General features: G+C 43.0%; 1 long non-coding RNA gene and 3 pseudogenes across 3 annotated transcripts; 3 read left to right on the forward strand and 1 right to left on the reverse strand.

Moving 5' to 3' along the window:
• Positions 1-22,319: 22,319 nt before the first annotated feature.
• Positions 22,320-36,291, reverse strand: LOC102394589 (annotated as a pseudogene).
• Positions 36,292-37,322: 1,031 nt separating this feature from the next.
• LOC102394916 lies at positions 37,323-38,188 on the forward strand (annotated as a pseudogene).
• Positions 38,189-41,187: 2,999 nt separating this feature from the next.
• Positions 41,188-56,644, forward strand: LOC112587904. Of its 3 annotated transcripts, XR_003112421.3 has the most exons (6): positions 41,188-41,293; positions 47,991-48,161; positions 49,559-49,602; positions 53,207-53,388; positions 55,368-55,443; positions 56,513-56,644. It is a non-coding gene; the product is annotated as an uncharacterized LOC112587904 (long non-coding RNA). The 3 variants fall into 3 exon arrangements; XR_003112420.3 differs by lacking the exon at positions 53,207-53,388; XR_006542953.2 differs by lacking the exons at positions 47,991-48,161; positions 53,207-53,388 and having other exon boundaries at positions 41,208-41,293.
• Positions 56,645-71,052: 14,408 nt separating this feature from the next.
• LOC102393960 lies at positions 71,053-71,628 on the forward strand (annotated as a pseudogene).
• Positions 71,629-72,089: the final 461 nt, after the last annotated feature.

Consider the following 72,089-nt stretch of genomic DNA (forward strand, 5'->3'; position numbering starts at 1 on the left):
TGCACTGTGCAAAAGATGACCATTCACTGTGTAAGACAAGTATACACAGTACAAGGGGGGTCATTCTGTTACCCTCTCAGATGTCTAACGGGAGAGATGACAGTATCATAAGTACAGGAGGGAAAGGAGATTCAGAGGAGGAAGGAGTGAAAAGGGAGCCCTCTTACACTGGTGGTGGGGATGTAAATTGGTGCAGCCGCTATGAAAAACTGTATGGAGCTTCCTTAAAAAACTAAAAATACAACTACCACATGATCCAGCAATCCTACTCTTGGGCATATGCCCAAACAAAACTATAACTCAAAAAGATACATGCACTTCTATGTTCATAGCATCACTGTTTACAATAGCCAAGACATGGAAAGAGATGTCCATAGGCAGATGAATGGATAAACTATATATACATATACACTCATGTGTTCACTCCCTAAAGTCATGTCTGACCCTGTGACTCCCTGGACTGTAGCCCACCAGGCTCCTCTGTCCATGAGATTTCCCAAGCAGGAATACTGGAGTAGATTGCATTTCTTCCTCCAGGGATCTTCCTGACCCAGGGATCGAACCCACATTTCCTGCATTGGCAGGCAGATTCTTTACCACTGAGCCACCTGGGAAGCCTTATATATAATATAGTAAATATATAAAGAATATATATAATGGAATATTACTCGGCCATCAAAAAGAATGAAATAATGCCCTTTACAGCAACATGAATAAACGTAGAGATTATCATACTAAATGAAGTAGGTCAGGAAGAGAAAGACAAATACGATATGATATCACTTACGTGTGGAATCTAAAAGATGATACATATCAACACATCTACAAAACAAAACAGTCTCACAGATATAGAGAACAGACTGTGGTTGCCAAGGGGGAGAGAGGACGGGAGAGGGAAGGAGTGGGAGTTTGGGATTCACAGAGACAAACTATTATATAGAGGGTGGATAAACGACAAGGTCTTACTGTATAGCACAGGGAACTGTAATCAACAGCCTGAGATAAATCAGAGTGGAAAAGAACACACGTGTGTAACTGTCAGTTTGCTGTACAGAAGAAATGAATACAACATTGTAAATCAACTATGGAACATGATAAGGAGCTTCTTTTAAAAACAAACAAACAAACAAACAAAAAAGAACCACCATATGATCCAGCAATTCTACTCCTGAATGTATACCAGAGACAAAACTAAAATCAATACAATTTTTTTAAAAATAGAGGAGGAAGGTGATTTCAGTTGGACACACTGAGTTCAAGCTGTCTGCAGGACAGCCAGGAGAGGAAACCAAATGGCCCTGGAAGCAGGATTCTGTGTATTCTCTTGCAGTGAACATACAACGAAATCGCCCCAGCCCTTCCAGAGGCACTGTTGTTCCTCCAGACCTTTCACACCCTCAGGAAGCCCCTGCAGACCCATCTCCTCCCCACCAGGATCTTCCCTCAGTTCTTCTGTCATATCGACCATTACTGTTAACAAATGCACAGTCCATGTTCTATCTCTGGGATACTGATTGTGGTAACTTGACATCAAAGAGCTGTCACTTGATAAATATTTGTTGAGTGGAATTGAATTAAACTGATGGGAAAGGCTAAAATTGTTTCAATTATTTTACCTGAAGCTGTTTCCAAATCAGATTGGAGGAGAAATCAGTAAGGGCCAGACTGAGCCAAAAGCAAGAAGAGACCATATATATCTAGAGTCCTGGCCCCATACCCTTAAAATTCTTTTTGGTACTGCTACATCCAAATCCACCAGCTAACAAATGCTAATCCCCCAGCTGTGAAGAATCCAGGTGACACGAGGGCACTGTGGTCAACCAGAGTTGGCATTCTGGTTTAGAAGGAAGCAACTCACTCCTTCCCCTCCCCCTGCCATACCCTCTGGCCTGGCTGTGCTTTCCCCATGGCAGAGACAAAATGTGGTGAGTTACCTTGGCCCTCTACTTTCCTTTGAATCTGGCCAGAAGGCTATACCTGTGATGCTGGCCATATACACCCAACAGAGAAGATCCTGGCTAGTCCTTGTTTCCAATGAAGGAAGGCAAAGCTCTGAGGCCTGAGCTAGACTGACCCTGGCTGGGCTGAGCTCCTCCTGGAGCTGGCCTGGCTTTTGGGGGTGCAGAAGCACTGACCATCTGGTCCCTGCGTCTTCTGGGGAGCTGAAACTCACAGGACAGAACTGAGCAGCACAGAACCTGAAAGCTGCAACTATATATTATGTTAAGGATCCAACCCCACTCCATCACCAATTAGAGTGCTGTGTCTCAGTGGGTTCCTTAGAAATCAGAATTCAAGGCAAAGTTTAGAGGCTGTAACACTTTATCGTGGGTCCAGACTTCAAAACGAAAGGACAAAGGGCAGGGAGTGGAGGAAGGAGGGCAAGCAGATTCAAAGAGGCCTGCTACAGAGCTGTCCACAGCCTCACCAGAAACACACCAGCTGCTCAGTCATCCACAGTGTCTGGGAGAAGCTTCGGAGAATCACAACGCCTCACAAGAACCTGGCAGGGACTGAAAGAGCAGGAACCTTCTCTGTTAGCTCCTTCCTCTCTCCTCTCGCTCACGCCCGTGGAGAGTGAGCTCTCCTATACTTTCTGCTTTGTTATCCACTGCTGGGGAAGCCTCAGGTCTAACAAAGTCAGGCTGCTTTTCTAGAATCCTTGTGGCCATAGAATATGGGAGAGAGAGCAACACAGACTTACTTCTCTTTATCTTCACCATATATATTTTTTAAACTGGCATCATCCAAAAAAAGAGAGGGTTTGTGCAGTTTGGGAGTTTAGTTGTGATGACTTAAGAGTCTTGGCCAGTGTCTAAAATCGCTGCAGTATTTCTCAAGAACTTCAAATCAGTTTTCAGAAACAGGAGAATATTAAAGAATTTATTACTTTTAAAACAGATATTTTAAAATAATATGCATTCAATTTTTTTTAGTGCACAAAAGAAGTCTAAATAAGACAACCACAAAGGCTAGTGAATTGGACACTTTTTCTCAGCTCCCTCCCCCACTTTTTAAAAACTTTTTATTTTGTATAAACAATATTTGTGATAGTTTCAGGTGAACAGCGAAGGGATTTAGCCGCATATATACAGGTATCTATTCTCCTCCAAACTCCCCTCCCATCCAGGCTGTCATATTCAGCTCCCATTCTACTCTTTCCATTGCTGCAGCAATAAACTTCACGCAGATGTAAACTTCCTCAGTGCTCTGTGTTTCTCTTGCTCTCTTCCCAGTGTGTCTCTAATGCAGGGCCATGGGACTCATGGGTGGTTTGAAAATGTAAGGGAGTTAAACCCCGGGACAACCCCTGACCAAGGAGGGAGGGAGTTGGTGGACAACGGATCCCTCCCGACCTTTGAGTGGAGAATCCAGGGTGCACTCTATAGGGCTTCTCAGAGGATGCCAGTGGCTTGAGGCCCAGTCTCCAACAGTGGTGAAAAACTGGAAAACACACCTTTGCTTTGGCTTTCCCTTCCTCTCTGGTTTACTTTCCCCACTACCTCCTTCCTTCTCCTGAGAGTATCCTCCAAAAATTGCCTACATGCAACCCTATATTGGGCTTTTACTTTTGGGGGGAATTGGAGGGGGTAGGCTAGAAGAGTTGGTACCAGAAATAATCGAAAGGAGACCCTAGAGTAGGATCCCGGATCTGAATCACTCTGTGCTCAAATGCAAGTCAGGAAGCTTCCTTGCCTGACAACATGAAGCAGGTATGACCCCTGTTGTGCCAAAGCATCCCAAGATTCCGAAGATGGAGATGCAGTGCAGGGTAATCAAGCGTTGGGATACAAGGTTGCTAAGGCGCTCGAACAATATGGGGGCAGTGATGATTGTAAGGACTGAGAGTTTGCTGGCTTATTAACTACTTTATAAGCCTTAAAGAAAGAAAGTAACAAGCCCAGCTTAGTCATAAGTAACAAAAGTCACTCTGTGAGTTCCAGAAAGATCCAGCCATTTTATTATTTAGATTAACTGCCTGAACTCTGTAAAATGCTAAGAGTTTGAAATCTCTGCCCTGGAGTCTCCCTGGGGGCCATGCTTCTCCCATCCAAGAGGCAAAGACTGCCTTTTTTTTTTTTTTTCCACTTACAGTCAGCATCATAGACTGAGGGAATGGGACAAAAAAGGATATTATTAGTAATGACCTTTCACTTCATTTCGCAGATGAGGAAACTGATGAGTAGGAAGTCATAGAACATAGTCAAGGTTACACACGGGGTGGTAGCAAAACCAGGAGACAGTTAAACCCTTCGTTGTCTGAGTGCATAGCATTTTTCTTAGTGTACCCATCACATTTTGGAGGCCAGGGAAGGAGGGGAGGTAAGGAGACCTTTCTCACTTCTCCCTTTAGCAGTTATATTGACTTGACACCTGCTGTGCCCCAATACAAAACTATCTCTCTTGACAAATTTGGGTGTCTATAAACTACCAATGTCTGGCCCACTATTGGATAATAAGCAATTATTTTTTAATGTAACCCAGGGATCACACTTCCCTTAGTCTCCCTGAATCCCTATCCTGCTTACTCATAGAGAACCCCATTTTTTTACCAAGATTTCTTGATGTTTCTGTTTATCCCCAAGATAAGCTTGCTGCTTAAAGATGCAACAATTCCATCCAAACTGTCCCTGCCTCTCCTGCCCCCTTGCCTTGGTGAGGACAGCTACTTTTTTCTACCGCAGGACAGTCTTTTAATCTCATCACTAGTTCTCCACACATGCAGAAAAATTTCCCCTCAAACCACTTTCTTTCAAGTCTGGACACAGATATATTCCTATATTTCCCAGGCATAGCATTTCACAAAATTTTGCTTCAGCCTTATATAATAATAGGACCAAGTCACACTGCAGAAAAGAAAATGCGTAACAGGTAACAAGTTGCATCGGCTCCTACATTGCCCAGATTATGCTCATCCATAGGAGATTACCCGTTAACCAGGGCTCTTTTTGCTCCCCCCCCGGCCAACTTGCAGCAAAGTTGCAGGGGCTAGAGATGAGCCATTGGCCATTTCTGTACCTGGGAACATATTTCCAGTGAAACAAAGAAAATCTAAGTTTAAGGTCAGCTTTCCACCAAGTATAATGATTTACAGAGATGCCAAATCTACGCACAATGAAAACAAATGGTTGCATTATTTCCACAGCAGTTTGTTTCTTTCCTATCCACTCCAGAGTAGTATCTTGGTTTGATTTGGCATAACCAAAAGGCCCTTGAAATATTTTCAGAGTCAAAAAAGCAAGGGCCCTGCTCCCCAAAGATGAATTTGAACCTTCACCATTGATGAAGCAAAACTTACTGGCATTGCAAATGAATGTGATTAAGAAGTCTTCGTCAATCTCCTACTGCTCAGGCTCCTGCACGGAGGTTGTGAACATTTGTCTTCTACTGCAAGGATGTTTGGAGTTGATGGCATGAACCATGTTCTTAACATCCCGTGCTTTCAGTATTTGGATGTATATTAGAGAAGGATTCTCTCTAGTTGCAAAATGTCCTAGAGTTAGTCTCAGGGCAAGGATGCTGATGTCAATGTCATTGCCTGTGCTCTGCAACAAGAGAAGCCACCACAACTAGAGAGTTGTCCCTGCTCGCTGCAACTAGAGAAGGCCGTCAAAAAGAAATGAAGACCCAGCACAGACAAAAAATTAATAAATAGTAAAGATCTCCTGGAGGAGGAAATGGCAACCCACTCCAGTATTCTTGCCTGAAGGACCCACGGACAAGGGAGCCTGGTGGGCTACAGTCCATGGGGTCACAAAGAGCCAGATACTACTGAACAACTAAGCACACAGCATGTATTTTAAAAAGACCATCAAAAAGAGAAGAAACAGGCCTGCTTAACAGCAAAACCATGCAACAGAAGCATGAGATACGCCCCAGACAGTAAAATAATGGGAGAATGAGAGCCGCATCCTGCCCAGTGATGTATGTTAATGGTTCCTAGGACATGTTCTTCTACGGCATTAAAAACAAAACTATAAGGATAAGGTGACTGTATACTGAAACCTGAGATGATTTACCATATCTTAGTGTGTGTTACCACCCTTCTGCTAAATTGAATAGCACCATGACAGTCCTGGCTTGACCATGAGGGACAAGAAAACTCCCCCACTTGACACGAAGGAGGAGCTGATGATGGAAATTTGACATCTATTCAAGAATGAGGAAGAAGGCCTTCTTCCTCTCCTCACTTTTCCTTTGATTGGCAGTGGTTTAGTTGCTAAATTGTGTCTGACTCTTATGACCCCCAGGATTGTAGCCCACTAGGGTCCTCTGTCCATGGGATTTCCCAGACACATATACTGGAGTGTGTTGCCATTTCCTTCTCCAGGGGATCTTTCTGACCCAGGAATTGAACCCAGGTCTCCTGCATTGCAGGCAGATTCTTCACCAACTGAGCTATGAGGGAATCCCGTTTCCTTTGATTATAAAAACGTAACCCAGTAAGTTCTCATGGCAGCACTCCCTTGCCTGGCAACCTGCATCTCTCACAAGCGTCCTATATTAATAAACTCTTTCCTTACTCGTCACTGCCTCTCCCTGAATTTTTTCTGTGCTGAAACAGAAGAATCTATGCTCTGTGTATGTGCATACTCAGTCTCTTCAGTCATGTCCAACTCTTTGCAACCCCATGGACTGTAGCCCGCCAGGTTCCTCTGTCTACGAGATTATCCAGGCAAGAATACTGGAGTGGGTTGCCATTTCCTCCTCCAGGGAATCTTCCCCACCCAGGAATCGAACTCAGGTCTCCTGTATCTCCTGCCTTGGCAGGCAGGTTCTTTACCACTGAGCCATCAGGGAAGACAACCTAATTTCTACGAACTTCAAAAACGAATTCTGTGGTTTCAGCATCACCTTAGGGAGGATGCTGATTAGGGAGAAGGAGAGATGGAGCTGGGAGACAGGGCACCTGGCGCTTCTGTGGGCTGATTGAATGCCAGCAGGGCTGTTGCGCATCAATTCTGGGAAATCCCTTCTATTTAACTTGTGGTAAAAAATTTATCATGGGACAAGATTCTGACCCCTTACAAATTCTTTTTGCTTTCTTTTTAAGAGAAAAAAGATGTGGAGGGAAAAAGGCAGAGTGGGGAGTTGTTGTCTAAGGGGCAGAGTTTCAGTCGGGGAAAATGAAAAAGTTCCATGGTGGTGATGGTCACACAAAAATGTAAATGGACTTAATGTCAGAGAAGTGTACACTTAAAAATGGTTACAGTGGTAAGGGTTATGTTATGTATATTTTACCACAATCAAAAATTTATTTTTTAAATTTTTATGGAAATATAGTGGATTTACAATATTGTATACATTTCAGGTATACAGTACAGTGATACAGCTATATATGCTTATTTACATGTATTATGTATTCTATTCTCTTCCATTATAGGTCATTACAAGATATTGATTATATTTCCCTGTGCTATACAGTAGGTCCTTGTTGGTTATCTGTTTTATGTATTTGTTGTTGTTCAGTCGCTAGGTCGTGTTCAACTTTCTGCAGCCCCATGGACTGCAGCATGCCAGGCTTCCCTGTCCTTCACTGCCTCCCAGAGTTTACTCAAATTCTTGTCCATTGTGTTGATGTTGCCATCCAACCATCTCATCCTCTGTCACCCCTTCTCCTCTTGCCCTCAATCTTTCCCAGTGTCAGGGTCATTTCCAATGATCGTCTTTTCCCATCAGGTGGCCAAAGTATTTGAGCTCCAACTTCAGCGTCAGTCCTTTCAATGAATATTCAGGGTTGATTTCCTTTAGGATTAATTGGTTTGATATTTGTGCAGTTGAAAGCACTCTCAAGAGTCTTCTCCAGCACCACAGTTTAAAAGCATCCATTCTTTGGCACTTGGCACTTCAGCACTCTTTATGGTCCAACTCCCACATGCATACATGACTACTGGAGAAACCATAGTTTGACTATACACAACTTTGTCAGCAAAATGATCTGCTTTTTAATACACTGTCTAGGTTTGTCATAGCTTTCCTTCCAAAGAGCAAACATCTAATTTTATGACTGCATTTTCTGTATAGTGGTGTACTTTAATCCCAAACTCCTAATTTATCCTTCTCCCCTCCCCTAAAAAAATTCAAAGAAAGAAGATGCCAGCATCAGGAAGGACTTTATCCCCAGAAGCCAGGGACAAGCTTGCCAAGGGCGTTGCTACTTGGACCACGTGAAGCAGTGAGAGATTAGGAGCCGCCACCAGAGCTATCAACTCCAGGAGGAGACACTTGGACCACAGTCCATGCCTAGCTGCCCCCACAAAGCTAGGGACTGGGTATTCATAATTCTTTAAAGCCAATAATGACAGTCTGCACATTATTAGGTATTTAGGTCCCATTGTATACATTTAAGAGAGTGATATAACAGTTTTATTTCAAAATGAATATTTAAGTTATGCCAGAAATTATTTTCTTTATAGTGATTTAAATGTAGATGTTAACTCAAGAATGGGTGAGCGCTGAATTCGTTTTTCAGAATTCTTTCCAGGGTTCATGGGCAAGAGTGTGGGGACCACCGCTTTCTCTGGCACTGTGATTGCCTTCGCACATGTAAGAGTGATGTAGACAAGAGAATGCTGGACTTCACGCCAACCGGGTTCAAGTACCAGTGCCCACAGGCTTGTTCTCCCACACGTGTCATGTGGGTCTCCACTCAGAAGTCACCTGGACCTCCCTGGTGGCGCAGTGGGTAAGAATCCACCTGGCAACGCAGGAGACAGGTTTGATCCCTGAGCCAGGAAGGTCCCGTATGCTGCGGAGCAACTAGGCTGGTGCTCTGCAACACGAGGAGCCACCGCAGCCAGAAGCTGGCACACCTCAGGGAAGACTAGCCGCCACTCGCTGAACTAGAGAAAGCCCATAAAGCAATGACAACCCAGCACATCCAAAAATAAGTAAATAATTGATTTTTTAGAAAAAGAAGTCACCTCCTCAAAAGCCTTCTTTGACCCCCTCAGAAAGCAGCAAGCCAGCGCCTTCTGCCCTAGATTTCCTGGCTTGATCTCCCAATTCTGCAACATGGTGCATATTTCTGTGTTCACCATCTGCATCCCCACTAGAAGGTGACCTCCTTGAGGGCCGGACCTGAGTCTCTCTTGTTCTCTGTGGCATCTCCTGAGCTTAGGACCATGCCTGTCAGGGTGAGGTAGACTGGTTCACCCAACATTCCAGCCTCAGGACTCGCCTGATCCTCATAGCTTGGGTTCTATGGGAGATGATTTTGCCCCCAAGCAGACCCCCAGGCAAGACACGGCAGAGAGAAGGGAGGCGCAGTCACCACCGCAAGTAACAAGCAACTCGCAGCCCTGCTTAATGAAGCTCAGGGACAGAGCCACACAGTCGCAGCCCACACCTCACTTCTGCTTTCCTAGCTCTTAAAGAGTCTTCACAGACCAAACACAGTTTGAAAACTATGAGACAGAGAATGTTTTAAGCACAAACAATAGGAATAGGCAATTTAAGAATGCAAAATAATTGTTAGTTGCTGAGAAAACACAGAGAGTGCCAGTGGTGCTCCCACCTCAGAGCCAGGGGCCGGGGGGCAGAGCAGTTCTTACAGAACAGAATGCTCTTCAGGCGTGTTCTGGCAAAGAAACATGTGAGGCAGGTGCGGAAAGAGGTCGTTGACATCAGCTGGCAGGGAGCAAAGTGGGAAGCTACCTATCAGATCTGACATAACCTCCATCAGAGACTGCCCCAGGCCAAGTTCATCAAGAGGGTGACCCGAGAGAGGCCAGCATGTTTTAAGACAGCAGCCTAGGCCTGCTACCCCTCGCAGTCTCTCTCCTGGAGGAGCACCAGCAGCGGAGCCAAGAGCAGAAGGACATCGGTCAATCAAGTTAATCAGCCAGGTTACTGTGATCACACGGTCCACAGTGGGTAAGAGCCCCTCTGAGGGGGTCCATGGGGTGACGAGTGACCCTGAGCTATTGGCTTCATGCCCTGACTCACCTCATCACTCCTAGCCCTCTCACCATCCATAGGTAGAGAGAGGGCTTATCGGCTCTGGACTGTGGAGGAATCCAAATGGCAGCGGCAGGGGACAAGGTCTCAGAGAAAGAATAGCCTGAAGAGAGGGGCTCAGCCCCAAGCTGATTTGTCATTTTCTCCACTTCTGCTCCCAGCTTTGGCTTCACCATCACCAGGCATCTGTCCAGGGATGGATGGGGCCCATGTGGTGATCAGCAGCAAGAAGCAACGGAATGTGGGCCCGGCAGCGGCAGCGCTGCAGGGGGAGGGCCTGAGCATGAAGGGCACCATGTCCCATGGGACGAAGGGCAAGGGCCCAGACAGTTGATGGCCACTCTGAGGTAGAGTGATTATCTTAAAACTATAACTTGGGGGAATATCCTCAGGGGCCCAGAGGCTAATATTCTGCCTTCCAGTGTAGGGGGTGTGAGATGGATCCTTGGTTGGGGAAGTAAGGTACCAATGTGCTGCTAAAACAAAAAGAATTTAATGTCAAAAAAAAAAACCAAAAAACTATAACCTTGGGAACATGGAGCTTCTGAGACTGAGATTCCAAAAGAACCACTGGGAAGAGCTTTTAGTGTTTCTCCTAAACATGACTGGTAGAGAACATCCTCAAGCCAAAAAAGTTATTCAGTTCAGTTCAGTTCAGTTCCTCAGTCGTGTTTGACTCTTTGTGACCCCATGGGCTGCAGCATGCCAGGCTTCCCTGTCCATCACCAACTCCCAGAGCTTGCTCAAACTCACGTGCATTACATCAGTGATGTCATCCAACCATCTCATTCTCTGTCGTCCCTTTCTCCTCCCATCTTCAATCTTTCCCAGCAACAGGGTCTTTTCCAGTGAGTTGGTTCTTCACATCAGGAGGCCCAAGTATTGGAGCTTCAGCTTCAGCATCAGTCCTTCCAATGAACATTCAGGACTGATTCCCTTTAGGATGGACTGGTTGGATCTCCTTGCAGTCCAAGGGACTCTCAAGAGTCTTCTCCAACACCACAGTTTGAAAGCATCAATTCTTCAGTGCTCAGCTCTTTTTATAGTCCAACTCTCACATCCATACATGACTACTAGAAAAACATAGCTTTGACTAGACGGACCTTTGCTGGTAAAGTAATGTCTCTGCTTTTTAATATACTGTCTAGGTTGGTCCCAGCTTTTCTTCTAAGGAGCAAGTGTCTTTTAATTTCATGGTTGCAGTCACCATCTGCAGTGATTTTGGAGCCCCAAAAAAGTAAAGTCTCTCACTGTTTCCATTGTTTCCGCACCTATTTGCCAAGAAGTGATGGAACCAGATGCCATGATATTAGTTTTCTGAATGTTGAGTTTTAAGCCAGCTTTTCCACTCTCCTCTTTCACTTTCATCAAGAGACTCTTGTTCTTCTTCGCTTTCTGCCATAAGGGTGGTGTCATCTGTGTATCTGAGGTTATTGACATTTCTCCCGGCAATCTTGATTCCAGCTTGTGCTTATAGTCTAGAATAAAGGCAAACTTTGGCTATATTTCATAAAAGTGTCCACACACGTACTCCTAAGTGGATATTGAGCATTCGAGGGCAGCATGAAAACTGAAAGGTGGCCCTGGCCCTCAGGATGCTCTTAGAAGACACAGGCTGGAGGAAGGCAGGAGAGGGCTCTAATCCTGACCTAAGCTCCTCTTGTTCTCCTTCACTGTCCTCAGTCTCCACTTCTGTTCATGCCCCAGCTGTCTGTACTTGCCCCATTCATATGTGGCTCCCTTCTTTCTCTTTCCAGGGGAAGCTCTGTGGTTCTGGTTTCCTCCACTGGGGTGTACGCCCAGAAGCTGTAAGTATGAAGCTCTATGGCTTTAGACTCAGAGGCAGGATACCACTCCATGTGCCAAGAGAAGTGGAGAGGGCCAGGAAGATCCCAGGGCAGGCCATTGCTGGGTGCGGCACATCTCCATAAAATTTGGGTGGGTGTCTCAGATCTTCCTTCTCCAGAAAGGACACATATGGCAGCCTTTTATTTTTTTTTTTAATGACGTTATCAATGGTCTCTACAATTGCTGCTGGAGGGATATATTTCTAGACACAGCCTAGAAATTCAACTGAAACTCTTCTCCCAGTTACCGTGTATGTCATCTGCTTTCTTTTCTGTTCACAAAAACAAGGGTCCTACAGTGTCAGTAAAACAACCCTGCTGGGATACACCAAGAACTGGCACCAAACATCTGGGTGAACGGTCTGATGCCAGGAGTTTTCAGCCAGGTGGTGAGAACCAAGAACAGCTCCTGCTCCTGCCTCTCTGAGCCCTAGGGTGCCTTCCCCTGCCAGGCCGTGTCCCACAGGGACTTGGACTCTCAGACCTGGACCTGTGGACTCTCTTCTGAGGCTCTCATCCACAGCCTTTGGGATCAACAGTAGAATCAGGACTTTAGTCCTTTGTGAAGGACCAGCTCGGAGTGTCCCTCATCAGCCCTTTCACAAAGACACAGGCCTGTATGGTGTGGAGCCCATGTGACTCCATTTGTGTAAGCAGCAGTGAACTTTTGACTTCTCCTTTAGCTATTTGAGAACTCAGCCTTCTGCCTCACATAAAGGGACTCCATGAAATACAGAGGCAGGCTGTGAGTGAGGCTGTGAGTGAGGCAGTGTCCTTTGTAGATTTGGATTAACATGACCCCAGAAACTTCATGATGGACAAAAGACCATATACCATCTCTCTGCAGGCTGTTACCCATTCCGCTTTCTGGGATCTGATGACTCACCAAGCCCTGGGATGAATAGAAGTCCCTGCGGAGTCATGTCTCCATTTGCAGCCCCCCACTCATCCCCAAGGGGGTCAACTTCACAGCATCCCAGAGGAGCCCAGGGCTCGTGGGGAGGTGTCATCACTCTCAGCCCCAGCTCGTCTTTTCATGCAGAGTTGGGTGGCCTGGGGACTGTGCAGAACCTGTGTCCTTCCTGTGATCTCCAGAGGCCAGCTGGATCACCAGCAAGAACATCATGGTAGCTGGCTTCTCCCCCCACCTCGGAGGGACATGAGCTCAGAGCTCAGGCTTGTCTCTTGATGTGACAGCTCCATGTGATTCTGTGTTGGAACACCTCTATTAATGATAAGCCTATGCTCCAAATACACACTCTATTTCAAAACCTTCACTGCCAGAAATAATAAAGGACAGCAGGAAAGAGGGCTTGGGGTATGAAACTACCATTAAAACCAGCTAAAATAATGTCAGCTTTGCCAGAAAATAAAATATGTGCTTGAGAGTCTAGGAAAGGGGAAGGAGCTAAAGATAGGAAGAGAGAGGGCTATAAGGAAGGGGGAAAATGCATTTTGAGCACACCGGAAAATGCTTCATGTAGATTATCTCCTAAACATCTCTATGAGCCCGATGTTTGTGTCTCTAATTAATTCTATGGTTAAGGAAGCCAACATTTAGAGAGACTGAAGGAAAATGCTCTGAAAACACAGAGCTAGTCCATAAGCAATAATTGAACCCCAGGCCTTGGCTCAACAGAAAAAGACCACAACAGAGCCGGAGGTGTCAAGGAGTGAGACCAGCTCTTAGGATCCTCATTCTTGCCCAGATGCCCATCCTAAGCTATCTGTATTCATACAGCTCAGCATTCCACAGACATGTGCCAGAGCAGTAACTATGATCTTTCATACAATGAATTTAGATATTTGGTACCTGAAAGTCAGGGACAGCAGACCTTATGGGTATCCCACCCATATCCCCTCAGCCCACACTGAACTCGCAAGCATCTTCAATGGACAACTCCCATACATACTGAATGCTTCAAATTCAAACACCTGTGTCTCCCTCCCTAAGGGCTTTCTCTGGTCACAGTAGTGTGACTCTAAACAAGAAAGCAGTTAGTATCTACAGAGCTGCCCACCCTAATAAGGGATGTGAGTTCGAAGATCATTACCCCAGCTGCTTGTCACTTGGTGGGACATTGCTGGAATGTGTTCTGGAATGTGTCTCAGAGTGGGCCCAGCAGTGGGCACTAGCCCACAGCTTAAGAGTAATTTGCTTTTCAGTGGAGACACAGACATAGAGAATAGACTTATGGACACAGGGGTTGTGGGGAGGAAGGAGAGGGTGGGATGGATGGAGAGAGTAACATGGAAACTTACATTACCATATGTAAAATAGATAGCCAATGGGAATTTGTTGTATAACTCAGGGAACTCACCGGCTCCCTAACAACCTAGAGGGGTGGGATGGGGAGGGAGATGAGAGGGAGGTTCAAAGAGGGAGGGGACACATGTATACCTATGGCTGATTCATGCTGATGTTTGGCAGAAACCAACAAAATTCTGTAAAACAATTATCCTTCAATTAAAAAATCAGATCAGATCAGATCAGGCGCTCAGTCGTGTCCGACTCTTTGAGACCCCATGAATCGCAGCACGTCAGGCCTCCCTGTCCATCACCATCTCCCGGAGTTCACTCAAACTCACGTCCATCGAGTCGGTGATAAATACATTTAAAATTAAAAAAAAAAAAAAAGAATCTTCAGAAAGAATCTTCAGAAAAGGAGTAACTTGCTCTTAAACACACACTTTCCTGGCTCTTCTCCCTTCCCTGTCTTGTTCCTCCTTCTCTTACTATTCTCCTCTGATTTGTTTCCTGAGGGAACTACGTACACCCAAATTTTAGTCTGAGGATCTGCTTTTGATGGAATCCAAACTAAACTGGGGACAAAACCTTTCATCTCACATTTATAAACAAAAGGCTAAAAATGCAAAAGTCTCATTGAAGCAGCACCGCGGCTGAAAATCTTTACCCTAAAGAATAGTAAGTCAATTATTATTTATAATAAAGCACATATAGTTAGAATCAGATTACTTTTGATTGTTTGAAGAGTTAGATATCAGGATAGTTGTTGCTTAAAGTTGAAGAGAGATCATCAAGTTTGAAAAGAAGCAAAGAAAAGTAAGAATTTATGTAAATGACTAACATCAAACCCTTTCTAAGGTTATTAGGGAAGGAGATAATGAACAAGATGGTACCGAGTACTTAAAAGCTAAGGAGGAGGTAACCCTAGAGAGGTGATACACAGCAGGGACAGAGAATGAGATGCCAGAAACCCTGAAGGTCAACAATGATGTCTTCACATCTTTTCTGAATCTCTATTTTCTGACTTTGTTCTTGGATTCACAGAAATTTCCTAGAGGTATCCGCAGCCTATAAAAGTGTATACACAGTGAGGAACCTGGAAGATGGCAGAATAGGAAGGACCAGGAATCTGTCTGCCCACCTGAATAACAACTGCACCAGCAGAATCTGTCTGATGTAACTATTTTGGAACTCTGGAGTTTATGGAAGGCTTGCAACTTCCAGGGGAAGACTTGGATAGTAATTGCAGTTAATTCAGTCAATTTCAGTTCTTAGCACAGAAGCAATTACCAATCTCCTACCCTAACCACCTGGTAGGTAGGTAGCTGTGCGTTTGTTCCTAGAGGAGCTTGCCTACAGCTTCCAGGAGCCAGTGTGAGCAAAAAGGATGCTATCCTCCAAATATCTGGGACCAGTGATCTGATTGCTGCTTCCGATCACAGAAGCGCAGACCAAGAGGCCAAGAGTCATTGTTATTGCACCTCCTCCCATTATTGCAAGCCTCTCCCTTTCTGACTGAACAGGTTTCTGGGAGAATTTAAAAGGTGAGGGAGTGCTCGCCACCAGGAATTCTCTGGTGGCCTATTGGTTAGGATTCTGAGCTTTTACTGCCATAGCCTGGGTTCAGTCCCTGCTTGGGGAAATGAGATCCTACAAGCTATTTAGCACAGCATATATATATATATATAAAACACACGGCATATATATATATATATATAAAAAACACGTATAAGTATATATTTATATAAACATATAAATACATGGCTTTTATAAATAAAAGGCTGACACTCTCCCCCACACACTTCATTTTTTGCTTTTTTCCCCTTTTTTGGGAGCCAGACATTAAAGACTAGGACATTCAAAAACAACTGTATATATAAGGAAATTTAGAAAGTAACTGTGCAAGCATAAGGCTCAGAAAAGACCTAAGAAGACCTTTAAGTTTACATCTCAGGCTGATCCTCAGCACAGAGACAACTTACAATTAAAAAAAAAAAAAACTAGCAATCCTTGGAGAAAGGGGAGAATCTGACTTTCAGAGTTTCCACATTATTACATTCAAATATCCAGTATTCAGCTACCAAAAAAAAAAAAAAAAAGCCATACAAAGAAACAATAAAGTATGAGCCATTCAAAGGGAAAAAAATCAGCAGAAACTGACCTTGGAAAAGCCAAGATGACAGATATACTAGACAAAGACCTTAAAATAACTGTCTTAAAGATGCTCAAAGAACTAAAGGAAAATGTGAAGAAAGTCAGGAAAACAATTGGTGAGTGAAATAAAAATATCAAGAGATAGAAAACTTTAAAAAATAATTCTTGAGCTGAAAATTACAATAACCTGAAAAATTCACTGGAGAGATTCAAAGGCAGATTTGAGCAGGCAGAAGTAAGAATCAGTGAGCTTGAAGATAGGACAATGGAAATTATCAAGTCTGAGGAACAGAAGAAAAATTGAAGAAAAGTGGACAGAGCCTGTGGGTCAACATCAAGTGGTCCAACTTATGGACCAGGGGGGTCTTAGAAGAAGATGACAGAGAAAGGAAGAGAGAGAATATTTTTTAAAATAATGATTAAAAATGTTTCCAAATTTGACAAAAGATATGAGCATGAACATCCAAGAAGCTCAATAAGCTCTAAGTTAGATGAACCCAGAGACATATTAAGTTGCTCCACAAATCTGTGCACAGTGTTCTTTATGACTTTTCTCTACCACACACCACCTCACTTCCAATTTGACTCCACCCTCCTCCCACCATTTCCCCCACTTCTTGGTGTTAGTCTAAAGATAAGGATAAGATAATGCACTCAATTCAGAGAAGTGCCATTTGGGCAGTTGAAGTTGACATAAACTTATACACCAGAGATGGAATCAGCTTTCCAGAGGAAAACTTCTTAAAGCTACTCATGCCTGCAGTCTGAATTGAAGATGCCTAAGTTGGAGTTATGGAGAAGGCGATGGCACCCCACACCAGTACTCTTGCCTGGAAAATCCCATGGACGGAGGAGCCTGGTAGGCTGCAGTCCACGGGGTCTCGAAGAGTCGGACACACCTGAGTGACTTCCCTTTCACTTTTCACTTTCATGCTTTGGAGAAGGAAATGGCAACCCACTCCAGTGTTCTTGCCTGGAGAATCCCAGGGACAGGGGAGCCTGGTGGGCTGCCGTCTATGGGGTCGCACAGAGTCGGACACCACTGAAGCAACTTACCAGCAGCAGCAGCAGCAAGTTGGAGTTACAGGAAGAACCACTCTCTCATCACCAGAAAGCAGACAAATTAAGTGCAATCCATAAAACTCATCTACAAACTTGAGAAACTTCAATGTACAAGGAAGTTCTTTTTCTTGATGTTACAATAAAAAATGAAAACAGAAGTGCACCCCATTAAGTCTAGAAATAGGAGGTTAAAATATAAAGATATGTCACTTTCTCTTGAGCAATCTGCAGGAGAAAGACAACAGGAAAATTTGGTCCAAGTTAAATATTCCTTAGCTGAGATAGATGACAAATTGTCCATGATTTTGAAGAATATGTTAACATCTACCCAATATCATTGCCCAAATGCACAATTTATATTCAAACTGGAATTTCAATTGGAAGGAAAGTTATGACCAACCTAGATAGCATATTCAAAAGCAAAGACATTACTTTGCCAACAAAGGTTCGTCTAGTCAAGGCTATGGTTTTTCCTGTGGTCATGTATGGATGTGAGAGTTGGACTGTGAAGAAGGCTGAGCGCCAAAGAATTGATGCTTTTGAACTGTGGTGTTGGAGAAGACTCTTGAGAGTCCCTTGGACTGCAAGGAGATCCAACCAGTCCATTCTGAAGGAGATCAGCCCTGGGATTTCTTTGGAAGGAATGATGCTAAAGCTGAAACTCCAGTACTTTGGCCACCTCATGCGAAGAGTTGACTCATTGGAAAAGACTCTGATGCTGAGAGGGATTGGGGGCAGGAGGAGAAGGGGATGACAGAGGATGAGATGGCTGGATGGCATCACTGACTCGATGGATGTGAGTCTGAGTGAACCCTGGGAGTTGGTGATGGACAGGGAGGCCTGGCGTGCTGCAATTCATGGGGTCGCAAAGAGTCGGACACGACTGAGTGACTGATCTGATCTGATCTGATATTCAAACTGCATTTGAATATTTGAAATATTCATTCCAGTATTATTTTACCTATAGTCCAAATTCAGATGTAAATGGTCTAAACATTCCAATTAAGAGTTGAAGATCAATTAGATTGGATTTTTTTTTTAAAGCAATACACAACTGTCTGCTGCCTACAGGAAATGCATTCTAGATATAAAAACACAGATATGTTCTAAGAAAATGGGGAGAAGAAAGATACACCATGCTAGCAAATCAAAAGAAAGTTTGAGCTATATTGATATCAAAGCAGATTTCAAAGTAAAGAATATTACCAGGAATAAAGAACGTCATTTCATGACAATAAAAGTGTCAATTCATATAAACTCTTAACAATCCTAAATGTTTATGTATTTAATAACAGTGCTTCCAAATACATGAAGCAAAAACTGGTAGAAATATGAGAAGTAGACAAATCCACAGTTACAGTCAGCAATTTAGCGTCTTCCACAAAAGATGTGAAAGATCCGCCCATTGACAGCTACAAACTGAAACTTCGTCGAAAAAATTTAAAAGACATAAATAAAATGAGAGATACACCTTGTTCATTGATTGGAAGACTCAATATTGTTAGATGTAATTCTCCCCAAATTAATTTATAAATTCAATACAATCTCAATCAAAATCCCAGCTGGCTTTTTTCTGGGAACTGACAAACTGATTCTAAAATTCATATGGAAATGCAAATGACTGAGAATTAACAAAACAACTTTGAAAAAGAACAACGTTGGAGAACAAATGTTACTTAATTTCAAAACTTATTTTAAAACAATAGTAATCAAGAGTGTGATATTGTTCCCCAATCTTGGAAAGTTAAATATATACCTACTTTATGACCCAGCCATTTCTCCTGAAAATATTTATCCAAGAGACTCCTGCAGACACATGTGCAGAGTGAACTCGGAGCTAGGGCTTAGCTCTCTAAATAGGCACCATGTATGGCCATGTAGATTACCGTAGTATATCCTTTTTTGACTTCTCAAGTTTTCTAACTCTCTGTTTTATCTTCATTGGAACTCAAGATATGGAAAACATCTAGAGATGTCTCTGGCCTACGCAACTGCACACAGATGTGGGGAGGTTGGTACACTATACAGTATCCTGTTCAGCTTTAAAAAGAACATCTCAGCATTGTAAATGATTTCCTTTCTACTTTTGCCACTTGATTCTAAGAACAATTTATTCCCAGAAGACTCATTAAGTAAATTGTCACTGCACTTAAATTCAACTGAAGCACAGATTATTTGATTTCAGCAAAACTGTCATAAATAAGGCTCATTACAATTATAGTAGTTCATTTTCTTCTGATGACTTGGTTTAGAAGCAGTGATTAGTTTCATCCAATCACTAAGCATTTATTCATCTGACTTGTGCTCTGATCCTGGCTGTTGAGAGTTCTCTTGGTTTTCCAGCAAGTTCACCTTTATTTTCATCAAGGACAAGAATCATCATATTTCAGGATTGGGAATATTATCTAACTTTAATCCCTACTTGATGTTTGAATTCCCTCCACAATACCCTTGCAAAATGATCTTTCATCCTGTGTCTGAATAACTCTAATGTTAAAGAATTCATTATTTCTTATGGCAGTATATTTTATCTATGGGCTGCTCTGGGCATTTGAAAATACTTTCTTAAACTGAGCTGAAAAATGTCTCCCCATAGCTCTTCCCCATTGGTCTTATAGCAATCCGAGAACCACCACTGATCAAGTCAATTCTCTTTTCCCCATGACACCTCCTCAAACGATAACACAGCTCTGTCATCCATACCCATCACACTTTGGTCTGCTCTGTTCTCTGCTAAATATCTCTAGTTCCTTCTCTAAGCACCTTTGATCATCAGATAAATAACACTTACTAGCATCACTCATCCCACCAGGAAGATATTGATTCGACTATAACTAGAAGCACATGAGCATTATCAAAATCTTAATTCAGTCCACACATTTTTTTCTGAGCTCCTAGCTCACACTTTATTTGTAGGATAAAACTGTTCTTGAAGCTACTAAATCTTTAAGTATTCTGAAAACCACTCAAGCATCACCAGCAAGCATCACTTAATTCAGATGAGTCAGAAGATTTTGAGAAGATTCTCAAGTTCTCTTGGCATCCTGCAGAGAAGCATCTTTGGACCCGGTTACAGCTGGACGTTCAATGGGGCTGTTCTCCATTTGAGTACTTCAGAGGAGAGAGGAGCATCTTGATTTCCAAGTGAGCAGGTATCTTGCTAGTCTCTACCCTTCACCTGAGGTTACCCTTCAAATGGTAATGTGAAGCCCCCTACAGGACTGAGCCACCAAAGTTGCCCTCTGTGGGCTATAACTTGATAAGGCACTCCTGTTTGGCCTCCACGTTGCAGTGATCCTACTTTCTATCTCCCCCGGTGTGTTCCTTTCATGGGAACACTTCCTAAAAACCATTTTTACACAAATCCTTGCCTCAGGGTCAACTTTGGGGATTCACTTCACTCCCAAGTCACCATCAAGCAGGCCCTGGATATCAGTGATTATTCTAGAATCTCAACCTGAAGCTCTACTTGCTAGGGTCACTCCTGGGTCCAAGTTATCTTAATTTGTTCCCTTGAAAGAAGGCCCTGAGATAAAGACCTTGGTACCAATCGTTTATTTATTTATTTAGGCTATGCTGGGTCTTCGTTGCAGTGTGTGGGCTTCTCACTTTGGTGGCTTCTCTTGTTGCAGAGCGCAGGCTCTAAGGCATGCAGGCTTTAGTAGTTGTGGTGCATAGGCTTAGTTGCCCTGGGTCATGTGGGATCTTCCCGGACCAGAGATCAAACCCATGTCCCCTTCACTGGCATTGGCAGGCAGATTCTTAACCACTGAACCACCAGGGAAGTTCCCAGGTAGTTTATTTGGTATGTAGTCCTAGGAAGTAGGAGTAAAGGAGCGGGAAGTGTGACATAGGCTTGGTGAAATCCTTTCAGGGTCCTTGGTAGAAACACCCAACTGTCACTAGCATATTCCTCACTGCATTTGTGTAACTAGTGTCTTCTAGGTCCTCCAGGGGACCACGATAGGTCAACAGATTCTTGGTCACATCTTTGAGGCCTCCTCAGCTCAGATAACCAGGCTATCTCAGCTCTGCTCCTTCAACATGATGCTCTAGTTGGCTAGCCCAGGCTTGCAAACATGGAGGCAGAGGTCCTAATACATAGATCAGAAACACACAAGGACTCTGGAGACCAGAGCTCAGAACTAGCACATGGTCACTTTTGTACTAGGAAAGAACAAATCTGACTTCAGGTTGGATCTGTCTCTTTTACTTTAACCTTTATATTCTATTGCTTTTGCTACAAGTTAATCACTAAAAGGGATGCTGCCCATAGCTTCTGTGTATAGGGAAGCTATAGGCAACATCCCTTTTAGTGATTAACTTATACTTAGTGCCCCCTCTCTGAGAACCCTGCCTCCCATGCCTGAGTGTTTAAGCTAAAACACCTTTGTTTAAGCTCGCAGGAAACATTCTGACCAGGATCACCTGTGAATGGCTGCAGGAAAGAGAAAATTAACACATCCCGTCTGGAAATGTTTGCAACAACCCATCCCCTTTTTTCTTTACCTCTTCACCGCCCTTCTTTGTTCTATAAAAGAGAACCTGGGCAACATGGTTCTTTAGGACACTAGTCCATCATCTTCTCAGTCTCTGGCTTTCCAAAGAAAGTTACTATTCTTTGCCCCAACACCTCATCTCTTGACTGATTGGCCTGTGGAGCAGTGGGCAGTATGAGCCAGTAACACTTTCACTCATTCTATTGGCCAAAATAAGTCACAATGCCAACCCAGATTCAAGGGAAGGGAAAATAGACTTCACCTTTTCATGAAAGGAGGTTTAAACTCACATTGCAAAAGGCATGGGTACAGGGAGTAGCGAAAAATTGTGGGTATTCCTTTAAACTACTACAAAAAGCTATGTAGAAACTAAAAGCAATAAATTACTGCCATACACAGCATGGATGACTCTCACAAGTAGTGCTGAATGAAATAAACCAGACATCAAATAATGTATACTGTACTATCCTATTAATGTAAATTCAGAAACAGGCAAAACTTAAGTATAGGGTTTATAGATACATGCTGAATAAAGTATTTTTTTAAGTTGTTTCAAAGTAGTTTATTTAGGGGTTCCATTTTCACTCCTCAATAGATTTTATGTATTTCTCATATGCTTCTTCACTCATTAGTTCATCTAGTTCTGAAGGGTTACTGAATGTCATCTTGATCAGCCAAACATCTTCATAACAAGACTTGTTGACAAGTCCTGGATTTTCTGCTAGAGCTTTATTAATTTCAGTTACTTCTCCTGATAGAGGAGAATAGAGTTCACTAGCAGCTTTCACACTTTCCAAAGCACCAAATTCCTCTTGTTTGTTCAACTTTGTCCCAACTTCAGGCAGACTACAGTAAACAACATCTCCCAAAACTTCCCGTGCAAAATTGCTGATTCCCACTGTTCCTACACCATTTTCTGTTGTTACCCATTCGTGTTTTTCTGTGAATTTCCACACTGACAGTAGAGTGGGGCCGGTGCACAGCGCCCGACGGCATCTGCTCGCAGTCCCCAGGGCCGTGGCGAGCAGGGCGCGCTGGGTGCGGAGATGGCGCACAGGCTGCCGACCGCGGCCTGCACGCTCCGCACAGCGCGCAGTGCCGTGTTTGCTGAATAAAGTATTTTTTGACTTTTTATTTTGTATTAAGGTATAGTTGCTTAACAATGTTGTGATAGTTTCAGGTGAACAGCAAAGGGACTCAGCCATACATAATACATATATCCATTCTCCCCCATACTCCTCTCCCATTTAGGTTACCACATAACATTGAGAAGAGTTTCATATGCTATACAGTAGGTCCTTATTGGTTATCCATTTTAAATATAGCAGTTGTGTACATGTTCATCACTAATTCCTCAACTATCCCTTCCTCCCATCCTTCCTCCCAGCAACCATGAATTTGTTCTCTGAGGCTATGAGTATCTTTCTGCTTTTAAGTAAGATCATTTGTATCATTTCTTTGCAGATTCCATGTATAAGGGATGTCATAACGATATTTCTCCTTTGACTTACTTCATTCAGTATGACAGTCTCTAGGTCCATCCTTATTGCTGTAAATAGCATTATTTCATTCTTTTTAATGGCTGAATAATATTCCATTGTAGGTATGTAGCACATCTTCTTTATCCATTCCTTGTCAATGAACATTTAGGTTGCTTCCCTGTCTTGGCTATTACAAACAATGCAGTGAACATTGCGATGAACATTTGGGTGCATGTATCCTTTCAGATTATGTTTTTCTCTGGATATATGCTTGGGAATGGGATTGCAGGCTCATACAGTAGCTCTATTTCTAGTTTTTTAAGAAGCCTCCATACTGTTCTCCACAGTGGCTGCACCAAAGATGCTGGAGTAGAAGGACAGGTGCTCGTTTTCTCCTGCGAGAGCACCGTAATCACAACTCGCTGCTGAACAACCATCGACAGGAGGATGCTGGAACCCACCAAAGAAAGACACCCCACATTCAAAGAAAAAGGAGAAACTGCAACAAAACGGTAGGACGGGCACAATCACAACAAAATGAAATCCCATATCCACCAGATAAGTGACCCACAAACGAGAACAATAATACCAAAAAAGTTCTCCCAGTGGTGTGAAGGTTCTGAGCCCCACGTCAGGCTTCCCAACCTGGAGATCCAGCAAAGATACAGTCAGATTCAAACCCAGGGAATCTGACTTTGAAAGCCAGTGGGATGGAATAAAGTATTTTTTAAAGAAGGGGAATGATTATCATAAGTGTTAGGATGGTAGTTACTTTGGGATTGGTAGTTACTTTAAGAATAGTGGAAAGACATTATGACTGACAAGCAACACACAGCAGCTTCTGGGTTATTGGCAGTGGTCCATTTCTTAACCTGAGTAGTAATTAGCTGGGTGTTCATTTAAAATCATTAAGTGGTAGATTTATGCCTTATTTTTCTTTGTGCTATATCTCATGATAAAAAAATTAAATACTGTATGATATGAGCATAAGAATAAAAAATGGACAATGGAGCAAAGAACTGAGAAACAATTCACACCCACAGATGAGAATTAGATATATAGTAAATATTGCATCACAATTTAATGACAAAGGAAGGACATGTTGTTTAAAAGAAGATGCTGGAAAGACTGATTCACTACAGGGAGAAAAATAAAACTGAATTCCTTACTTTCTAACATGTACACAGAGCTCCAAAAAATTAAAGACCTCAAGGCAAAAGGTTATAAGCTAATGGTAAATATTGTGGATTAATGTCTTTCTGACATACAAGGCAAGGAAGGACTTCTAAAGAAAAGTACAAGAAGAAATCATAAGGCCAAAGCTAATTAAGTTAATTGCATCAAATTAAGAAATTGTGTTCACTGAAGCACATCATGATCAAAGTTGACAAACAGATGACAAATTAAACATTATTTGTTCTATCTAAAACTTATTTTTTTAAAAATGAATATCTAACATATACAAGGAACTCTTAAAAAATTAAAAAACAGGAACCCCAAAAGATAAATGGGCAAAGGAAATGAAAAGACGATTTACGGAAGGAGAAATAAAAAAAGCTGGCAAGCATGTGAAGAGAAGCTCAAACTTACTACTTATCAGAATAATACAAAGTTTTAAAATAATAAGATATTACTTTACTAAGCTGGCAAAAATATAAAGCTGAGAATACCAAGTATTGGCAGGGATGGTGGGATCGTGGGACCTCTTATACTGTTGGTGGGCATGTGAACTGGTGCAAAAAGGCTAGAGAACAATCAGACAGTTCTTAGTCATATGTCATTGCATTTCGTGACCAGCAAGCCCCACTTCTGGATATATGTTTCAAAAAAAAAATTCCACTTAAATTCACAGGATGACATCACTAAGAAGGTTTATTCCACTGTTTGTGGTGGCAAGGAGCTAGAGGTGACCCAACTGGAAAATAAGAAGGAGTACTGTACTACAGTTAGAAGCAACAGTTACACATACCAGAGCAATATGCATCACGCCAAGTAAAAACAGGGAGGAAATAATGAGACTTAGAGCCCATACCACTTATATAAATGAATATACCATACCCAACAGACAGTAACATCTTACAAGAACACGTACAACTGAAAGCACATACATTGAACTGGATGGTTTTCTGTGAGGGGAAAGAGGCAAAGAGCTATGGGACAACATTAAACTCACCAACATTCTCATTATAGGGGTCCCAGGAGGAGAAGAGAGAGAGAGAAAGGACCTGAGCAGTTATTTGAAGAGATAATAGCTGAAAGTTTCCCTATTATGGGAAAGGAAACAGCCACCCAAGTCCAGAAAGCATAGAGAGTCCCAGGTAGGATAAACCCAAGGAAGAGCACACTGAGACATGTAGTAATCAACTGACAAAAACTAAAAGCAACAAGGGGAAAATGACAAATAACATTCAAAGAAACTTCCATAAGGTTATCAACTGATTTCTCAGTAGAAACTCTGCAGGCCAGAATAGAGAGGCATGATATGTTTAAAGTGATAAAAGGGAAGAACCTACAACCAAGAATACTCTACCCAGCAAGGCTCTCATTCAGATTTTTTTGAGAAATCGAAAGCTTTACAGACAAGCAAAAGCTAATAGAATTCAGCACCACCAGGCCAGCTTTTCAACAAATGCTAAAGGACTGCCACTAGGCACGGATGAGACTAGCAACTTAAAATAACCTTGCACACATATAGACTGCTATATCAAAACCTCATGGGAACAGCAAACCCCAAAACTACAATAGACACACACACAAAAGAGAAAGCAACCCAAACACAACATTAAAGATGGTCATCAAACCACGAGAGAAGAGAACAAAAGAGGAAGAGAAGGAAAAAAAGACCTACAAAATCAAAGCCAAGGGACTTCCCTGGTGGTCCAGCAGTTAAGAATCCACCTTCCAATGCAGGAAACACGTGTTCAATCCCTGGTCCAGGAGGATCACAAATGGCCCATGTGCCACAACTACTGAGCCCATGAGTTGCAACTGCGGAAGCCCAAGCACCCTAGAGTCTGTGATTTGCAACAAGAGGAGCCACCACAACGAGAAGTCTGAGCACCTCAAGTAAAGAAAGCCCTCATGCACAAACAAATTATGTATATTTTAAAAATAAAATATAATTAATTAATAATAAAAATAAATAAAGTGGATAACCAACAAGGACCTATTGTATAGCATAGTATTATGTAACAAGCTAAATGGGAAAAGAATTTGAGAAAGAATAGATACATGTATATGCATAACTGAATCACTTTGGTGTACATCTCAAACTAGCACAACCTTGTCAATCAACTGTACTCTAACATAAAATAAAAAGTTTTTTTAAAAAACAACAAAGTTCCCTCAAAACAAAGGGAAAACCTCAAAGAGAACAGGGAGGTTTGAAATGAAAAATAAAATCTTTCTTCCTCCATAGTTTTTCTTTTCATGGCATCTGCTGCTAATGTGAATGTGTGTACTGCACATTTTGTAGAAAAATACTGGATCACTTACTAGCACATTTTTTTTTTAATTTCTATCACATTATTCTCTACCTTTTTCTCTTTGCTTCAGAATCTATTTTGGAAACATCCTTTTAAGCACCTACAAACCTATCTCCTTTATTAACAGCGATACTATACTGATATCCTTCAACTTAAGTGTCCTACTAACAGATATTTACATTTGCTTTTTAAGTTGTTTGCTATTAAACAAGTTCACTTTTCAAATTGCCATTAAACAATATCTTGCAAACATTTTGCGCATAAATTTCAGGGAAATTTTAGCAAGCATATTCACAGTGTAAACCCCAAGTAGTGAAATTTCTCAATCCACACAGTCAAAATATACATACAATTAAATATTTGATAGATATTGCCAAACTGCTTTCCCATAAGTTGCAACAAAATAAAGCCCCATCAAAAAACATCTAAAAGTACTTACTTCCCCATAATTTTGCTAGCTCTGGATATTATAAAGCTTTTCTTTTTCTCCAATCTAAAAGTTGAAAGATTATTGATGTTTTGATCTCCATGTTTTTAAATATGAATGAGATGAATATGTTTCCATAATTTTATAAACCATTTATACTTTTCCTGTGAACTGTCTGTTCTTATAACTTGCCTATATTCTTCTGAGTTGTTTTACTTTCTCTCACTCATTTGCATGAGGGTTATTTTGCAAATTAAGGCAATTAGCCATTTTATCATATGTTCTGCAATTACACTTTCACAGTCTGTCTTGTCTTTTGCCAAACAGAAGTTCAAATTTTTACACAGATTTTTCAATCTGTTCCTTTATGGCTTCTGGGAACAGATATTTTAAATTTTATTTTGTCACTTGAAAGTTTAAGTGCTTTTCTGAGAGGGCTGATTGAAGTGTCTGAGGTAAAAAGGGAGAAGGGGAATAATTGAGACAGTTGCCACTTTAAGGCAGAACAAGGAAGTTAAACAAAGAGGTGGCAGGGGTGTTGGTGGCAGTAGAAATAGTAGGCCAGCTGAGGTCCATTCCAAGGGGGAAGCACCCAGCACAGCCTGCTGGGTCCTTTCGCTTACTGGGAGCTCTTAGCTACACCAGTGAGCAGCCCAGACTGGTCATGAGATCTGACAAAACACACCTAGTTCTTCCTGGTCACATCAGGGAAGGGACTTCCCAGCTAACTGAAATTCATAATTTCAGTTAAAATTGATCATTATCTGGGTCTTTGGAGACATTTCAAAATAGGGTGTCATTGTTTATTAAGCTGGCAAAATTGAGCGTACTTATAAACCTCTCAGTTTGAGTTTCTCCATCAAGTGTCCAAGAGAGATGAAGACTGAAAAATAATCATAAACATGTCTTAAACTTTGCAAATTGGGTGATGTTGAAACTGGCCAGTGATGGCCAGTGACAGAGCAGCTCCATTAGCAATTTAGAGTGCTTTTGAAGCCTCCTATGGCAGCGAGGGTAGAACTGTGGTCATTTAGTTGAACGCATCTCAGTTTTGGATTTGTGATAGAGAAGGACATTGACAGGTGGTTAGCACTGTGTATCGCACAAACCGATGATGTCAGCCTCGCCCTCTGGATTTACCTGTCCAACCTTCCCTGACACACCGCTGAATATCTGGCAGGGGTGAGGGAGCTCTACAAGGTTTACAAAAAATCAGAAGGAAATTTTCATGTCCCCAGCTGCCCTACAAGAGGTTTGCTGTTACAAATGTCACAAAACTTGGATTATGTAGCCTGGAAGTGAATTGTACCTATATATATTAAAGAAAACTGGGGTTGAGGGGGCTTCTCTGGTGGTCCATTGGCTAAAACTTCACACTCCCAATGCAGGGGGTCTGGGTTCAATCACTGGTGAAGGAACTAGATCCCGCATTCCACATCTAAAAATCAGCGCTGCCAAATAAACATTAAAAAAAAAAAAAAAGAACTGAATTGTATTGTGGATTTTTCTGTCTCTTGCAATTGTCTCATTCTGTTTTATACTTTACTAGCATTTGTATGTTACTGGCAATTTTTGAAGGTGTGAGATGGAAGAGGAGAGTTCTAGGCTGAGCCCTACGGGCAATTCTGATAAATGATGAAGAATTACAATCTTCTGAGTCATTCCACTGCACCATTGCAAAAAAAAAAAAACGGCCTAAGGAAAAAAACAAAACAAAACTCCTCTTTATGATGAAAACTACCCCACAACGGATTTTACACATGTTGATAATCCAAGTCATCCTAGTGCACTGTGCTTCGTTTGAGGCGAAAAACTTACAAATGCAGCAACAGCTCCAGCAAAATGGAAAAGCCACTTAACAATAAATTACAGCCATTTGACCCAGAAAAGGGCTGAATATTTCTAATGGCTACTGGAAGCTCAAAGCAAACAGAGAAAATCTTTCATTTACAAAAAAAAAAAAAAAGTCAGTGAAAAAGCTCAGGAAGCAAGTGATGGAGTAGGAAACTTGCTGCCTGAAAAGGACAAGTTCCAGAGACATGGAAACCTCCCAATTACAGCGTGTAAAATTATAGTGAGTAAAATACGTGGACAGACTCGCCACAAGACACTGAAAACTGTCCGTAGCAGGATACATTGATGTATTTATGACTTCTCATATGATCCTAAAAAGGTTTTTATGTAATAAACTGAAAACAACCTCTTCTGTATCCAGGTTGGTAAGTTGACAGCTTTCACCAATGAATGACATGCTACAACATTCATTAATGGGTAAATAACAGTAAAATTCAAGAAAATTTTTCTACTGCAAAGTGGTACCTGAGACAATCAAAAGCCAAGATAAATTTCCTATTTTGCTCAGTATCTGGAAATGAAAGGTGTATCTCGGAGGATATTGGCACTGGTACTGATGATGCCCTGTGGACAGTTGGCTTTTATAAAACGCTTTGCCCCTTGTGTAAGATGAGAGAGTCCTGACATAATCACAACACACTGCTTTCTTCCCAGAAAGGTGACGGTGTCAGAAAGTCTAGGAGATCAAATGAAAAAGTTCTGAATGGTGGTACAAAAATGGTCAACTTGGGACTTCCCTGGCAGTCCAGTGATTAGGGATCCGCCTTCCAACTCAGGGGATAGAGGTTCAATCCTCGGTCAGGTAGTAAGATCCCACAAGTTGCAGAGCAACCAAGCTGGCCCGCCACAACTATTGAGCCTGCACGCCACTACTAAGACCTGATGCAGCCAAAAATAACATAAATAAAATTTTTTTAAAAATGGTAAAGAATCTGCCTGCAATGCAGGAGACCCAGGTTCAATCCCTGGGTCAGGAAGATCCCCTGGAGAAGAGAATGGCTACCCACTCCTGTATTCTTGCCTGGAGAATTCTGTGGACAGAGGAGCCTGGTAGATTACAGTCCATGAGATCACAGAGTTGGACACAACTGAGAGACTAACACTTTCACAACTTTATAAACAAAGACCTGGTCACTCAAGAGTGTCTTTGAAGCTGGAGTTAAACCTGAACAAAGAACATATAAAAATCTCTGTTACATAGTGAAGCCTCTGGGCTCAGCAGAGGTAGACTTCTAACAGGGTGCTGTGCGTGCTCAGTCGCTCAGGGGTGTCGGACCCTTTGCGACCCCAAGAACTACAGCCTGCCTGGCTCCTTTGTCCATGGGATTTTCCAGGCAAGGATACTGGAGTGGATGGCCAGGGTGTTTAAGCTCAAAGGTGAATGTCTGGAGTATGTTCCAGAAAGTCCTGGGCCAGATTTTGCTGAGTGCTTAAAAGATAATATGGAGAAGGAAATGACAACCCACTCCAGTACTCTTGCCTGGAAAATCCCATGGACAGAGAAGCCTGGTAGACTACAATCCATGGGATCTCAAAGAGTTGGACACAACTGAGCGACTTCACTTCACTTCACTTTAAAGATAATAATGACTGCAGAAACACATCTACCTAGCAGACCCTTTTTATCACCCGAGCCAGTTGAACAAGCCAATGAATGGCTGGGGAAAAATATTTTGGCTTCAATTGACAAGATTTAAAGGAAATGAAATCTTTGAAAAAATCACGTTGTAAAAGGAGATCTTAAAGTATTTCTGCTCCTGTTTGGACTTGAGAGTGAGGAAGAGAGTAGGTAAGTATGAAAGTCCCAGCTTACTGGGATCATTACATGGGGTAGGAAAAAAGAAAGTCGACGTGTAGAAAAGAGAAAAAAGTTGAGGTGATACGGGAAAAAGTCACTGGATCATACTATTCTCCTCCCATAGGAAGCATTCTATAGGAAAGTCTCTAGTGGGTGTCCTCCGAATCCACCCTGTTAGTCTGAGTACGCACTTATGATGACATAAACCAGCTTTTCTTGCCTCTATCTCCTGCTTATTTTAGGCAATCAGTGTTCAGGTGCCTGTTCCAATTCTCTATCAAGGGCTTCCCAGGTGGCTCAGTGGTAAAGAATCTGCCTGCCAATGCAGGAGATGCAGGAGATGAGGGTTTGATTCCTGGGTTGGGAAGATGCCCTGGAAGAGGAAATGGCAACCCACTCCAGTACTGTTGCCTGAAAAATCCTATGGACAGAGAAACCTGGTGGGCTATGATCCATGGGGTCACAAAGAGTCAGACACAACTGAGTGACTGAGTACATTCTCTATCAAACTACTACTCTGAGGATGAGTGTGTTCCTTGAGCTGAAGAAATGTGACTCAGTGGTCCAAATTGGTACAGTATCTTGTTAACTGAGGTAAATACCATGATCATCAGAAAACTAATCCACCAGGGTTTGCATACAAAGTATATCAGGCCCTTCATAGGAGGAGCCCCCCTAAGCATTTATAGGAAGAATAATCCCCCTTCTTCAGAGTAAACAAGTGTTATCATAGCTTTTTATCCAGTCCATTGGTTTAGGAATAATCTCCCGTGTGTCTGGGTCATACATAGATATCTGTATTTGTTTAGTAGTGAGCTATGGGTACTACATCAACAAAAATGTATTCTTCCATTTTGCAATATTCTAAGCCAAGATGTTGCCCCTAAATCAGTGACTCTCACAATCTTTTATTTTAAATTTTTAGTTATTTATTTACTTGTTTCATTTTTGACTGCACTGAGTTTTTGTTGCTGTGCTCAAGCTTTCTCTAGTTGCAGCATGTGGGAGATAACTACTTCACACTCTACGCTCTGGTTTCAGTAGATTCTTGGTCTTGCTGTCTTCCAACCTGGACAAACTTCTTAGTGACCAAAGGTTGTAGACATGCTGTCTGCTGTCCCAGCAAAAATTTTCCCTTCAGAGGTGGCCCTAAGGCTAGCGACCACATCTCAGACTGGCTGAATCTGAACTTGGTTCATCATCAGATTCTACTCTGTCACTCTTCTACTTCCAGTTTAGCTATTACAGATAATTAGTCAGTTAGGTCAGTTCAGTCGCTCAGTTGTGTCCAACTCTTTGCGACCCCATGAACCACAGCACACCAGGCCTCCCTGTCCATCACCAACTCCCGGAGTCCACCCAAACCCATGTCCATTGAGTAGGTGATGCTATCCTCTGTCGTCCCCTTCTCTTCCTGCCCTCAATCTTTCCCAGCATCAGGGTCTTTTCAAATGAGTCAGTTCTTCACATCAGGTGGCCAAAGTATTGGAGTCTCGGCTTCGGCGTTAGTCCTTCCAGTGAACACCCAGGACTGATCTCCTTTAGGATGGACTGGTTGGATCTCCTTGAAGTCCAAGGGACTCTCAAGAGTCTTCTCCATTACAGATAATAATAACCACGAATTGTATATGTAGCTTGCTTCTTGTTATTTTCCATTTCCTTATGTATCCAATGAGCCAACTCCTCAGCATCTGAGTCTACCATTTCCAAATTCCAATAATAACTTTTACCTCTACTGACTGATCACAGTGCTGACTTAGTTCCACACCGTGGATAACTTGGTAGCCATCCAGGAATTGAAGGTTTGTCAATCCCTGCCCTCTCAGCCTTTTTCTTCCCAAACCATGTGTTTCAGTAAGTCAGGGTTGATCTAGCAAATCCCAATCCAGATTTCAGCTGCAAAATTAGCCAACTGTGAAGCTGGGGGAATAGCTCATAAAACCACCCTCACTCCTGACACCAACTGCAATTTTGGAGAGCCTCAAATTTCAATACTTCACTGCTGCTGCTACTGCTGCTAAGTCACTTCAGTAGTGTCCGACTCTGTGTGACCCCATAGACGGCAGCCACCAGGCTCCCCCATCCCTGGGATTCTCCAGGCAAGAACACTGGAGTGGGTTGCCATTTCCTTCTCCAATGCAGGAAAGTGAAAAGTGAAAAGTGAAAGTGAAGTCACTCAGTCGTGTCTGACTCTTCGCGACCCCATGGACTGCAGCCTACCAGGCTCCTCCATCCATGGGATTTTCCAGGCAAGAGTACTGGAGTGGGGTGCCATTGCCTTCTCCTAGAAGAATTCAAAGGGCTCGCTAGAAGCTGTTATACTCACAGTTTATTACAGGAAGGGGACACAGATTAAGATCAGCCAAGGGGAGAGACACATAGGGCAGAGTGCAGGAAAAGTGCCACATGGGGTTTCTTCTCCCCATGGAAGGAAGACAGCATCACTTCCCTGGCATGGATGGATGACAGTACATGCAGAATATTGCCAACCAGGGAATCTCAAATAAGCCTTGGTATGGAGTCTTCGTAACCCACTCCAGTACTCTTGCCTGGAAAATCCCATGGATGGAGGAGCCTGGTAGGCTGCAGTCCATGGGGTCGCTAAGCAGACACTACTGAGCGACTTCACTTTCACTTTTTACTTTCATGCATTGGAGAAGGAAATGGCAACCCACTCCAGTGTTCTTGCCTGGAGAACCCCAGGGACGGGGGAGCCTGGTGGGCTGCTGTCTATGGGGTCACACCGAGTCGGACATGACTGTAGCAACTTAGCAGCAGCAGCAGCAGCACCATGGAGAGTCTTCACTGGGACCCCATAGTGTAGGCATGGTTGAGTGAAACATATCTGATCTCAGTTTCCAGCCCCCTTAGAAGGTCACAATGTTATCATTCCACTGGCCCAAGGCTCTCATGCAAACAAAGACACTCCATCGGGCATAACATTCCAGGGCTTAGAAATTACCTCCCAGAAGCTGGGTGCAAAGACCAGACATCATTTTTGGACAATGGTTAAATTTGAACTTGTGGTTAAATTGCTCACCATCTAACAAGTCTTAAGTGTGTTAGTCACTCAGTTGTGTCCGACTCTTTGCAACCCCATGGACTGTAGCCCGCCAGGCTCTTCTGTCCATGGAATTCTCCAGGCAAGAATACAGGAGTGGGTAGCCATTCTCTTCTCCAGGGGATCTTCCCAACCCAGGGATCGAATCTGGGTCTCCTGCATTCCAGGCAGATTCTTTACCATCTGAGCCATCAGGGAAGCCCAAACAAGTCTCAGATCTTACTGAAAATATCCAGGAAGAACAGTCTTGACAAGTACAAAATTTGCAGTATTTCTTTCCTTTCCAAATAAGCATATAGCTGGGTGAAGGATCGTGTGTCTGAATCTGGATTTTCTGCATATCTTGAGAACTTGACTTTGAGGAAAGAGGAAGAACTTTGTGAACTGAATGAAGTAAATCACATGAGATTCACTAGTCTGCCCTAGAAAGTTCTGGATTTATGTAAGAGAAGAGTATCCTACCACTCATTGAAAAGCAACGAACAGTCTGCTGAATTTTCAACTTCTTAATGTGCAAGCAAGCTTTCTCCTGTTTAATGAGCATCAAGAACAAGGACAGATAACGTCTCATTTCAGGTGAAAATGAAATCCCTGTACACTTATCACAAGTTTGACCCAGAATTGAGTATTTGTGCAGTGAAAAAGCAAGCACAGGTTTTAAATGAAAAACATAGACTGTATTCTTTCTTTTTAGCTTCAAAAATAATATTTAAATGCACATGCTGCTGCTGCTGCTGCTAAGTCACTACAGTCGTGTCCAACTCTGTGCGACCCCATAGACGGCAGCCCACCATGCTCCACTGTCCCTGGGATTCTCCAGGCAAGAATACTGGAGTGGGTTGCCATTTCCTTCTCCAATGCATGCATGTTAAGTCGCTTCAGTCGTGCCCAACTCTGTGTGACCCTATGGACAGCAGCCAAGCAAGCTCCTCTGTCCACAGGATTCTCCAGGCAAGAATACTAGAGTGAGTTGCATTTCCTTCTCCATTATATGCACATATAGGTGTACAAAAGAGATCAAGAAATTTATGTGTGTGCGTAACTTCGTAATTGCTAAACTTTTATTTGAGCCTGATCATGTCAGTTAGTGAGAACATTTTTCAGTCTTAATAAAATAGTGTCTTAGGCTATTTTTATTCATATTGCTTTGGCTTGTGATTAATTGTTTTACTATTTAAAATTGTAAAATGTTTTTATATTATAGATAATATTAATTGAAATAATTTTACTACCCTTGTTTAAGTTAAATCTATCAAATTGACCTTTCAAAATTTGAATCCCTACTTTGGTTTAAGTCAGGTATTAACAGAAATGTATTGTGCTTGCCTTAAGAGTTTTTAAAATTTATGAGAAGGAAAGAAAGAGATTAATTTCAAGTAAGGTTACTTAATCTTTAGCTACCTGATTCTATTCAAGACAAATTGGCCCAAAAAAAACCCAACCTTTCTGGCTTTAAATATAGATAATTACTCTTGCATATATTAAATACCATGTACCATATCTCATTAGTATTTCTTACAGTATGACTGTATGATAAAACTTTTAGACCTACTTGGCTAATGTCAGGGGACGTTCAACTTTAAGGGATCCATATGTTTTCTTCCTTTGTGTGCCATTTCTCAAGGACTCTCTTTTTCTTATCAGTTCCTGGAAAGCAGGAACGAGCAGAGCTGCACGCAGTTCTCAGGACTGAGATCATGGGAAAGAGCACCTGCTTGGATTCCCTTCAGTGACTCTCTTCAGTGACCTTTTACTTAAAGGACTATCCATTTTGTTGCAACTGGTGGAATTTCATTCTTTTCAATGGCTGAGTAATCATTTTATTGAAGATATATAAGCATGCGTTTCTGCAGATAAAGTACCCTTGTTTCACTCAAGACTTGGGTCCCCTGTGTCCTTCTTCTCATCGACTCCAGTCCCCAGGTCCCAGTCTATGAAGACCGTGACAGGCTAAGATTTTTTTTTTAATCAAGTAGGATTTTTTTTTTTTTAACGGGAAAACCAAAGTCTCCTTGTGTGTACCTGTTCAGTTGCTAAGTCACGTCTGTCTCTTTGTGACCCCATGGGCTGCAGCCCGCCAGGCTTCCCTATCCTTCACCATTTCCTGCAGCTTGCTCAAACTCATGTCCATTGTCTCGATGATGCCATCCAACCATCTCATCCTCTGTCACCTCCTTCTTCTCTTGCCCTCAATCTTTCCCAGCAGCAGGGTCTTTCCCAATGAAAATGTGTGCACTACTGACTTGTAACAGAGTAAATATCCTTTCTGGGGAGGGGAAATCACACAAAAAGAGTAGGGTAATAAATTGGCTATAGTAAACAGATCCACAAGAAGCATCATTCTCTACTCAAAAGAACATGACTATTAATATTGGATAATTATATCTATAACTTACTATCATAGTAGTGAACCATCACTTCTGCTGTAACAGTGTTTATGCCGGAATTACTTAAGCTCTTCCCTTGAAAAATATTTCAAGCATTCCTTGCAGATAGAAAGATTGGGAATGGCCTCCCTGAGATCCTGCTACCAGTGCGTCAGTGTGACAGGTTCCCGTGCCCTCTGGCTTGCTCACTGTCTAAGCGCTAAGTGCTCTGAGGAGCAAAATTCCCCTGACAGCCAAGCCCAGGTCCCATTAACAATCTGATTTTTGTTCAACCTGAGCACCAATACCCACTTGGACATCAGCTTTACTGCAAGATTGAAACACGGCTGCTCATCTCTGTATAGTCTCATCAGTTTCTCAGTCAAAAAGTACAGAATTGCTATTAAATAAGGTAAATATACTAAATGCCGACACAAAAAATTTCCAGGACACCTTATAACATGAAAAAAGCCAAGTTACAAAGTGGTATATAGTGTGAAGCACATTTATATAAATATACCAAGTTATATAGTTACATGAGTTCCTGGCTGATTATACATTTAGAGACGTAGAGGTGAAGCTAAAGATAAATTTGGTGGCAGAGAGAGAATAGAAGGAAAAAAAATTGCCCCATCAAGAACCATGGAAAATAAAGCAATTATAGGAAAAATAAAATGTTAGATGTAGCAAATGGGATGAGAACTATTAAATAAAAAATTACAGTGTATGCATGTATATATACATATATATTATGTTTATCTGTGTAAGTATAGACATAATTATATATTTATACATAATTTTATATGATACTCCTAGAAGTCAATATCATATCATTGAATCTGATATTCATATATCTGCCTGAAGATGGGGAAAACTGGCTCTTTCTTGGGGCAGGAACACGGAGTTATACCTTCATGACCTGAATCATATTATTATTTGTTCTGAATAAAATAATCAAAAAGATAAACAAATACTTTCAAGAGTAGGTTCTAATGCCAGTTACCTGTCAAAGACGTAAATCACTTTTCCTCTCCAAAGCATAGGTGGGGCTTCAGTGGTGTCCTGGCGGAGTGGACAGGCCCTTCAGTTGGTGATATGTGTAACACACCGACTTACTGTGACCTAGGAAAGGCTGCCAAAGATGTCTTCAACAAAGCATATGGATTTGGCATGGTCAAAATAGACCTGAGAACCAAAGCATGTAGTGGAGTGGAATTCTTTACTTCTGGTCACGCTTACACTGATACAGGGAAAGCATCAGGCAACCTAGAGACCAAATACAAATCTGTAACTATGGACTGACCTTCATCCAGAAGTGGAACACAGACAATACTCTTGGGACAGAAATCTCTTGGGAGAATAAGTTGGCTGAAGGGTTGAAACTGACTCTTGATACCATATTTGTACCGAACACAGGAAAGAAGGGTGGGAAATTGAAGGCCTCATATAAACCGGATTGTTTCAGTCTTGGCAGTAATGTTGATATAGATTTTTCTGGACCAACCATCTATGGCTGGGCTGTGTTGGCCTTTGAAGGTTGGCTTGCTGGCTATCAGATGAGTTTTGACACAGACAAATGCAAACTGTCACAGAATAATTTCACCCTGGGTTACAAGGCCGAAGACTTCCAGCTGCACACTCATATGAATGATGGCACTGAGTTTGGCGGGTCAATCTACCAGAAGGTGAATGAGAAGATTGAAATGTCAATAAACCTCGCGTGGACAGCCAGCAGTAACAACACCCAGTTCGGCATTGCTGCTAAGTACAAGCTGGACTGTAGAACTTCTCTCTGTGTTAAAGTAAACAATGCCAGCCTGATTGGACTGGGTTACACTCAGACCATTTGACCAGGAGTGAAACTGACCCTGTCAACTCTAATCGATGGAAAGAAATGCAATGCAAGAGGGCACAAGTTCGGGCTGGGATTTAAACTAGAAGTTTAATGTGGCTTTGAATAAAGCATCAGCTTTGTCCCTGGAGGTGAAGAGAAACGAACCCTCTATGTTTTGGCCTTAAAATTCTTCTGTGAAATTCAAAAGTGTGAACTTTTTATTCTTCCAAAGAATTGTACTCCTCTCCACACTGAAGCTTAGGTACCGAGTCCATCTTAAGGGAGTGCTTGAAGGCATGCCCGGAAGCTGTCACATTCGTGCCACGTTTCAGTTCAGCTCCGCAGTGTTATTATCAATGTGCTCCTCAGCGACGGTGTAGTGTCATGTTACAGAGGAGATGACCCGACTCTCCAGTTGTCCGTCATGTCCTGCATGTCCCACACCACTTTTTCATGACCTTGTAACATATTGGCCTCTGTACAGCAGTAGGATCTTTGGTTTTGCATCACAGTAAAATAAAAGAGACCCATCACATTTGGAACATAAATTGAAAAAAAAAAAGCATAGGTGGGGAATTCCCCAGTGGTCCAGTGGTTTGAGCTCCACGCTTCCACTGCAGGGGGCACGGGTTCAATCCCTGGTCAAGGGATTAAGATCCCACATTCTGGACAGCCAAAGAAACCCGAAAAACAATGACAACAACAAGCACATGTGGACTCATAGCCAGAAAAGGCAAACTACACTAGGCATACTTTGGCAAGAAACTGCCCCATACAGAAGGATTGTCTCTGTGTATTTAAGTCCGACTCTAAAACTGGTTGCAGAATCCTTGCTAATAAGACTTAGACATGCAATATTTGAAAAAGAACAGAATTATTCCAGGTATAATTCCTATTCCAAGGAATTAGGAATGGTCACCAGGAAAAGAATAAGAGTTTAGGGAGGCCCAAATGAAAGCAGGATGGGGAAAGAGGCTCCACAGTTTTCATCTTCGGTCCACACTTAGATACCCTCCTATGTCCATAAAGGTGTTGGGTCAGAATTCAAAATTATTTAAGCTCACAACATTTGATCCATTCCATTACTGAACCAATAACACACACACACACACACACACACACACACAGATATATAGATATATTAATGCTGCTGCTAAGTTGCTTCAGTCATGTCCGACTCTGTGCGACCCCAAAGACGGCGGCCCACCAGGCTCCCCCGTCCCTGGGATTCTCCAGGAAAGAACACTGGAGTGGGTTGCCATTTCCTTCTCCAATGCATAAAAGGGAAAAGTGAAAGTGAAGTCGCTCAGTCGTGTCCGACTCTTCGCAACCCCATGGTCTGCAGCCCACCAGGCCCCTCCATCCATGGGATTCTCCAGGCAAGAGTACTGGAGTGGGGTGCCATTGCCTTCTCCAAGATAGATTATTAGATTATTATCTCCAAGATATATTAATAGATACCTTAGAAGTTAAGAGCATGGGGCTTAGAGACAAATCCCGTTACTAATGGACAGTGATGATACGTGGTTTGGCAAGTTATTTAACTTCTCTATGACCCAGTTTCCCTATGTGTAAATGGGGATAGTATCACCTACCTCAGTGGATTTTTATAAAGATGAAAATACTTAAGGAATCTGAGTTTGATACACAGTAAGCACTTAAAAAAAAAAAAAAGGCAATTGGACCCTCCTTGGAAGAAAGAGGCTGATTGTAATAGAAAACAACATCAGCTCAACCACACATCTGATTCCTCCAGCTGAATCTTAGGCTTTGACTCTTTGGGTCTCAACACACAAGACACATGATGCCATAAGAGGCTCAAGGCATCGACAGAGAAATGTCATTTTTTAAAGAGAACTCCGAACAAAACATGCAAACCTGAGCTTGGAGAAGTATAAAATATCGACTCTCCCCTTAAGGTGCTATCAGCCTAAAGAGGGTAGGAGAAGGCACAGGGCTGAGACAGAGGGTTTGGTTGGAAACACCAAACAGGTGTATCTAAGAAGCCTTCCCTGCAGACAAAATCACCTTCAGAGGAGATGATGCCTGTGCTGAGTCTGGAGCAAAGAGTAGGAGCAATCCAGAGGAGGAGATTGTAAGTATAGACATACAGGGATAGTGTGAGATTTTGTGTAAAAGGAGCTTGTGATGGCAAAGAGAAACAGGCCAGGGACAGATCAACAAAATCCCAGCCTTGGAAGCCAAGGAATTTAAACTATCAGAAAAGTCAATGGAGATGGAGAAGGAAATAGCAACCCACTCCAGTATTCTCAACAGGAACACCCCATGGACAGATGTGCTGAGCAGGTTACAGTCCATGGGGTCTCAAGAGTTGGACACAACTAAGTGACTAATCAACAACAACTGAATAGCACAGGGAAGTATATTCAATATTCTGTGATAAACCATAATGGAAAAGGATATTGAAAAAGAATAATATGTATGTATGTATGTATGTATCTGAATCACTTTGCTGTACAGCAGAAATTAACCCAACGTTATAAATCAACTATATTTCAATAACATTTAAAAAAAGAAAAAAGTTGATGGAGAGCCATTGTTGAATTTTAGCAATGAGATGGACTTGATCAGATTTTCATCTTGGAAAGATCACCTCAGCTTAGTTTGGAAGCAACAGCAGAAAAGAAGCTACAACTCTACTCCAGGCAAGATACATGACCACCTCAGTAAGATAAAGTAGCAGTGGGATAAGGAGGAGGTCAGCTTACACAGAGCAGATATAATCTTGGCAGGACTTGGTGACAGTTGGATGTGGAAGAAGTGAGAGGAAGAATCATGGCTGATTCTGAGGTTTCTGACTTGGACGACTGAATGAACAGTGGTTAACACAAAATACAAGAAAAGAACAGCGGTCTTGGAAGCAAATGAGTACAGTGCTGTAGAAAGTCACAGAGGTCACTGTGCACTGTGATGATAACAAAAGTGTTTAAGAGGCCTAGTCTGATGGACACAATATGATTTGGTGTCTTTAAATACCTGGTTTGGGGCTTTGGCGACTCAACAAAGTGATGGCTGGAAAGAGAGCATGGCGATCTGGTGGGTGTGTCCTGGGAGGAGGAGAAAGGCGTGGCCTGAGCTAAAGCGCAGAGGGGAGGAGCCAGCTGCCCAGACCCTGAGGCCTGCACACCTGAGAGCTCTCGCTGTCACTGAGATTCTCTCCAGGCATCAAGCACAGCACCTGGGGCTCACCACCAAGGTAAGAAGAATATGTACAAATAGAATATTTTATACAGATATATTTCCTTCCCCATGTTACCAAGTGTCCCACCCACTTGGCCAGAGAATGCTATAGAACAATACCTGAGCAAAGACTTTCCAAGTAGGCATACATATTTTCAAGAAATTGATTTCCTCATTTATATGAAAGTTTAGAGCTTCCCTGGCGGATCATCTGGTAAAGAATCTGCCTGCAATGCAGGAGACCTGGATTCAATCCCTGGGTTGGGAAGATCCTCCGGAGAAGGAAATGGCTACCCACTCCAGTATTCTGGCCTGGAGAATTCGATGTATTGTATAGTCCATGGGGTCGCAAAGAGTCAGACACAACTGAGCAACTTTCACTTTCATGAAAGTTCAGAAAAGGGAAATATATATAAAATTAATAGAGGCAGAAAGTAGATCAGTGGCTGCCTGGGGCTGGGGGTGAGAATGGGGATTAACTATAAAGGACTGGAAGGATCTTATTGGAGTGATGAAAATGTTCTAAGACTGTCTTAATGAGATTGTTGCAATGTCACTGTATACTTAATTTTTATAAGTAAAATATACTTCAGTAAATTTGCTTTTTAAAAGGGAAATCAATCTGCAGATCTTCAACTTCTATCTGTGGTCTTTTTGAAAAATGATCTTCCTGAGAATGCACCTGTGCTCAAAGTTATGCAAAATCTCCTTTTCTACCTCCCCTTCCCATTAGCCAAACTTTAAAAAGGAAGAAAGTCACATTATTCTGCTGTGACTCAGAGTGAAAAAAGTTCCCAGTTGCCAAGAAAAACATTCTAAGTATCGGTTTCTGGGATGCTTCATTTAATATTTAAATGCCTTAGGGTTTCTTATCTTTCTCTAGTTTATATTTAATTTTGTTAAGAGTATAGCCTGGTATTAGAAATTAAATGTTTCAGCTTGTGTTGGGCTGTTGTGAATTTAGATAGAATGGGGGTGGGCAGTGGGTGTGTGGATAATTTTCATTTAAGGACCTTTCCACACCTCAGCTCTCATCAAGGAACACGTATGGGGGGTGGGATGGGGAGTTATACAGGAACAAAGCAAAGATAATATTGATACAAAAAAAAGTCGGTGTTGAAACTAATGTTTTCAAGAATTGGATTGGCTAGATATTGAAAAGGTTCAGAACAAGCTTCCTCAAAACATGCCACTTTGTCATTTGGATTATTTTGACTTGAAGTCAATCAAAGCCTAAAAGACTCAGGAAGACCTTTTTATAATACCTCTACCTTCAATGCCTAAAACAACTTAGATAGAGGGCCTGGTCTAGGAAGAGAACTATCACCAACGATAACCACAAAGAATATGGGCCAAAGATACGGGAAGCTGGCAGGGAGCTTCAAAGTCCTCTCTATGTCCCCATTGTCTCTTCATGGCAGGGCAATAATTTATTTACCAAACATTTGCTCTTCCCATCTTCCTATGAATTACCTTCCTTCACTTTGAAGCCCAGAACCCTACCTTCTCTCCTTAGCTCAGAATGACATATAAGCCTCAATTACCTGACTGTCTGTGACCCTCTTAGGTCTATGTGAGGTTCCCACAAGTATGAAGTTACATTTGTTTTTCTCCTGCTAATCTGTCTTATGTCAATAGAGAGGGCATATGTGTGTCTTTGGAGCCAGATGGCCTAGATTCAAATTCCAGATCTGACTCTTACTAGCTGGGTCACCTTGGAGAAGTTCTTTAATCTCTCTTTGCCTCATTTTGCCCATGTGTAATATGAGGATACTAAGCCATGCTGTGTGGGGCCACCCAAGATGGATGGGTCATGGTGGAGAGGTCTGACAGAATGTGGTCCACTGGAGAAGGGAATGGCAAACCACTTCAGTGCTCTTGCCTTGAGAACCCCATGAACAGTATGAAAAGGCAAAAAGATAGGATACTGAAAGGGGAAATCCCCGGGTCGGTAGGTGCCCAATATGCTACTGGGGATCAGTGGAGAAATAACTCTAGAAAGAATGAAGGGATGGAGCCAAAGCAAAAACAATACCCAGCTGTGGATGTGACTGGTGATAGAAGCAAGATCCGATGCTGTAAAGAGCAATATTGCATAGGAACCTGGAATGTCAGGTCCATGAATCAAGGCAAATTGGAAGTGGTCAAACAGGAGATGGCAAGAGTGAAGGTCGACATTCTAGGAATCAGCGAACTGAAATGGACTGGAATGGGTGAATTTAACTCAGATGACCATTATATCTACTACTGCAGGCAGGAATCCCTTAGAAGAAATGGAGTAGCCATCATAGTCAACAAGAGAGTCCGAAATGCAGTACTTGGATGCAATCTCAAAAACAACAGACTGATCTCTGTTCATTTCCAAGGCAAACCATTCAATATCATGGTGATCCAAGCCTATGCCCCAACCAGTAATACTGAAGAAGCTGAAGTTGAATGGTCTACCGCACAAATGCACTCATCTCATACGCTAGTAAAGTAATGCTCAAAATTCTCCAAGCCAGGCTTCAACAATATGTGGACCATGAACTTCCTGATGTTCAAGCTGGTTTTAGAAAAGGCAGAGGAACCAGAGATCAAATTGTCAACATCTGCTGGATCATGGAAAAAGCAAGAGAGTTCCAGAAAAACATCTATTTCTGCTTTATTGACTATGCCAAAGCCTTTGACTGTGTGGATCACAATAAACTGTGGAAAATTCTTAAAGACATGGGAATACCAGAACACCTGATCTTCCTCTTGAGAAATTTGTATGCAGGTCAGGAAGCAACAGTTAGAACTGGACATGGAACAACAGACTGGTTCCAAATAGGAAAAGGAGTTCGTCAGGGCTGTATATTGTCACCCTGTTTATTTAACTTATATGCAGAGTACATCATGAGAAATGCTGGGCTGGAAGAAGCACAAGCTGGAATCAAGATTGCCGGGAGAAATATCAATAACCTCAGATATGCAGATGACACCACCCTTATGGCAGAAAGTGAAGAGGAACTAAAAAGCCTCTTGATGAAAGTGAAAGAGTAGAGTGAAAAAGTTGGCTTAAAGCTCAACGTTCAGAAAACGAAGATCATGGCATCCGGTCCCACCACTTCATGAGAAATAGATGGGGAAACAGTGGAAACAGTGTCAGACTTTATTTTTCTGGGCTCCAAAATCACTGCAGATGGTGACTGCAGCCATGAAATTAAAAGCCACTTACTCCTTGGAAGGAAAATTACGACCAACCTAGATAGCATATTCAAAAGCAGAGACATTACTTTGCCAACAAGGGTTCGTCTAGTCAAGGCTATGGTTTTTCCTGTGGTCATGTATGGATGTGAGAGTTGGACTGTGAAGAAGGCTGAGCACCAAAGAATTTATGCTTTTGAACTGTGGTGTTGGAGAAGACTCTTGAGAGTCCCTTGGACTGCAAGGAGATCCAACCAGTCCATTCTGAAGGAGATCAGCCCTGGGATTTCTTTGGAAGGAATGATGCTAAGGCTGAAACTCCAGTACTTTGGCCACCTCATGTGAAGAGTTGACTCATTGGAAAAGACTCTGATGCTGGGAGGGATTGGGGGCAGGAGGAGAAGGGGACGACAGAGGATGAGATGGCTGGATGGCATCACTGACTCGATGGACATGAGTCTGAGTGAACCCTGGGAGTTGGTGATGGACAGGGAGGCCTGGCGTGCTGTGATTCATGGGGTTGCAAAGAGTCAGACACGACTGAGCGACTGATCTGATCTGATCTGATCTGATGAAGACCTACAAGACCTTTTAGAACTAACACCCAAGAAAGATGTCCTTTTCATTATAGTGAAGTGAAAGTGACTGGAATGCAAAAGTAGGAAGTCAAGAAACACCTGGAGTAACAGGAAAATTTGGCCTTGGAGTACAGAATGAAGCAGGGCAAAGGCTAATAGAGTTTTTCCAAGAGAACACACTGGTCATAGCAATCACCCTCTTCCAAGAACACAAGAGAAGACTCTACACATGGACATCACCAGATGGTCAACACCGAAATCAGATTGATTATATTCTTTGCAGCCAAAGATGGAGAAGCTCTATACAGTCAGCAAGAACAAGACCAGGAGCTGACTGTGGCTCAGATCATGAACTCCTTATTGCTAAATTCAGACTTAAATTGAAGAAAGTAGGGTAAACCACTAGACCATTCAGATATGACCTAAATCAAATCCCTTATGCTTATACAGTGGAAGTGAGAAATAGATTTAAGGGACTAAATCTGATAGACAGAGTGCCTGATGAACTATGGATGGAGGCTCATGACATTGTACAGGAGAAAGGGATCAAGACCATCCCCATGGAAAAGAAATGCAAAAAAGCAAAATGGCTGTGTGAGGAGGCCTTACAAATAGCTGTGAAAAGAAGAGAAGCAAAAAGCAAAGGAGAAAGGGAAAGATATAAGCATCTGAATGCAGAGTTCCAAGGAATAGCAGATGAGATAAGAAAGCCTTCCTCAGCGATCAATGCAAAGAAATAGAGGAAAACAACAGAATGGGAAAGACTAGAGATTTCTTCAAGAAAATTAGAGATACCAAGGGAATATTTCATGCAAAGATGGGCTTGATAAAGGACAGAAATGGTATGGACCTAACAGAAGCAGAAGATATTAAGAACAGGTGGCAAAAAATACACAGAAGAACCATACAAAAAAGAGCTTCATGACCCAGATAATCACGATGGTGTGATCACTGACCTAGAGCCAGATATCCTGGCTGTAGGTGAAGTCAAGTGGGCCTTAGAAAGCATCACTATGAACAAAGCTAGTGGAGGTGATGGAATTCCAGTTGAGCTATTTCAAATCCGCGAAGATGATGCTGTGAAAGTGCTGCACTCAATATGTCAGCACATTTGGAAAACTCAGCAGTGGCCACAGGACTGGAAAAGGTCAGTTTTCATTCCAATCCCAAAGAAAGGCAATACCAAAGAACACTCAAACTACCGCACAATTGCACTCATCTCACACGCTAGTAAAGTAATGCTCAAAGTTTTCAAAGCCAGGCTTCAGCAACATGTGAACTGAGAACTTCCAGATGTTCAAGCTGGTTTTAGAAAAGGCAGAGTAACCAGAGATCAAATTGCCAACATCCGCTGGATTATGGAAAAATGAAGAGAGTTCCAGAAAAACATCTACTTCTGCTTTATTGACTATGCCAAAGCTTTTGACTGTGTGGATCACAATAAACTGTGGAAAATTCTGAAAGAGATGGGAATACCAGACCACCTGACCTGCCTCTTGAGAAACCTGTATGCAGGTCAGGAAGCAACAGTTAGAACTGGACATGGAACAACAGACTGGTTCCAAATAGGAAAAGGAGTTCGTCAAGGCTATATATTGTCACCCTGCTTATTTAACTTCTATGCAGAGTACATCATGAGAAATGCTGGGCTGGAAGAAGCACAAGCTGGAATCAAGATTGCCGGGAGAAATATCAATAACCTCAGATATGCAGATGACACCACCCTTATGGCAGAAAGTGAAGAGGAACTAAAAAGCCTCTTGATGAAAGTGAAAGTGGAGAGTGAAAAAGTTGGCTTAAAGCTCAACATTCAGAAAACGAAGATCATGGCATCTGGTCCCATCACTTCATGAGAAATAGATGGGGAAACAGTGGAAACAGTGTCAGACTTTATTTTTGGGGGCTCCAAAATCACTGCAGATGGTGATTGCAGCCATGAAATTAAAAGACGCTTACTCCTTGGAAGGAAAGTTATGACCAACCTAGTTAGCATATTGAAAATCAGAGATATTACTTTGCCAACAAAGGTCCGTCTAGTCAAGGCTATGGTTTTTCCAGTGGTCATGTATGGATGTGAGAGTTGAACTGTGAAGATAGCTGAGCACCGAAGAATTGATGCTTTTGAACTGTGGTGTTGGAGAAGACTCTTGAAAGTCCCTTGGACTGCAAGGAGATCCAACCAGTCCATCCTAAAGGAGATCAGTCCTGGGTGTTCTCTGGAAGGACTGATGCTAAAGCTGAAACTCCAGTACTTTGGCCACTTCATGCGAAGAGTTGACTCATTGGAAAAGACCCTGATGCTGGGAGGGATTGGGGGCAGGAGGAGAAGGGGAGGAGAGAGGATGAGATGGCTGGATGGCATCACCGACTCGATGGACATGAGTTTGAGTGAACTCCGGGAGTTGGTGATGGACAGGGAGGCCTGGTGTGCTGCGGTTCATGGGGTCGCAAAGAGTCGGACACGACTGAGTGACTGAACTGAACTGACCTGTATATGGGGATAATAAAGCACCTATCTTCAGATTGTTCTGTGGATTGACTTGACTCATATAATGTATTAGAATAATATTAGCCTTATAGTAAATATTTGATAAATGTTAGCTGTTGCTTTGTGTGGCTGAAGACATTATATAAATGGCCTCATACAATTTAAAAAAAAAATCTGTCTTATGTCAGTTTAATGAATACACCAGCCAATAGGTAGGAGGAATTTTTTTCCTCCCCAACACTATCTTGTACTTGCCCCTTCAGAATTATGCCTTCCTTGTCTCTACTCTGTTTTGTGTTCTTGGAGGCTGTCTATACCTGACCTGTATAGATTACATCTGGCTTCCCAAAGGGTTCTGACAATGGAGGGCACCATAGATGGTAATAGAATTGATAATAGTAGGTCAGAGAAGGGAAAGGAATGAAGTTGTAGATTCAGAAAACGAAATCTTGAATCACTGTTTTGGCTCCCTCCTGCAGGGGGCCTGAATCTTGCCAAAACACTCGACCTGAAGTCACAGCTCCTGATGGGCAGCCCTCTAGCTCTCTTTGTTGGGGTAACCCACTTAAAGATGCTTGCTCCTTAGAAGAAAAGCTATGACAAACCTAGACGGTGTATTAAGAAGCAGAGACACAACTTTACCAACAAAGGTCTGTATAGTCAAAGCTATGGTTTTTCCAGTAGTCACGTATGGATGTAAGATTTGGACCATAAAGAAGGCTGAGTGCCGAAAAACTGATTCTTTCAAAATGTGATGTTATCACTCATTATCAGAGAAATGCAAATCAAAATTACAGTGAGGTACCATTCACACCAGTCAGAATGGCTGCGATCCAAAAGTCTACAAGCAATCAATGCTGGAGAGGGTGTGGAGAAAAGGGAACCCTCTTACACTGTTGGTGGGAATGCAAACTAGTACAGCCACTATGGAGAACAGTGTGGAGATTCCTTAAAAAACTAGAAATAGGACTGCCTTATGATCCAGCAATCCCACTACTGGGCATACACACTGAGGAAACCAGAATTGAAAGAGACACGTGTACCCCAATGTTCATTGCAGCACTGTTTATAATAGCCAGGACATAGAAGCAACCTAGATGCCCATCAGCAGACGAATGGATAAGAAAGCTGTGGTACATATATGCAATGGAATATTACTCAGCCATTAAAAAGAATACATTTGACTCAGTTCTGATGAGGTGGATGAAACTGGAGCCTATTATATAGAGTGAAGTAAGCCAGAAAGAAAAACACCAATACAGTATACTAACATTTATATATGGAATTTAGAAAGATGGTAATGATAACCCTATATGCAAGACAGCAAAAGAGGCATAGATGTATAGAACGGTCTTTTGGACTCTGTGGGAGAGGGCGAGGGTGGGATGATTTGGGAGAATGGCATTGAAACATGCATATTATCATGTGTGAAATGAATCGCCAATCTAGGTTCGACACACAAGACAGGGTGCTCAGGGCTGGTGCACTGGGATGACCCAGGGGATGAGATGGGGAGGGAGGTGGAAGAGGGGTTCAGGATGGGGAACACATGTACAGCTGTGGCAGATTCATATCAATGTATGGCAAAACCACTACAGTATTGTAAAGTAATTAGCCTCCAATTAAAATAATAAATTCATATTAAAAATTTTTTAAATAAATAAATAAAAATGTGATGTTAGAGAAGACTCTTGAGAGGCCCTTGGGCTGCAAGGAGATCAAACCAGTCGATCCTAAAAGAAATCAGTCCTGAATATTCATTGGAAGGACTGACGCTGAAGTTGAAGCTCCAATACTTTGGTCACCTGGATCCGAAGAGCTGACTCATTAGAAAAGACCATGATGGTGGGAAAGATTGAAGGCAAGAAGAGAAGGAGATTATAGAGGATGAGATTATTGTATGGCATCACCGACGGAATGGACGTGAGTTTGAGCAAGCTCCAGGAGTTGGTGATGGAAAGGAAGCCTGGCGTGCTGCAGTCCATGGGGTTGCAAAGTGTCAGACACAACTGACTGACTGAATAACTTCCTCTTCTCATCCCTTCAGGCCTGGATGGTAGCTGTTGCTGATTCCCCTGTTGCTGACTCCAGGTACCACACAATCCCGGCACCTATCCTATACCGTACCTCTGAAAATAGTCCCTTCATGAAAACTCTCTTTAATTTATCCAGTTTGATTCTGTCATCTATTTCCTGACAGTATTCAATTGATTTAGGACTTTCCTATCTCCTGCTACAGTAATCTCTTTGCTGCCAGATCAAACTGTGCATGAGCACATACACACACACACACAGAGAAATTGTCTCTAGAAGGCAAAAATCTAACCATGTCAATATCCAACCCTTTCACCTTCCTTATTAAATTTCAATATCTCCCCTCTGTCCTCTAGATAAAGCCCAGGCTCTCTATCTCAGCATTCAATAAGTGCAACCATCTGGCCCTTGACTAGTTCCCTAGCCTCATCTCTAGCCCATCCCCACTTCACCCTGGATGTTCCAGGAACACCAAACTCTCTGTAGTCTCTCCCACTGTGCTTTTTCTCCTTGCACCTTCCTTGCACTTGGTGTGCCCTCCCATATTCCTAAACTCCTTATTTCATTCATCCTTTAAGAATCAGCTAAGGAGGGACTTCCCTGGTAGTCCCGTGGTTAAGAATCTGCCTTCCAATGCAGGGTATACAGGTTCAATTCCTGGCCAGGGAACTAAGATCCCGCATGCCTCATGGCCAAAAAAACCAAAATGTAAAGCGGAAGCAATATTGTTAGGGGAAGCACACTGATTGAAACTGCCCACCCTGGCCAGGCACCATAGTAACCATTTGCATGGGTTGTTTTATGACAGGAGATTCTGATAAGGAATACAGAACTAATAAGCCACCACCAACTGGAAGAGTTAGGGAAAGGTTGAAAGCAGACACCACGTGTCTGTCCACTTCCCAGAATCCCTCGCGCTAGCATCCATCTTGGCTGAGCAATGCGTGCGCCACCAGGAAAGACTCTGAATTAGAATGATTGGCCAAAGACCACCCGGAAACTAATCCCATCACCATAAAACCCGAGACTGTGAGCCATGCGGCAGAGCAGTTCTCCTGGGTTCCCTTACCCTACTGCTCTCCACCCGCGTGCCCTTTCCCAATAAAATCTCTTGGTTTGTCAGCACATGTGTCTCCTCAGACAATTCATTTCCGAGTGTTAGACAAGAGCCTAGTTTTGGGCCCTGGAAGAGGTCCCCCTTCCTGCAACAATATTGTAACAAACTCAATAAAGACTTAAAAAATGGTCCACATCAGGGCTTCCCTGGTGGCTCCATGGTCAAGAATCCACCTGCCAATGCAGGAGACATGGGTTTGATCGCTGATCTGGGGAAATCCCACATGCCATGGAACAACTAAGCCCATGCACCACAACTGTTGAATCTGTGCTCTGGAGCCTGGGAGCCACAACTTCTGAGCCCGCGTGCTGCAACTACTGAAAGCCTGAGTGCCCAGAGCCCATGCTCCACGGCAAGAAGCCTCCACAAAAGAAGTACACACTTCTTACCGAAACTAGAGACTAGCCCTCGCTCTCCACAACTAGAGAAAAGCTGGTGCAACAACAAAAGACCGAGCACAGTCAAAAATAAGTAAATAATTTTTTTAAAAAGGTCCATATCACAAATAAGTAAATATAAGAAAGAGAGAGAGAGAGAGGAAGGAAGGAAAGAAAAAGAAGGAAGGGAGGAAAGGAAAAACAAAAGAAGAGGGGGAAAAGGTGGGAAGGATGGAGAAAGGGAAAATCCATCTGTACTGTGATCCCTTTCTGCAAAATTGAATACATGGATTTTATATGAGAATGCATATGCAGAGAGGTAGCTAAGGGAATTGTTTAAAAAAAAAAAAAAACAATATTTAACTTGATATCAAATTTTTACTTTCTTCTGTTGAAAGATAATTTTTTATAAGGCAAAGTCATACTGTCATACAAATATAAAATGAACAAGTACCAAAATTTTTACTTAACTCAATAATTCATGAAGGGAACCACTAAGATATTATAACTGATTCAAAAGTGAATTCAAAGAACCGCACATAGAGGGAGACCATAAGGAAAACTAAAATAAATTTGCTTAATAGATGCAAAGCTGATTTCTTCCACAGTGGAGGGAAGGAAACCAATTGAATCTCCTCCAGACAACATTTATTTGCATCTGTGGATAGGCATTATTTGAATTGCTATCAGTTGTAAATAACTCAAAGGCAATGAAAGGTGCAGTGACCCCACAGAATCTGATCACCTGAAGAGTGTGCTAGACAAAGCCTGGCTTACCATGGAAGACATCAGTCCATTTCAAAGTCAGATTCACTATGAAGCCTTTCACAACTTTTCCCTGAATTTTCTCAAAAATTTTCTCAAATATATATTTTTTAATTTTACAGTGAACATTTACCCCTTTTTTAAAAAGCATGCATCTTTTAAAGTAAAAATCACAATAAGAAAAGCTCCTTTTCCTGAGTCCACTCTGGTATTACTTTTCCCAATATATTTTATCTAACCACTGCAACCTCAATGTTTGGAAACTGTGTTCATCATATTTACCTCCTAACACTATGGATAATAACCATTTTTTTGTCTGCAGACCCAGTTCAGAGTATGAGAACTTTTGAAGCAGGGGGGAAGAGGGCAGGGCATAACCTTTTAGGGGCTTCCTGCATAGCTCAGTTGGTAAAGCATCTGCCTGCAATATGGGAGACCTGGGGTTCAGTTCCTGAGTTGAGAAGTTCCCCTGGAGAAGGAAATGGCAACCCACTACAGTATTATTGCCTGGAGAATCCTATGGACAGAGAATCCTATGGACAGAGGGGCCTGGCATGCTACAGTTCATGGGATCGCAAGAGTCAGACACGACTTAGTGCTACCTTTCTTTCTTTCACAACCTGTAAAAGAGTGACATAGCCTGAGGACACGACATAAACTGATTAGAACCAAATAGGTCCAAGCTGGCAGATGAGTCTACTTCTACCAGACCTTGAGCCTCAGAATATGCTCACTTTAACACATCAGCTAAATGACACACTCACAGGCTCCATGGCAGTTCCAAGGCCAATCATAAAGGTCAGAAAGTGGGCCGCCATGGCCCAATTCCTGGAAATGCCCACCCCTTTCCCAAAATAGCTAGAATACTCCTCCCACTCATTAGCCTGTGAAATTATCCACTCCAGACTGTGGAATCGCAAACAGTTGGACACAGCTGCGTGACAAAGCACGCACATAAAATCTGACAACCCCATACCACGGTGCTGCACTTGCCTTCCGAGATGGCCCACGTTCTGTCTGTGGAGTATGTTTCTCTCTAAATAAATTCACTTCTTTATCATTTTGTTTCCTACTGAATTCTTTCTATGTCATGACATCAAGAATCTGAGCTTCACTAAGTCCTAAGACCAGGTGAGTGATCTCAGTTAAAAGACCATGGGTTCAAGCCCCAATCTGAGTTGCACAACTTCACTTTGAGTACCAAAGGTAAAACTATGATAGAGGCGTCTTTGTATTCCACGCACTCAGTACATAGCAGGTTCCCACTAAATTTTTGTTGAAAAAAAATGAGGAAACTGGTACACTCCTAGATTCTGTATCTTTTTTTCCAAAATAAAGGAAGATGTGAAAGAAACAGGCAGAGGAGCAGGGGGAGAAATGCTTAGCTTTTTTATTTCCCCAGGTAGATTCTTCCTTGTCAAAAAGACTGAGAAATGGTTTGGGGAACGGAAATCGAGGGATTCTGTTCTTGAACGAGATGAAGCCCCGGAGATTTAAGAATAAACTGCCTGGAGTGAATCTGACAAAAAGTTAAGTAGGAGGATGAGGAAATCCTTCTATTTTGAATCCCTGGCTACAGGGGAGGTAAGGAACCATAATAAATGAATTGGAACCATAGGAGCTAAGTTCCTGAGATAAAAGATTATGAATTTTTGTGTATATAGTTTGCTTCAAAAGCACTACCTGCTTTGATATTTGCCTAAGATTTACCAAAGTTTAAGTGCTTAAATAAGGGAATTGGTTTTATGTAAATTAGTTCAGAACTATAGATTTGTGGAGATTTGAGCAGAGGGTCAGAATCCTAAACATCAGGAAAACACAAGTTCGCTGTGCACACAAGGCCTGATGCCATTCAAAGCCTGAGCACTTAAAAACCAAGAATGGCTTCTTGAAAGTAAATGTTTGCAGACACAGCCAGACAGCGCAGGGGAAGAGTGTGACTAAGAAATTTAACCCAGGGATCTAAAGGGGTCCCCACAACCTCACTAGCTCACTGCAGCCAAATCTCAATTCATTCACTTTTTTTTCATTCCTTTAACAAACATCTGCTAAGCAAGTACCAGGTGGCGGGCACCCTGTTAAAAGTGATAAATGCAACACAGTCCATTAGAATTAGTCCCATAAATGCTAGAAGGGGAGTAAGCAGAGGACCACTAGGTCACATGGAGGAGATAATACATCAGAAGGGATCCCCTTGATGCGCTGAAAACAAAGAAGAGGCTGGGGGAGGGAAAGCAGGCAGGCCAAAGCACTGCAAGCAGGGTGAGCTGCATCCAGAGGCTCAGGCCAGGGGTCTCTCAAGGATAGGATGACGAAACGCACATCAACCCTTATAAGAAGCTACAGAACTGCTTATATTTTAGGCACTTTACAAAGCCCTTTCACACCTCAATTTGTTTGGTCTTCAGGCAGCAAACCTGTATAGTACATGTTCATTATCCTAAGGGTCTCGATGAATAAATAATTTTTGAACCTGTGTGAGAATAGGTTAGGATTTGCTTCTAAACAGCAGAAACCACTCCAGTTAGTTTAAACAGAAAAGATTTCATATGGGAAAGTCTGTGTTCAGAAAACCATGAGAAGGACTAGAAGAACAGGCTCTAGGCTGAGCTTCCCAGGGTGATCCCTAGACTGCCCGGGATCTAGCCCAACCAGGGAGGTGTTGCATCAGCTCCTTACGCAGAGACGCTGCTGCCTGCAACTGTGATTAACTTTCTAGAAACCTCTCTAGACCAAGCTCACCAAGAGAAAGACCCTATGTTTAGGCCCCTGACCCGAGCTTGGAGGGGCCTCCTGCCCTCTAAGTCCTCACTGTCCATGAGGAGCACCAGCAGGGGAGCCAGGGGTAACACCAACCCCATCAACAAAGTCGCCGTGGTCACAGGCTCTACAAATGCGTGAGAGAACATCTGGGGGACCTGGAAATTGTGGGCATCTCTAGATTTTGTCGACCTCGTTGTCTTAATTCATCCCCACAGAGCAGAGCCCACCAGGTAGAAGTGTCATAGTTTATTTGGGAATGTGACCCTAAGAAGAAACAAGGAGGGAAGCAGGAAAGGAGAGAAAGCCAGCATGGGCCGGTCATGGAGTTGGCTGCCACTACAGGCCACCGAGCGCTAGGTTCTACAGGTCCTCCAGGCAACTTAGGAACTACATCTCAGAGCGTCCATCAGGGAAAGTCAGGGGGACAGTTCAGCCATTCGTGCCCTTCCTCCACTGATCGAGAGACGCCCTGGATGGAGTTAGATGCCATGCTTCCAAGTTGTGTGCTTGTAGGTGCCCAGTGGTTTCACAGACTGGAGGCAACAAACTCTCAGGTTGCAGTCGTTTGAATAGAAGGTGAAGCTAAAATCTGATATACACAGGCAGCCTGTCCAACACACCCATGAAGGAAAGTGCCCTCTTGACTCTCTCCGGTCCTCTGATCATCCGTGAGCAGGGCACGAGGTTAGCTGCTCTAGGATAGTAGGAAATTCACTTGGGGCCTTAAGGCTAGAAATGCAGCAAGAAAGGAAGGGCTCAGCCCTGGGCTGACTGTCACATCTTCTCCATCTCTCCTGCAGGATCAACTTCACCATCGCCCAGTGTCTGGCCCAAGATGGGGCCCACGTGGTGGTCAGCGGCAGGAAGCAGCAGAAGGTGAACCGGGCAGCGGCAGCACTGCAGAGGGAGGGGCTGGGCAGGACAGGCCCCGTGTGCCACACGGGGAAGGGTGAGGACAGGGAGGGGCTGGCGGCCACAGTGAGAGGCAGTCAAGGAGGTGGAGATGGAGCCACAGGGATACTGCTGCTTATAACCAGCCCTAGGGAAGGATCAATTCCGTTTCCTTCGGCCCCTGCCCAAGGAGTCTGCAGTCTGCCCCACAGATCTAGGCAGGAAGAGGAGATGCTGGTGTGCAAGAGAAGGTGTGCATGCTTAATTCTAGCATCAATATTGGCAGTATGTACAGTGTTGTCGACTAGGGAAGCTCACTCAACCCTTGGTGTCTAGAGGTTTTACTGGGAGTCGGTCACAAAACACTCACATGATTGATCTTAGCTACTCACCAGAGATCAAACTAATGCCATGTGTCACCATGAAGGGATTTAGTGCTTTTCTAGATATGAAGAGATGCAAGGATTGGAATCATGAAATCGGTTCCTAAAAGCATGAACTTCCTAAAGACTTGTTCCACCAGTTTCCCTGGAGCACAGAGTGCCTCACTCTCCACCCTGCACTCCCCTCAGCAGGTGTTGAAGGTCAGCAGCTGCAGCAGCACAGGGTTCAGTCTCTGCAGAGGCAGGAGACAGATGCCCTTGTTGTTGCTGTTCAGTCGCTGGGAAACGCTCTTGGCAAGAGCCAATTTGTAGCTGACAGGCAGTTTGTAGTTGACACTTTAAATTTGATTCAGAGACGACTTCTCCAGACATCCTTAGCCTTCTCCCTTCATTCAACTAAGCAAATATTGTCAAACAACTTACTACATGGCTGTCTTGGTATCACATAGTGCCTTAAGTCTCAAATATTTATGCGCGATCAGTACACAGGTGACCATTAAAGTTTTAAAAAATCAAGAAAGCTGAAACTCTGTACTGGAGAGGGAGACAGGGCTGCAGGGACATCTGAAAACTAAGTAGTTGCAACAACGGTGGGGGCTGAAGACCCTGCATGAATATAACAGACACAGGTTATATACGTGGTGCTGACCATCCCATTTCCTCTCCTGCAGACATGGAAAGACTAGAGCTTCAGCCTCCTTGACGGCTAAATTGAAGCTACGTCATAATTTCTGCCTGTGCCTGGCTTTCCTATGATTCCCCCAAGAACCTTGGCTCACCCTCTCTCCTGTTGGTATGATTGGAAGTAAAGAATTCTGAAATGATGGCGTTGCCAGGTAGAAGCAGCCAGATTCCTTGAGTTTCTACTTGAAGAACAGCTGCCCAGGAGGGACACAGAGCCTGCACTCGACTGTGACGCAAGCAATAAATTCTTCCTGGGTTAACCCACGGAGATTTGGGGGTTGCTTATTACCTAACCTAACAGCCCGCCCGATTACCATAAGTGAGTAGGGAGGGGGAGGGTCAGGCAGTCACTTTTCCCCATCACTAGTAGTAATCTCAAGCATAGACTCCCTGAAGCCCAGAAAAAGGAAGGAACTGGACTCTCTACACAAGTCTGAGTCAGGGGCAAGAGCCTCCTCATAGCCTCTCGCCTTCCTGGAGACTATCTCTAAGACAGCCATGACTTCTCCTTCTGGCTAACTCCCTCCTACTCACAAAGGCTATGGCCTCCCCAGTTGACTTCCCAGGGAGTACCACCTGCCACCAACTTCAGGAGGAAGAACCAGCTTTAGGGGACAAACACGTGCAGAGACTGAGATGCCAGAATATGACAATGGACAGGTACCCACTGGGGCACTGGAGCAGTGGAGCCGGGAGGCTATTTCCAGAAGTCACCCAGGATATGAGTTGAGCAGATTTCTTTATTCCTCCTATTTAGAACCTACCCCAGTCCTTCCCAGGTCCATCCTAGCTATCCTGTGGCTTCATGCCCTGAGGGCATTGAAGCTATAAACAGGTTCTTGGATACCCTTCTCCACCCCTGGACACTTGCCTCATTTTTCTCACTGCAGTGATGTTGTTTAGCAATGGCATATAAACTTTCTAAGCTGAAGGCAGTGTGGGGTCATTCGGCCATCACATAGCAGCTTCTTGATAAATTCTTGTTGAATCATTAGGATAATTAAGGGAGCTTGGATCAGAGGCACACCCTTAGCATCTCCAAATCAGATGTGAAGAGAAACCAGTAGCCATACTAATCCCCAAACAGAAAACAGCCAATCCCACAGCAGGACCAGTGTTCCACCGTCAAATGCAGAGTCGTGAAGTTCTGGCTTAGAACTTAGAAGGAAGAACTCTTCCCTTCTCCAGCCCCACACACTGTCCAGTTACGTTTCCTGTGTCTGAACCAAAATGCTGAGATACAGAATCACTAACCTTCCCTCAGGGCCCCTGAGGAATTAATACTCCCTGGGAAGGCTAGACATTCCCTGGGAGACAAAGAGAGATAGAACCTGAGGGCACTGACCAAACCTAACAATTTTATCTCGAATCTAACTGGTTACCAGAAATGTAACAGGAACAATGGAGTGATTCCTCCCTTTGTGAATTATTGTTATACCAATAAAGGATATTAAACTGAATGAGGGCCTGAATTCAGACTCTGTAGACAAATGGTGCCCCGCTAGTCCTCCCCTGATGTATTATCCACTAGGATATAGTACATGGTTCTTGGATGCTTGCAGGCATCCCAGCAGATCTCTCTTTGCTCCTACACATTTGCACAGAAGCAGAACTCCTAAGAGGAAGGAAGCTGAATCCCTTTGACAACCAAGGTTCCTACAGAATCTCTGAGGAGCTGAGTGGCCCTGACCAAGACCAGCTGGCAGGTCCACTGATGTGGTCCCTGAGAGAGAATTGTGTAGGGAGAGAAGGAGGTAGACGCGGTGGAAAGAGGACTCAGCTGATGCCAGAAACTGCCCTGACCCTGTCAGCCCCAAATCAGGTTTTTGCCCCCCCACCAAGGGCTCAGGGCTGTTTTGAGCAGGTGTAACCCAGGGGAGAGGGCATTATCTCTCCACACTACTCAACACACATACACACACACACACACACAAACACACACACACATTTTACACCCACCCATAACCCACTAGGAGGTGGCTGCTCTTACTGGGAAGGCGGGGGTGGTGGGTGAGGGCTGGAGAAGCTGCCAGGTGGCGACACACAAATGGATTCTCCACCAGGCTGCTCTGTCTGAAGTTTTAGAATCTAACTGACAAATATTTGCAGCCCAAAGACAGGAACAAAGTAGTAACCCACTCCCCAGTTCTTTTCCTGATTTCTGGATATTCTTAAACCCCATTCAATCATTTTGTTTTTAAAACAAAAAATGTAAAGAATAAAGTTTAAATGGCTTATAATACCACATCTCAGACATTTTCTACTAACCATTTACAAATGAAAGCAATATGATACTTGGATGTAAGTCAAATATTACAGAAAGGTATAAATTGCTTTTTAAAAACCTGCCATTTCACAGCCTGGATGGGAGGGGAGTTTGAAGGAGAATGAACACATATATATGTATGGCTGAGTCCTTTCACTGTTCACCTAAAACTGTCACAACTTTGTTAATTGGCTATGATGGTGGTTTAGTCACTGAGTCGTGTCTGACCCTTGTGACCCCATGGACTGTAGCCTGCCAGACTCCTCTGTCCATGGGATTTCCCAGGCAAGAATACTGGAGTGGGTTGCCCTTTCCTCCTCCCCAGGAAGATCCTTCCGGGGATCTTCCTGACTCAGGGATCAAACCTGGGTCTCCTGCATTGCAGGCAGATTCTTTACCAACTGAGCCACTAGGGAAGTTGATGGCTATACGCCAATATAAAGTAAAAAGTATATTTGCTAGGTACCCTAATACAAAATAGTTTAAAAAAGTAAAATAAAAACCCTGCCATTTCATTCCCAAAAGGAGAATCACTCCAAACAGTGATGCCAGCTGGGTAGCCAGTAATCCAGTTCTAAAACCCTGTGCCATCATCTGCTTTTTTAGAACACCCTGGTACCCACCATCCCTGCATGAGTTTCCCAAGAAGCCAACTCTGAAACAGAGATTAACATGGAGGAGGTTTGCTGGGGAGTGCTTTTGATACCAACACCTGGGAAAGGGAAGAGAAGGGAGCAGGGTTGGGCAGAGGATAAGGTCTAGCTGAAGGCAGTCTCAATGGAACATCTCAGTTAGTCCTGCAGGGAGCTGAGGATGGGATGACTCTTCAGAACTCCCCTGAGCTGGAGTGAGAGGCCTGGGCTCCATACCATTCATTCACCGACCACTGGACGTGGGTTGCCGGAAGGGGGGTCCTCTTTGGCTCTCTTCAGAAATCCCTGAAGGGTGTTGATTGCTGAGGACTTTCTGCCAGCCGCATTCGCAGAAGTTGAGATAATAAGTGTTCTTATCCTGAAGGGTAATTTTGGCAGCAAAGGTAAGCAACTACCACATAACCCAAGCTCTGGGACTAGTCATACCTACTATATAAACTCTGAGGTACTCTTTGTCAATAGAAAAATGTCCCTGGGGATTATGTGCTCTGTCCTCTGCTCATTTCCAGGAACACAGAACCTTGACATCATGCAGCCTGTGCCTTCACCAGTCTCAGAATCCATTACAATAATTTCTTTATGGCTCAATCATACGGCTGTTGGCAGGAGGCCTCAGTTACCCACAATATGGGCCTCTCCTTAGGTCTACCTCGCAACATGGTAGCTGGCTTTCCCCAGAGCAGGTGGTCCCAGAATGAGGGGGAAAACTCAACATCATTCCAATCCCAATCTCAGACACCACAAATCACTACTTCTGCCACATTCTATACTTCAAAAAGCAAGTCACTAAGTACCTCCTACACTTACGGTGAGGAGAATTAGGCTTCACCTTTTGAAGAAGTAGTATCAAATAACTGTGGACATATTTATAAACCGCAACATATATAGAGAAGGATATTTCCCAAATCAACAATGATAGATACTTCTGAGAAAGGGAGTAGACCGGAGGAATCAGGTAAAATGAAGTTTTTGTCTTCTCTGTTTTTTAATAATAAGATTGCATTCTTGTCACACTCTTGTAATTAAAAATTAAATATTTTTGACTACTACACATATGGCAAGCAATGAAACCGGTAGGAAACCAGAAGCTCACCTGAGGGACAGACTGGGACTTACCACCCACCTCTGTCATGGTTTCTCCTGCCTGAACCCACCCAGGAGACCCAAGGGAGCAAGGAAGAAAATGAGGATAGCTAAGAGCTTCTCAGAGGAGCCATCATTTTCCTAGCACACAAACGAGGAATCAGATGACTGCACTTTACTGAGAAATGAAAGGTTGGGAAAAAACATTAGAACCATTAGTCTGTTTCCTCCATCCCCATTCTTCATCCATAATTTCATTTAATGCAGAAATCATCCTATTAGTTTTGATGGCTTGATTACAGACTTTGGATGGGGTGCAGACAACCCAGGGAAAGTGTCCAAGAGGGCCGAGCTGGGGGATTCTACACCCTGGTGGCCCTCCTCAATCTGGACCCGCAGGTCCACTCCCATTCCTGTGTTCCACATAGACCTCTCATTCTTCAACAGCTAGGGCCAGCGCCAGCATCTCCGAGCAGTTAGGGGAGCCCTGTGGGAGAATCCGTCCCTGCCCCGGCAGAGAAAGCACAAAGCGGGTCGTTAGGGGCTATCCCCTGGGAACTGAGGGCCTCCTTGGAGTTTTCTCCCTCCTGGGAGGCAAGGTGTCGCCACCCTTCCTGGGCCTTTGCTGACCCCTTCAGGCGAGGGAGGGAACTTCAGCTATGTCCACACAAGCATAACACTTCCACCTCGTCAGGCCCCAGAGCCCCCAGGCTCTGTCCCACATGGATAAAACCTTGCCCATCAGGGCATCAAGGAGGAACAAATAGGACCTTCTCTCCTTCTCTTCCTATAAAGGAAAGTAAATGTGACTTATTCTATTCATTTTACAGGTTAAGAACCCCTCTGTGGACCCCAAAGGCATTGAGAGAGACACCCAAGGTTCAACCACTAGCTATCTCTAATCTAGATTCACGGCTCGTTTTTGTCTTTTTTGTGTGTGACTTACTTTTGGAGGAGATCATCATTGGATAACTTCTGGTTTGGAAGACTTTGGGGATTTGAATTTGACATTTTTTAATTTTGCAGGATCCAACAATGGATGAGTTGGACTGTGAAGAAGGCTGAGCGCCAAAGAATTGATGCTTTTGAACTGTGGTGTTGGAGAAGACTCTTGAGAGTCCCTTGGACTGCAAGGAGATCCAATCAGTCCATTCTGAAGGAGATCAGCCCTGGGATTTCTTTAGAAGGAATGATGCTAAAGCTGAAACTCCAGTACTTTGGCCACCTCATGCGAAGAGTTGACTCATTGGAAAAGACTCTGATGCTGGGAGGGATTGGGGGCAGGAGGAGAAGGGGATGACAGAGGATGAGATGGCTGGATGGCATCACTGACTCGATGGACGTGAGTCTGAGTGAACCCTGGGAGTTGGTGATGGACAGGGAGGCCTGGCGTGCTGCGATTCATGGGGTTGCAAAGAGTTGGACATGACTGAGCGACTGAACTGAACTGAACTGAACAATGGATACTTCTGGCTTGAAGAGTCTCAGAAAGGGAGATTTGGAACACCCAGAGAGTAGCTACAAGGAAAGAGCCACCCATGGGAAGTGGAATGCAGGCATCTGTCTTGAGTTGGAAGGGAACATGTGGGTGTAATAAATATCTCCACCTCCCTCTGCGCCCTCCATCTCCATGTCCTGCTGATGCCAACAGCAGCCGAACCCAACCAGAAGCCAGAACCCATAATAGTATGTTCATGATATCCATATGGGCCAGCCTGTCTGTCTGGGAGTGGATGGGTGGAAAGTGAGTCTGGAAGAGCAAAAAGAAGACACCCAGAGCAGGAGCCAATGGAGGAAAAGAGCTGAGCTGCTTTTTGCACCTGTCTCTATTAATGATGTGAACAAATTGAGAAAACAATCCATAGCGATTCAGGAGCACACCTGGGAAGGCAATGGTTTGTGGGGCACAGGGCTGTGCACCAGAATTTTGATTACAGTTGGTCCACTTGGTTTTGAGATTTATTTTGAAGGAGTTATTAACTTGAGCTTTAAACACGAACAAGCGGAATGATTAATTCTAAAACTGCTGCTGTTGCAGATCTTATCCTGAGTGCATCCTCATTAAAAAGAGAAAAATTCTTCCAAGTCATGAAACACAGTACCAGTCGATTTGTGTGAATGTGGAATCAGGAAGCAAGTGTCTGTGTCAGGAAGGCTTGAGTGAGGACACCGCAGAAGTCCGATGGAAAAGACAAACGTCTTTAGACCTTAGAGGAGATGCAAAAGATTTAGGACAGGTCTTCCTAGCAGATGATGATTCTTCCTCTTGGGCAGATGACCTGCCTATTTTGGGGTTAATCATCTCCATTTTACTCTTTTCAACATGAGGACTGTTGGTGAAAGAACAAGATGACTGAGAACTCAGTCATCTCTTTGATCTACTAGGAAAGCTGGAAACTTTCTCTGTATGCATTTGTTTTTTAATTACATACAACCCTAAACTTGATCTTCCATCTTCCCTAAATTCTATCTGTACTTAATTCTTTTGTGGAATCTTTTGGGTATCCACAAACAAGTCCTTCATAATAAGATAGTTTGAGAACCCTTTCTTATTTTAGGTGGGTAAACCAAGGTCTTTTTCTCATTGATTTTAATAAAAACTGAGGGTATAAACACATCAGTATCTAGTACAGATGACTTCAGCAGCCATTTTTCACAAAGAGGACATGGAAGGGAGAAACTTTGGGTGATTGTCAGCAATTTTAACATCTGGGTATACAGTCAAGTTTCCTTTAATTGGAGCCTTTGGGTGAGCTGGGTTTTTGTCTCTTTGCTCAGAACCTCTGAAGGGGAAAGTTAAGAAAAGTTGAGTGTATTGCTATTAATTGCTTCTTCCCATTCCTGCAGTCCAAGAATCTAATGAGGTAAAACTAATAGGAAAACGTTTGCTGTGCTTCCACATACTTTGATAGGTGGAAAGACAGTCAACACAAATTTTCTATTCATTTGCTCACAAATGTGAGCCAATTTGGAGGTAGACTAGAAAGGATCGTTAACTCTGAGGTCAGGAGTTTGGTGTTCTAATTCCACTGTTTTACTAACTAGCTGTGTGTGCTCAGGGAAATTTTACTTAATTTTCTATTTCTTACAGCTTTCCAGCAGAATGATCGGAACATAGCAATCAATCTACATTCAGGAAACTAAAATGTCAGGTCCTAGGAGCAAGGGAGGTGGGGTATGGTAGCTGAGGGTGGTCACAAGGACAGGGGCCACACCACACAGGACCTCGGAGACCTGGTTAAGCATTTTACTCTTTATTCTAAGATCATCAAGAGGGCCCTGAAGGATTTCAAGCAGGGGCTGACATAACTACATACTGGCTTGAAAAGATCATCCTGGTTCCATTTTGAGAAATGTATCAGAATCCCCTATATAACATTTGAAGTTTGTTATGTCAAAACATGTTCACATTACATGTGTTCCTATGCTATGGTATAATAAAGAATGTGTCTGGTCTTTGTCCCTGATTCATGTCACAGAGCTTTTAAAACTCTTGGAATTCCCCAAGTGATAGAAGTATATTTGTTATTCCTGAGCCCCTGGGCCATACTTAAGTTTATATTAATAAGATCTGTATCCCGATCTGCTCCCGACCTGTATCCTTTATAATAAAACTGTAATAAATAACTATAATAAAACTGTGCTTTCCTGACTCAGGGACTTCCTTGGTTGTCCAGTGGCTAGGACTCTGTGCTTCCAATGCAGGGGGCACAGGTTTGATCCCTGGTCAGGAAACTAAGATTCCATATGCTGTGTGATGAGGTCAAAAATAATAATAAGATGACTTGAAGTAAAGTGAAGTCGCTCAGTCGTGTCCAACTCTTTGCAACCCCATGGACTGTAGCCTACCAGGGTCTGCCGTCCATGGGATTTTCCAGACAAGAATACTGGAGTGGGCTGCCGTTTCCTTCTCCAGGGGATCTTCCCAACCCAGGGATCGAAGCCGGGTCTCCTGCATTGCAGACAGACGCTTTACCGTCTGAGCCACGCTTCAGGATGGACTGGCCACTGGAAACACCAACCACCCGATCAGAACTTTAAATGATGTGTGACCAGTCTAGTCCTACTCCCACCATGGGGAGACCGGGACTGGCAACTGCATTTAATCACCTGGTCAACGATTTAATCAATCATATCCATGCAATGAAGCCCCAATAAAAACTGAACCCTGGAGCTCAGGGGAGCATCCTGGTTGGTGAACACATCAGTGTGCCAGAAGGGTGAGGCATCTGGTTCCCTGGACACAGCAGAGAAACTCTGTGTTCAGGACCCTCCTGAACCTCACCCCATGTATCTTGTCATCTGGCTGCTCCTGATCTGTATCCTTTATAATAAAATTGTAATCATATAGTGCTTTCCTGAGTTCCATGAGTCATTCTAGAGAGTTACCAAAACTGAGGAGAGTGTGGGAACCTCCTGGATTCGTAGCCAGCTGGTCAAAAGTGTGGGTGACTTAGGAACCCCCAAAGTGTACCTTGCAACTGAAGTGAGAGCAGTCTTCCGGAGAACTGAGTTCCCACTGGGTGGGGTCTGCACGAACTCCAGGGGGTTAGTGCCAGAATTGGATTGCAGTTCACCAGGTGGCGTCAGACCAGTGTAGGTTGAAACAGAATCCCAGGCTCTTTTGTTTTGCATGCTTGTGTGCTAAGTCGCTTCAGTCATGTCCAACTCTTTGTGACCCCACAGACTGTAGCCCGCCAGGCTCCTCTGTCCATGGGATTCTCCAGGCGAGAATACTGGAGTGGGTTGCCATAGCCTCCTCTAGGAGATCTTCCCAGCCCAGGGATGGAACCTGCGTCTCTTATGTCTCCTGCATTGGCAGATGGGTTCTTTAGTCATTCTCAATAAATTTCAAGTCAAAAAACCTTTTGTCAAAAGGAGTTTTTTAAAAATTGTACCCAAACTAAGAAATGGACATGCTAATGCTAATGCTAAGTCACTTCAGTCATGTCCGACTCTGTGCGACCCAATAGACGGCAGCCCAACAGGCTCCCCCGTCCCTGGGATTCTCCAGGCAAGAACACTGGAGTGGGTTGCCATTTCCTTCTCCAATACATGAAAGTGAAAAGTGAAAGTAAAGTCGCTCAGTCGTGTCCGACCCTCAGCGACCCCATGGACTGCAGCCCTCCAGGCTCCTCCATCCATGGGATTTTCCAGGCAAGAGTACTGGAGTGGGGTGCCATTGCCTTCTCCAAAGAAATGGACATATTTGTCTGCATTGGAGAAAAACCACTTGCTTTGGGCAGCTCAAAATTCAAACCTGGTTACCTGGTGGCCCCCCTGAAGCCTCAGTGCCATTCATGCCTCTGATTATTAGCCCTAATGTAACTTGGGAGTGAAATCTTGCTTTTCCATTACTGGCTATACTGCAGCCCCTGATATTTGCTTCTGAGATGTGTTACTTTCACTGGGCCTGGGGGTCTGCATGTCTGTCATCTCCAGCCATGCTGTGTGGACTTTCTTCCCAACAAACAATGTGGGCTGGATATTTCGGTGACCTTTGAAATGAAACTTCAACCTTTCATAGTTGTTTAAACTAGTTGCTTACATAAGCATTGTTTGCCAACTCTAAAACCCCTCCATTTTCATACCCTTTCTGAACCAGCACACTCTTGATTTCCCTGCAAATTAATAAATATTGAACTATGCTTGCAATCAATCTAAAATTTTATTGAATATCTTCTAGAAATGACTATAGTAAAATTTCAGGTTAATAGTGGGCAGGACAAATAAGTGTCTTCCGGAATACTGTCTTAACACGGCCTATTTCAGTCCAGACAGATCACAGGTTACACATTCAATATGCCCAAGCTAGGCACTGAATTGGAAAGGCCCTTTTTTTTTTTTTTTGACTGTGTTGCATGGCATGTGGGTCTCAGTTCCCTGATCAGGGACCAAACCCATGCCCTCTGCATTGCAAGTGCGGAGCCAGGGAAATCCAAGATACTGGTATTACATGATTTAACAAATTCTGCCATTAAAGTTCTTTAGACCTTTTATGGACTTCCCTGGTGGACCAGTGGCTAAGATTCTGTGCTCCCAATGCAGAGGGCCCAGGTTGGATCCCTGGTCAGGAAACTAGATCCCACCTGCCACAACCAAGTGTTCACGTGCCATAACTAAAGTTCCTGAGGCCACAACTAAGACCCAGTGCAGCCAAATAAATAATGTTTTTAAGTTTTTAGGCCCTTTTAATTATTTGTATTATAAATTTGGTTATCAAGTTTTTCATAACTAGAGATAAAAACCCATTACAAATGATTCAAAAGAACAGCTCTCTTCTAAGATATCCACAGCGTCAATGCTTCTGATCCCAGTAACATAATAATAATTGTCCAGGAGGAAAATCCTCAATTGTCCATCACCTTTATCATAGATCGAGCTGGAAGAACTCCACCTGGCCACAGAGGAATTATGTGTTTTTTCTGCCTCCCATTATATTAAATGCCCTTTTACATTTTCCTCTTTGCCTTACCATCCTGGACATTCTAATCATTCCTCCCAGAAAAACACAGAAAAACTAAATTTTTTAATGTTTAGAAGTTGTTAAGAGGAAAGGGTGGACTGGCATTGTCCTTGTGCCCCTGGCCGCAGAGCTCCTGATGGCTCAGTCTCTGGGCCTCATTCTGATTCCTCTCGAGGTTCAGCATCGCTGTCACTACACCCATCCGCCTAAGGCTGGCTTTGCAAGAATCACATAGAACCACAGGGTAGAGAAGAGCTGGTGGATCCTGCCCTCAGCTTCCTGTGTCACCTTCTTTACTTCATGCCGCCAAGACAAAGCTTAATTACAGGTTCCTACCCTTTCCAGCTGAGCTATTTAAAATCCTAAAAGATGATGCCGTTAGAGTGCTGCATTCAACATGTCAGGAAATTTAGAAAACTCAGCAGTGGCCACAAGACTGGAAAAGGTCAGTTTTCATTCTAATCCCAAAGAAGGGAAATGCCAAAGAATGCTCAAACTACCATGCAATTGTGCTCATTTCCTATGCTAGTAAGGGTATGCTCAAAATCCTTCAAGCTAGGCTTTCAGCTGGGAAAGACTGAAAGCAAATGGAGAAGGAGGCAGCAGAGGATGAGATGGTTAGAAAGCATCACCTGGACATGAACCTGAGCAAACTTTGGGAGATAGTGAAGGACAGAGGAGCCTGGCCTTCTGCAGTACATAGGGTTGCAGAGTAGGACATGATTTAGCAACTGAACAACAAATCTTAGTCAACTTTATCAAGACTTCCAGGGAATCATTAGAAATATGTCATTACTAATTGTTCCTGCGTATATAAGACAAGGATAACATTCTCTATTTTGGAGGAGTAGAAGGAAGAAAGTATATGGCATATAATATATGTCAGTTCAGTTCAGTCAGTCAGTCGTGTCCACCTCTTTGTGACCCCATGGACTGCAGCACGCCAGGCTTCCCTGTCCATCACCAACTCCTAGAGCTTGCTCAAATTCGTGTCGATATATATATATACATATATATAGTTATATATGTGCGTATAAGAGGTGAAAGATCTCACATAGGCCTCAGTACGTGTGTGCTCAGTCATGTCTGACTCTTTGTGGCCCCACAGACTGTAGCCCGCCAGGCTCCCCTGTCCATGGAATTTTCCAGGCAAGAATACTGGAGTAGGTTGCCATTTCCTGCTCTAGGGGATCTTCCCAACCCAGGAATGGAACCCACAACTCTGTGTCTCCTGCATTGGCAGGTGGATTCTTTACCACTGGTGCCACCTGGGAAGCCCATTGCACAGAATAATACCAAGCTCTTATGAAATGGCTTGAATATACCAGCAAACCCTTCACAATCAAGTCCTGTACTGGAGTAGGTAGCCATTTCCCTTCTCCAGGGGATCTTTCCAACCCAGGGAAAGAACCAGGGTTTCCCTCATTGCAGGCAGATTCTTTACCATCTGGGTCACCAGGGAAGCCCCTACCTGTGTGCGTATTATCTATATATAGATACACAAATATACACACACATACATATTTTGGCTCTTTTTGTTTGTATGTGATTTCTATACCTTCTCACATGATTTTTCCAAAATATTTTCCCTTAGAGTATTCAGAGGTATTTTCAGGTAGTAGTTACCAGAAAAAAGAAAATCAGAGTGCTTTAATAAGCTTTTATGGTTTTCATCAAAAATAAGTATCTTTTTAAATATAACTGGTCCTTGTAGTTGTATAAATGTAGTCATATTAAACCCAGTAATGTAATTGATGAGATGTTTTTGATCTCCAATAATTGGACCAACTACAAAGCCAACTAAGATATTTAAGTGTTATTTTCATTCCCAAAGAAAAGAAAGGGGAATGAAAAAAAGATAAAACCTTCTTGGTCACAGCTAGAACCCAGAGGACTATTTCACCTGTCTCTTGGCATGAATTTTACCTCAAACGCACACATACAAAAATCTACTTCAAACAAACATCTACCATTAGCTCAAACCTGATCAATAAAGTCAGCAGAAGCGGGGCCCTCTTCATGCCATTAGAAAGAAAATATACCCGCATTATTCAGGAGATCTGAAGAGAAAGAGATCCAAAAAAAACCTTCCCCTTGAAAATAGTAAGAAAAGTAAATAGTCGTCTTTAGATTCTGTGAATGGGGTGATATGGCCGAAACTTATTATATAGGTCTTCAAAAGATCCTTGTGCTGCTTTAGTTTTTAACCATTTTTTAATTTAGCTATAGTTAATTTACAATGTGTTAGTTTTGGGTATACAGAAAATGGCTCAGATATATATATACAGCTTCTTTTCCACTATTGGTTATTACTACATATTGAGTATACTTCCTGTGCTATACACTAGGTCCTTGTTTTTATCTAGCTTATATATAGTAGTGTATATATGTCATCCCAAACTCCTAATTTCTCTCTTCCCTGCCTGCTATCCCCTTTGGTAACCATGTTTGTTTTCTATGTCTGTGAGTCTATTTCTGTTTTGTTAACAAGTCCATTTACATCATTTTTTAGATTCCACATATAAGTGATATCATATATTTGTCTTTGTCTGACTAACTTCACTTAATATTTCATTTCACTTATTATACAGGGTCTTCAGAATATCCTTGTTCTGCTTTAGATTTAACTCCAGGGCTTTGTTCATTCTGATAGTGGGATAACACATGTGTTATGAGATGAAACAGAAAATTCTCTTCTGCTAGCTGAAATGGACTTCCTCTCTTCAAGTCACAGGACAGGGTTTGTCCTCTTAGCTACAGAAATCGTTTATTTCTTCAGGATCTGAACCAAGACAGCACAGCTGCTCTGTGAAGGGCTCAGGATACACACCAGCTGGTGTCCCTTGGTGTGAGTGGGACTCACAGGAGCAGGGTCAGCGGGGCCCGGGGTCCCTCCCATGTCCTGTAGAGAGATGTGCTGGGGCCCAGTGAAAGACATGTGCTGAGAAGACCCCCAGAGGGCTTGACCCACCCCTGGTATCCCTCTGTTTTATGAGATGTGTATAAAAGCGTCCTCACATGAGGGATTAAACATTTTATTTATGCACACCAAACATTTTCTTTATGCACACCAAGGCCTTCCCTCCCTGGTGGCTCAGATAAAGAATCTGCCTATAATGCAGGAGATCCGGGGTTTGATCACTGGGTTGGGAAGATCCCCTGGAGAAGGGAATGGCTACCCACTCCAATATTCTTGCCTGGGGAATTCCATGGACAGAAGAGCCTGGCGGGCCACAGTCCATGGGGTTGAAAAGAGTTGGACATAACTGAGCAACTTTCACATGCACACCAAGCAGTTCTCATCGTAGGCGCCCACTGTCGAGGGGGATTCTCTGATGCCTCAGTTTCCAGACCCTGGAAACTTCAGGGGGGACATTGAGTCTTAGAGCTGGCTCACTGCCAGGCAACTTAGAGAGACAGGAGCCCAGTGTCAGAGTCACTCACCAGACAGTGCTGCTTGTCTCCACAACACACAGCAGTACATGGCTGCACATACATACCTACACAACATACACAAGTCTACTGTTGCTGGGGAGAGATGGGAGTAATTAGTAGACTTTATTTTTTTAAGCAGGTTTTTAGTTTCAGGCAATGATGGTGTGTCAATGTACAAGAGGTGCCTCAGCTGCAACTATATCAGGTCTCTGTGTTTAAGGCAGACTTACGTTAGAAGCCGTCCCCTGGCTAGTTGGAATAAGGTGACTGGTTGGATTTCTAAGACCTTATAGAACTTATGAGTCTGTTGCATCCCACATGAAGGGCAGTTTGGCAAGGTCAAGAACGAACTGTCTCTGTCTCTCTCTCTCATTCTTGATGTTAGAGCTCCACATCCACCAAGCTCTTTTTTTTTGTTACTAGAAAAGACGATAATCTTTCTAATTTTCATTCTTTTAAAAGTACCTTCTCTTCCTGCTCGTTATCAAACGTGTATTTTCCTTATTGTTTAAAATGTGTGTAAGAGGGGACTAGGAGAGGCGTTGGGACACTATTACCGGGTTGGGCGGGCCGGGCTGGGGAGGGGTTTGGGGGTGAGCCCTGGGTCCCGCGCCTGCTGAGGAGATGGATGAGGATGGGCTTCCTCTCATGGGCTCAGGCATAGACTAAGGTGCCAGCTATTCAACAGAAAAGAACGGTGGCATTTCTAAGCGAGTTTGCGCTGCACACTGTACAGTTCCTCAACTGCTTTTCTAGTTTGTGAGAAGAAATTAGCAGACCTTTCTCTTCGTATCCAGCAGATTGAAACAACTCTCAATATTTTAGATGCAACGTTATCATCTATCCCGGCCTACATGATGTCACATTGAAGCATCTCCTGTAAATGTCACTAGGATCACAAATGGAACACATTCTGAAGCCACTTGAGAGCAATCACAGTGGAACAGTTTGCAGGACTCTGGACCACAGCAAAGTGAAGTAACACCAGAAAATCTCTTAACTGTAGCCAAGGATCCAGGATATGTCAGATATCTCAAAATGGTTCAAGTGGGCGCTCCAGTGATGGCGATAAGAAACAAAATGGTATTGGAAGGACTAGACCCAGATTTTCCTGAGAGGCCAAATGATCCAGTGCCTGATGGTGAAGGTGAAAAAAACACAGAAGAAAGTTCAGATGGCGAGTCTTCTTTTAGTGACTAAGCTTAATTTTCCTAACAATTACATATACGTGTGTTAGTGCACCTTTACATTCTACAGCAAAGAGAGCCTGAACTATAATTCTTAGTTATAAAAACATCAAGTGGCTACAGATCTGCCACCAAGCTTCCTCTATGTTAAAAAAAAAATAATAATAAAGCATTTATTTTAAAAAAAAATGTGTAAGACCCTCCCACTTTGGAGAGCAAGACCTGGACTTAACCTTGGACTCTTCACTCACTAATTCTAACTTACTAGGGATAGAACTAGTTTATCCCTAGTAAGTTATTTAGCCTCTCAGAGGTTATTTTCTATCAGTAAAATGAGAGATTAATGATATCTGTCCACCTCATATAGTTATTGGGAAGATCAAAAGGAAAGACGTATGAATGTAATTAACAAAATGAGGAATAAAAACCGTCTGGTCATTGCACAGAACTGTTTTATAAACAGAAGTCACTCTT

The sequence above is a fragment of the Bubalus bubalis genome, chromosome 11, assembly GCF_019923935.1.
Source record: "Bubalus bubalis isolate 160015118507 breed Murrah chromosome 11, NDDB_SH_1, whole genome shotgun sequence".
NCBI classification, from domain to species: domain Eukaryota; kingdom Metazoa; phylum Chordata; class Mammalia; order Artiodactyla; family Bovidae; genus Bubalus; species Bubalus bubalis.